At 39.0% G+C, this 57,500-nt stretch overlaps 3 protein-coding genes across 3 annotated transcripts; 1 reads left to right on the forward strand and 2 right to left on the reverse strand.

The window, feature by feature from the left end:
• Positions 1–11,955: 11,955 nt before the first annotated feature.
• LOC121389695 (isatin hydrolase-like) lies at positions 11,956–15,531 on the reverse strand. The gene is made up of 2 exons (XM_041521346.1): positions 15,359–15,531; positions 11,956–12,637 (listed from the first exon to the last, which is right to left on the reverse strand). The coding sequence occupies exons 1-2, from the start codon at positions 15,529–15,531 to the stop codon at positions 11,956–11,958; spliced, it is 855 nt and encodes a 284-aa protein (XP_041377280.1).
• Positions 15,532–22,377: 6,846 nt separating this feature from the next.
• On the forward strand, positions 22,378–32,477 carry LOC121389696. Its single transcript, XM_041521347.1, has 4 exons — positions 22,378–22,520; positions 29,510–29,688; positions 31,309–31,435; positions 32,358–32,477. The coding sequence occupies exons 1-4, from the start codon at positions 22,464–22,466 to the stop codon at positions 32,475–32,477; spliced, it is 483 nt and encodes a 160-aa protein (XP_041377281.1). The 5' UTR covers positions 22,378–22,463.
• Positions 32,478–41,944: 9,467 nt separating this feature from the next.
• On the reverse strand, positions 41,945–42,730 carry LOC121389697. The gene has a single exon (XM_041521348.1). The coding sequence runs from the start codon at positions 42,728–42,730 to the stop codon at positions 41,945–41,947; it is 786 nt and encodes a 261-aa protein (XP_041377282.1).
• Positions 42,731–57,500: the final 14,770 nt, after the last annotated feature.

A 57,500-nucleotide genomic window follows, 5' to 3' on the forward strand; every position in this document is an offset into this window, starting at 1 on the left:
ACCGGCTCCCACCCACAGCGAGTTTTTAACGACTCGGTGGGTATGTGTAAGACCACTACATCCTCTTCTCTCTCACTGACCACTAACAATTAATAACCAACCCACTGTTCTGGACAGACAGCCCAGATAGCTGAGGTGTTTTTTGTGCCCAAGACAGCGTACTTGAACCTTAATTGGATATAAGCACGAAAGTAAGTTGAAATGAAAGGTTCCAGAATAAAATATAATGTCTGAAAAGCCTGCCGCATCTTTTTTCCTATGTAAATGTAGTTTAAGTAAACTATATTGCAAAAACGACAATACTATGTTGCTTAACATCTATTGGCGTAGCCGGGATCGGGGATTTGGGGGCTCAAAAGAACCCCTCCTCTGGGGCTAAACGTTTGGGGGGGGGGGGGGGGGAGTTACGGTGCAATATTAATCTATTCATATACGTACCCAGGGAAAATATAGACGAAAGTATCCGCTAGGTTCATATTCGTCACCCACCCCCCTTCGAGTCCCCACCACGCTACGTCCCTAAGCCTGCTTCAGAGAAATTAAGACACCGTATATTAGGTCCCAGGTTTCAAGTTTGTAACATCAGTGGTAGACATCCTGCAGCAAGGATGTATCGTCCTTGGGAGTGCTAGTCGTCCTGGATGTTGGGTAGGAAGGGTGTGTAGTCCTGGAAAGTGGTACTCATCCTGTATGCTGGGTAGGAAGGATGTATAGTCCTGAAAAGTGGAAGTCATCCTGTAGACTGAGTAGGAAGAATGTATAGACCTGGAAAGTGATAGTCATCCTGCAGACTGAGTAGGAAGGATGTATAGTCCTGGAAAGTAGTAGTCATCCTGGATGATATGCTGGGTAAGAAGGATGTATAGTCCTGGAAAGTGGTAGTCATCCTGCAGACTGAGTAGGAAGGATGTATAGTCCTGGAAAGTGGTAATCATCCTGCAGACTGAGTAGGAAGGATGTATAGTCTTGGAAAGTGGTTGTCATCCTGGATGCTGGCTAGGAAGGATATAGTCCTGGAAAGTGGTAGTCATCCTGGATGCTGGGTAGGAAGGATGTATAGTCCTGGAAAGTGGTAGTCATCCTGCAGACTGAGTAGGAAGGATGTATAGTCCTGGAAAGTGGTAGTCATCCTGCAGACTGAGTAGGAAGGATGTATAGTCCTGGAAAATGGTAGTCATCCTGGATGCTGGGTAGGAAGGATGTATAGTCCTGGAAAGTGGTACGTCATCCTGGATGCTGGATAGGAAGGATGTATAATCCTGGAAAGTGGTAGTCATCCTGGATGCTGGATAGGAAGGATGTATAGTCCTGGAATGTGGTAGTCATCCTGGATGCTAGGTAGAAAGGATGTATAGTCCTTGGGAGTGGTAGTCATCCTGGATGCTGGGTAGGAAGGATGTATAGTCCTGGAAACTCATCCTGCAGGCGGAATAGGAAGGATGTAACGTCCTGGAAGTGGTAGTCATCCTGTAGGCGACGTTGCACTGATGTCGTCTCTCGGAGTGGCAGTCCTCCTGGACACAAACACATGACGTTGATTCGTACGGCCGGTCGCGGCCTTGTCAGAACATCCCTTTTGATCAAATACTGGTTTTAGTTGTGATGACTGTTTTGTCATTCGGATACCTTCTAATGGACGTTTCACGCGTGGGTGCAGGTCGGTGAGGCGCGATCTAATGCTGGGTCCAAGCGAGTAATTGTCACTCAACTGACGAAGAGACATTATCCCTTATCGCTCTTGACAAGTAATCCAATACCGGCCGTTTTCTTTCTCGTTTCTACTCAACAGAACTCGATTGGAGATTTAATAAATGGCGCCGTGGTTGCTAATGGCAATGTCTTTAAGTTGAAGACTGGTTTTTGGTAGCGAGCTCCAACACGTATTGTGGATGAGATAAGCAATTTCCCACAAACTGGATAACGCACGTGACATTTGGGAAGCAGAGAACATAACGACAAATATTGAGGTGGATTCACTAATGGGGATATTATATTTGCGACCTATCGTACCTAAGAACGAATCACTATTCGCGGAACTAAATCTCTATGAATTATTTCGCTATAATAAATTCACGGGGCCGGGGGCAGTAGCAAAAAGTAATAAAACGAAAAAAAAAAAGAGAACCCCCCCCCCCCCCCCCAAACAAAAAAAAAACAAACAAAAAAGCCCCGAAACAAACTAAAACAAAATAAAACGAAACCAAACCAAACCAAACCAAAGTAAAATAAATTAATACAAAAATCCCCCCCCCCAAAAAAACAAAAAACAAAAACAAAAAAAAACAAAAAAAACAAGCAAATAAAAAACAATCGCGAACACGAAAAATTATCATTCAGTCTGAGCGTCTTTTTTTGTGTCTATCATGAAACGACCCACTATTAATTTCAATGTCCAATTTTCCTGAGCCTTTAATTTCGCCTGGAATTTATTTTCACGAATTGTATTCCAAAACGCAAAAAAAAAAAACGCGAAAATAAAGTATTTTGTATTTACATTACTATTTCTGGTTCAAGCCAGTGCACCACGACTGGTATATCAAAGGCCGTGGTATGTGCTATCCTGTCTGTGGGGTGGTGCATATAAAAGATCCTTTGCTACAAATAGAAAAACTCCTGTTCTGGCGTGCGCTACAACAGCTTGTTCTGAATATGCAATTAAACCCTATGATCTGACCTGACGTAATGTAAAAATGTAGCGGGTTTCCTCTCTAAGACTGTATGTGAAAATTACCAAATTTTTTACATCCAATAGCCGATGATTAATAAATCAATGTGATCTAGTGATGTCGTTAAACAAAACAAACACATTTTGAACTGGACTTTATAAAAGCATCGGGTCATGGTGGAGATCAGGATATTCCCCGGATCAAACCTGGTCTATTTGAACATGAAACTTGTTTAACATGCCTAGGTTCAGTCATGTCTGCACTAGCTCCTTCCCCTGACATGACCATTGGTTTGATCCGGGGAATATCCTGATCTCCACCAGGACCCGATGCTTTTATAAAGTCTAGTTAAAAATTTGTTTGTTTTATTTAACGACACCACTAGAGCACATTGATTTATAAATCATCGGCTACTGGATGTCAAACATTTGGTAATCTGACATTAGATCAGGTCAGATCATAGGATTTACGTGCACATTCAGAACAAGCTGTTGTAGCGCACACCAGCCATGGAACAAGGAATCTTTTATATGTACCACCACACAGACAGGATAGTATAGCCCATAGGGCCTAATTCACTAAATTCACTCGCAACATTGCGATCTCGCAGTGCAATGCAAAAAGACTTGCAGTGAGGATGCTTTGTTGTCTAGCAGAGCCTAAGAGAATTGACTTGACTAGGAGTTTAACGTTTCCATATACCTCTATGGTTTCGAACACGCCTGTCCCGAGTCCTGCCTCTGATAAGACCGGGGGTCTGACTCGGAACAGGAGCCTAGGGGAGCTTTGTGGATTAGGCCCCAGGATTAGGTCTCCACGCCCAGCAACTACACAGCGTTAAAGTTTGTGTTGTTTGACGTCACCACTAGAGCTCACTGAATTATTAATCATCGGCTGTTGGATGTCAAACATTTGGTAATTCTGGCATATGAAAGAAAGAAATGTTTTATTTAAAGACGCACTCAACACATTTTATTTACGGTTATATGGCGTCAGACATATGGTTAAGGACCACACAGATTTTGAGAGAGGAAACCCGCTGTCGCCACTACATGGGTTACTCTTCCGATTAGCAGCAAGGGATCTTTTATTTGCTCTTCCCACAGACAGGATAGCACAAACTATGGCCTTTGTTGAACCAGTTATGGATCACTCGTCGGTGCAAGTGGTTTACACCTACCCATTGAGCCTTGCGGAGCACTCGCTCAGGGTTTGGAGTCAGTATCTGGATTAAAAATCCCATGCCTCGACTGGGATCCGAACCCAGTACCTACCAGCCTGTAATTCTGGCATATAGTTTTAGAGAGTACAAAAATTAAATTGTGTTTTGTTTAACGACATCACTATAGCATATTTATGTACTATTCATCGGTTATTGGATGTCAAATATTAAATAATAATTCTGACATATAGTTTTAGAGAGGAAAAAAGTTAAAGTTTGTTTTGTTTAACGACACCAGTAGAGCAACTTGATTTGCCAATCATCGGCTATTGAATGTTAAACATTTGGTAATTTTTACATTTAGTCGTAGAGAGGAAACCCGCTACATTTTTCCATTAGGTCAGTTCAAATCATAGGGTTTACGTGCACAATCAGAACAAGCTGTTGTAGCGCACGTCTGTTATAACATTCTTAGATAGAAACCCGCTTAATTTGTTCATTAGTAGCAAGGGATTTTTGTATGCACCATTCCGCAGACAGGATACCACACACCACGGTATTAGATATACCAGTCTTGGTGCACTGGCTGGAACAAGAAATAGCCCAACGGGCCCAACGACGGGGATCGGTCCTAGACCGACCGCACTTTACCACTGAACCACGTCCGGCTTTAGCTGTTACACAAATACAAGCTGTTCGTAAAACGTGGACGTGAGTACATTTTAACATGCTTTCATCAGATTATTGATCCAGCACGCCTGTCATGGACTCAGCCTCTGATTTCACTAGAGAGTTCCTTTTTCAATTATCTCCCTTGGAAACAAAAACAAGTGAAAACAAGTAAAAACAAAACAAAAACAACACAACCCCCCCCCCCCCCCCCCCCCCCCCCCCCCCCCCCACCCCCACACACACAATAAATAAAAAATAATAAAAAATAATAAACAACTTTCTGAACATGCCCATTTTATCTGTCCCGATTTTTGGGGTTTTTTTTTAGACTATTTCCAATCTATTTGTTTCGTAATAATTACACACTTACAAACGTAACTGTACCAGAAGTCAGATTCTACAACTTCAGTCGATGTATCGCTGCTGTCGCGGAGACGAAAATTATTGACAAACATGGTACAACCAGCTTCCTGAACAGCGAAAAGGTTACCAACGATCTCCATATAACTACAGAAGAACGTCGTCCATTGACCGTAAATCTTTATTTTAACAAGAGCAGAAGGCATCGATAAATGAAAATAAAGTAGTTTTAAGGAGAGTACGTGATATAACGGAGCGGCGGTGGAAGGATCAAAAGGTTCAACCAAATTTAGAAACGTCTGTCTGTTCCTAGGGTATCCAGCAATCTGATTAAAATTAGCTTTACTGGTCTACCAGTAGATCTAACAGCATTGTGTGGACTCCCATGTCCACGTGACATTTCATCTATAAATAACAATTTATGGGTATGGGTAACTATATTTACGTGCCCCTATCCACGAAGGTTCAGGCACGCCCACTGCGGAATTAGCCTCTGACTTCGCCAGTGACTGACTCCGGAGCAGGAATAACAATTTAAACATCGACCAATTATACTTCGCCTTTTATAGCGTTATTCGGGAGAATACAAATTCTAAAAATATCGGGCGAGACTATTTATGCAATGGGCGAACTTGTTGGCCTATTTCAACATTAACATTCCGAAATTTAGCAAAGATGAAGCAGGACGTGTGTGCCTGCTCTCTCGAGCTACCCCCCCCCCCCACCTGGGGGGACTCATTGCTTCATACGGGACGTTACTGGAATACCGCGTCGCGTACACCGGGTCACGGGCAACCGTGACTTTGGTGTACGGCGACCCGGTAAAGAAACCAACTAGGAGGAGAAGGAGGAGGAAGACGGACGCGCCAGGGGCCGACCGGGGGAGGTCAAAACCGGTAGCTCAACTACCGGCGGCGACTTTTCCCGTTGAACCCCCCAAGCCCAAGTCAGTACCAGCGAGGCCAGCTGATCCAGCTTTGCAGGATACAGTCGACGACTCGCCAGTGGCGGACACGGTCCCTAACCAGGCCCAGATGGAGTCGCCACCATCAACTCCGACTACTTCAACCCCCGGGATTCCAGCGATGCCAACCCCACCCAGGAAGAGTGGCGCTGTAGAGACCCAGGCCCGTCTAGTACTCGTTGGAAAACGAAAGGCGATGGTGTCACCAGGCGACCAGACAGCCAAGCCAAGTCCGACGATACAACCGCCCCCACCTACATCATCTCCAGTGAACGACCAGCCCCCTGAAGAACCTTGGTCACTGCAGGCCGGCAAGCTACCAACACGCTACTCGAGGCTGGTCAAGACCAACATTGGGGATGTCCGTCAGCTCCTTTGAGGACCGACTCCGGAGTCCTACCAACCTCTGCCACGAACTGAGGGAGAGTTCTCGGTGCGTAGGATCACGATAAACGATGGGCGAGGGATCTGCCTTACCGTTCGCCGGAAGGGACTTTTCAACCAAGGGATGCTTCTCGATGAAATGGACAACCCGACCATCCACCGCGTCATCAAGACCGTTGCCGGGGAAGACTACCGTCCAATCACCGAGAGCATCGCCAAGTCCGCAAACCGGTACGCCCTCACCCATCTGGACTCGTCCCTATTCATCGCCTCTCCGTGACGACATCCCCGCTAACAACCTTTCCTAGGACAGGTAACAACCTCTTTTTTGGGGCTAGTTAGACTTTAAACGTTTTGGAAGCAGTTCAAAATTCTTATGTTTATTTTTTTATAAATAGTCTAACGCAGTTTATTCTGGCGCCCGTTCAATTGCTCAAAATCACCTTAAAAACCTTTTGGCTGAGCAGTCTTAACTACTTTGAGTCCGGACATGTTTTGGATGCAGTTACTCTTTGTAGACTTAGGTAAAATACAGGCTTCACCGAGGAATCGAAATTCAGCCAATCAGAGCACGGCTCCCACTCGGTGTACTTCAAGTTTACGAAGTGTCTGCTGTTTGGTCCGCGCTCGCGTTGACCCTACTAAATGGCTTTTTTCCAAATTCCGCCCACCTCAAACTTACCCCCCCCCCCCCCCCCCCCCCCCCCCCCCCCCCCCCCCCCCCCCCCCCCCCCCCCCCCTCCTGCTCCGGAGTTAGTCACTGGCTAAATCCGTGGTGGGCGTGCCTGAACCTTCGTGGATAGGGGCACGTAAAAAGAGTTTCCCAGTTTCCCAGTTTCAACATTAAACAACAGGGGGGAAAGTGCAGTAATAAACTCTGGATTGTATACTAGTATAAACAGATTTTATGGCTATACCATCACGGTTGTTTGTTTGTTTGTTGTTGTTTTTTGTCTTGAAACGAATTTTATATAACATTTTATATTGCAATTAGTTACTGGCATATTTCGTAATTCACCCGAATTATTTCGTATACCCTCGGCCTAATCCCGAATGTTTTCAAATTCTTTTCAAATCACTGGAATGATTTTGCAAGAAAGGTTTTAATTGGTCGAACGAAAGGTCAACTGGACATGAGCTCCAACGGTGTGCTGTTGGATCCACAGGTAATAGTAATTAACCATTGGAGATAATTTTAATTAGATTGGGTATCCACGTGGGTACTTGAGTACTCGGGAACGAGTCGAGTCTAGCAGGACTAAGAGCCCATAATGGATTCACAGGTCTCGGGCATAGGTGGACAGTCTCCCATTTGTGTAGGTGTGGTGGAGGGCCAGGCTGGGTTTTGTCCTAATTTAAACGAAAACGCCCGAATGTAGATAACAATATTTATTCCTATTAGCATTACTGCCAAACAGCTATGTAGGGTTGCAAACGAATCACTACGCATTCTCACATGGATTGCAACTAATTTTGAGGGTAGAATGATGGAAAATACATGGTAAAATGGTCTCAAGTTAGCAAATTTTCCCCTAATATCTGTATCAGTTGAGGTTTTGCTCCCTGTCTCGTACGCTTATGGACTCAAGCACTCTTATTTAATTGTATTTGTACACCATTTTAACTTATGCATGCCATCTACAGTTTAGAGCTATGAGAAATAGAGGGAAAACAAAAGTCGAATGTGTGGAATGCAATACAATGTCATGATTTGGCATCCATGTTCAGCGCTGGAAATAAGATGCATAATGTTATTTTACTTCATTCATTAATCTCATAAATCATTGTCATCTAGTAAGTGTAAGTGTCGGGTACTCGGGTCCGGGTCGAGTTTCACCCTCGAGTACTCGAGTCCAGTAGTTTGGACTCATGAATGCCCTACCTTTACCCCATGCATCCTCTGGAATCATCGCCTGTCGTATGTCCTCAATTTGCTGCATTGTAATATGTTTTTTACCGGCCTCGGTGGCGTCGTGGATAGGCCATCGGTCTACAGGCTGATAGGTACTGGGTTCGGATCCCAGTCGAGACATGGGATTTTTAATCCAGATACCGACTCCAAACCCTGAGTGAGTGCTCCGCAAGGCTCATTGGGTAGGTGTAAACCACTTGCACCGACCAGTGATCCATAACTGGTTCAACAAAGGCCATGGTTTGTGCTATCCTGCCTGCTAATCGGAAAGAGTAGCCCATATAGTGGCGACAGCGGGTTTTCTCTCAAAATCTGTGTGGTCCTTAACCATATGTTGACGCCATATAACCGTAAATAAAATGTGTTGAGTGCGTCGTTAAATAAAACATTTCTTTCCTTGACTATAAAATAACATTAAGCATTCTCTTGTATATCAGGAAGGAAGGAAGGAAATATTTTCTTTAACGACGCACTCAACACATATTGGGGTGGGACGTATCCCAGTGGTAAAGCGATCGCTTGATGCGCGGTCGGTTTGGGATCGATTCCCGTCGGTGGGCCCATTGGGCTATTTCTTGTTCCAGCCAGTGCACCACGACTGGTACATCAATGACCGTGGTACGTGCTATCATGTCTGTGGGATGGTGCATATAAAACGATCCCTTGCTACTAATGTAAAATTGTAGCGGGTTTCCTCTCTAAGACTATAAAATGATGTCAAAATAACCAAATATCTGACATCCAATAGCCGATAATTAATATATTAATGTGCTCTAGTGGTGTCGTTAAACAAAACAAGCTTTTTTTCAACTCTTGTTATTTACTGTTATATGGCGTCGGACATATGTTTAAAGATCACACATATATTGAGAGAGGAAACCCGCTGTCGCCACTTCATGGGCTACTCTGTTCGATTAGCAGCAGGGGATCTTTTATATGCACCACCCCACAGACATGATAGTACGTACCACGGCCTTTGTTACACCAGTTGTGGAGCACTAGCTGGAAAGAGAAATAACTCAATGGGCCCACGGATCATAAATCGATTCTTGTATTATAGTGTTTGTATAGATAATGTATTTCTGTGTTTGTACAAGCAACGCGTTTCTGGTCGTCCGGTTTGTAATAGCTAAAACTTCCTTTTGCTTCCCAAAATACATTTTTGTTATGTAAAACTGTATTGTGCCGTTATATCCGGTATGGATTGTGACAGACATTAGGACGAGCAGACACTCATTCGATATATGAAAACTGGCGTTCTAAATAAGAAAATGTCTTTAATATGTAATTTTCGTCGTTAAAAGTATCTATGATTAAAATAAAATGTTATAATGGCGACAGATCCAGACTGTATTTGTAAAGATATTACCTTTTATATGTTGAAACCAGCGATACATGACTGGCCAAACAAGCAGATATTACGTATCCGACATGAATATGTTATGGGATTAGAATAAACGAGTGCATATAAAGGCATTCAAGTAGATTCCAACACTCCACAACACGACCAGACTATATGATAATTTTGCCAAATGTTTGACATAAACACTCTACAATAAGACCAGGCTATATGTTCCTCTTGCCAAATGTTTGACATAAACACTATACAACACGACCAGATTCTATGTCCGTCATGCCAAATGTTTGACATAAACACTGTACAACACGACCAGATTCTATGTCCGTCATGCCAAATGTTTGACATAAACACTCTACAATAAGACCAGGCTATATGTTCCTCTTGCCAAATGTTTGACATAAACACTATACAACACGACCAGATTCTATGTCCGTCATGCCAAATGTTTGACATAAATACTGTACAACACGACCAGATTCTATGTTCATTTTGCCAAATGTTTGACATAAACACTGAACAACACGACCAGATTCTATGCATCTTCATAAATCAAGACTAATATTCGTTCCTCGTATTCGGACTTGATACATGTAGTCAAGATTACTAATATCCACTACTAGCGCCCTCTATTGGAAGAAAATTTGTAACACCGATTATGTCCCTTACACGATGACATCGCTGACCAATCACAGCATCGGTAACATGTGACAATCTTGAAAGCAATATCAAAAATTAACCGCCGGACGCTGACGCTGCCATCTTTGTTTACAATAACAAGGGAATCTATAAGGAGTGTTGCGATTCGTTGCAATCAGATCTCATCGCATCCATTGAAATTTAAGCATTTTGTGGCACGATTTCTTGACGACATGTATCAAGGCTGAATACGAGGAACGAATATTAGCCTTGCTTTATGAAGATGGATTCTATGTTCCTCTTGCCAAATGTTTGACGTAAACACTGAACAACACGACCAGATTCTATGTTAATTTTACCAAATGTTTGACATAAACACTCTACAACACGACCAGATTCTATGTTAATTTTACCAAATGTTTGACATCAAAACATAACAGGAACATATTCTATGTTCATTTTGCCAAATGTTTGACATAAACGCTCTACAACACGATCAGATTCTACCATGTTTACCTCACCAAATATTTGACATCAAAACATAACAGGAACATATTCTATGTTCATTTTGCCAAATGTTTGACATAAACGCTCTACAACACGATCAGATTCTACCATGTTTACCTCACCAAATATTTGACATCAAAACATAACAACAGGAACAGATTCTATGTTCATTTTGCCAAATGTTTGTCATAAACGCTCTACAACACGACCAGATTCTACCATGTTTATCTCACCAAATGTTTGACATCAAAACATAACAACAGGAACAGATTCTATGTTCATTTTGCCAAATGTTTGACATAAACGCTCTATAACACGACCAGATTCTACCATGTTTATCTCACCAAATGTTTGACATCAAAACATAACAACAGGAACAGATTCTATGTTCATTTTGCCAAATGTTTGACATAAACGCTCTACAACACGACCAGATTCTACCATGTTTATCTCACCAAATGTTTGACATCAAAACATAACAACAGGAACAGATTCTATGTTCATTTTGCCAAATGTTTGTCATAAACACTCTACAACAGGAACAGATTCTATGTTCATTTTACGAAATGTTTTAAATAAACACATTCTACAACACGACCAGATTCTACTATGTTTATCTCACCAAATGTTTGACATCAAAACATAACAACAGGAACAGATTCACAACACGACCAAAGTCAGAAGTAGTATAGGTTAAAACAAGTATGTGAATAGTTTTGAAAATAAAACAAGGAAAAAGGTATTTTAATAACATTTTCGTAAACAGATTTAATATTTTTTAAAGCAAAGTAGTTTGTGGTTTACAATTTCAAAATGGCAGATTGATAACGAAGCAACCGTGAATATGTTAAAACATGGTCATGTGTAATATTATTATATAGAATCTGAAAGTCAGGTTATCGTGGTTTTAACATGATGATGAAGGAGGGGGAGAAGACGAAAGCCAAATATGATGATGATGATGATGACGATGATAATAATGATGATGATGATCATGGTGGTGGTGGTGGTGATGTTAGTGGTAGCGACGACGACGATGTGATGATGATAATGATGATGATGATGATAATGATGATGATAATGATGATGAAGTTGATGATAATGATGATGATGATGATGATGATGACGACGACGACGACGATGATAATTTTTTCAGAATGTAATCATAATAAAATTATTCATTGTTAATATAATAAGTTAATTAAAAATAAGAATGAAAAAAATAACTGCTTGATAATCCTTCGACGATTTTCTAATGTTCTCAAGAAAGGCGACGTTGCCTTTAAATTTTAAGTTTACTCATTTAAGTTTACTAATTTGTGAATAAATAAATTAATATTTATTTAACAAACACGTCAGCAGAGCGAATGCTAGAAATGGCAGCCCATTCGACAACTGATTTGCGCCATTATTTTGACAGGGGTCATCAATGAGAGCCATGATCCGGGTGGGCCCGCCACTTCCGTCAAAAAGCTTGATAACGCCGACAAACACCGTAGACCCCGTGACCGGAAGTGCGTCAATGTTAGCAACATTCTCCACGCCCGGTATGTTATTTCTTCCAAAGATCTGGTGCACCGGAAAATGCACCGCCTGCCCGGAATCTACCGAAGGCGTGTCCACGGCGACTATGCTGATGTTCCTATTGGCCGCCATCCACCGGGCGGTATCTTCGTGAATTCCCGGAAAGTGGAACGTCGTCGAGTTTTCCGTGTCGTTCGTGTTGAAGACCAGCGATCGGTTAGGGTAGCGGTGTGCCCACCCGAAGTTTATCAAGACGATCGCTCCGTTTGGAATCCGTCCGTGACTCTGTTCCCATTTCTCCAGATCCCTAATCGTGACTCTGTAATCCGGATTTTCTATCGCCTGTGGCTTCAAGTCAATCACGGCGCCCGGACCAATCAGACGAGAGGGCGGGATTTGGTGCGTCCTCCACTGACCTTGACTGAAGTGTGAAGGTGAATCCAGATGTGTTCCGCCATGCTCGGCGGTTCCAAACCAATTTGCTTCCAGCCTGAAAGATTAAATAATAGCTGAATACAACGTTAAATAAAATTTAAAGTTCGTTTTTGTTTAACGCCACCAGTATAACACATTCATTCATTCATTTATTTATCATCGTCTATTGCATGTCAAACATTCGGTAATTGCGACATATTATTAAAGTTGGTTTTATTTAACGACACCACTGGAGCACATTGATGTATTAATCATCGGCTATTGGATGTCAAACCTTTGGTAATTGAGACATATAGTCTTAGAAAGGAAACCCGCTATATTTTTCCATTAGTCGCAAAAGATTTTCTATATGCGCCATCCCACAGACAGGATAGCACATACCACGGCCTTTGGTAAACCAGTTGTGATGGACTGGATGGATCGAGAAATAGCCCATTGGGTCCACCGACAGGGATCGATCCTAGACCGACCGCGCATCAGGCGATGAGCCCGTTAAATAAAACTACAGCCAGTGATCAGATATGCTGTCTAAACTCTAAATCAAAACAAACTTGATAGCGTCGTTTGAATGTGTTCTAGGCACAAAGATTGATTCTCCAGTTTAGACTTAAAGGGACATTCCTGAGTTTACTGCCGGTTTTAAGATGTTATCGATTAACAGAGACTTTTTAACGATTGTAATTACATATCAAATATATTTTTCTGCATAAAATATTAGTGGCTATATATAAAACGTGTTTCTGATCGTTCTAATATTTGTATTAGGTTAAATTTCATCTTATTTCCTAAAAAATAGTTTTTTCGTACGTACGAAATTATTTGAAGACAAAATCCAGTTTGGGCTTCTTACAAATATTAAGACGACCAGAAACACATTGAATATACAGATACTGATATTCTAAACAAGAAAATATATTTAATATATAAGTTTAATCGTAGAAATATTTTATTTGTCGGAAACATCTTACAATGGAGCAAACTCGGGAATGTCCGTTTAAAATCTTATGATATCCGGCTCAGAAATGTAGATACAGAATACTAAGATATTTAGTATTAAACCTTGATGATTAAAATTTACTATTTGTACATTTTGATATAATTAGTCAGTCAATCATTTGAAATATGCTTACATTCACGTGCCCAGGACAAAAGTGCCGGCAGCTTTAATGGCTGTAAGCATGTTCATTGTGCAATTTTTAGCTATAACATTCTCTGACAAATAAAAAGTCCAGTTACGTTTTACAGTTAGGATTTACTACCAGTCAACATCTGTGATAGACATGACATAGAGTCCATCTTTACTAACTTGCTTGTTATATTATACAAAAAACAAAACAAAAAAACAAACAAGCATTCATTCGTTTCTTCATTCTTTCATTCATTTTCAGTCTCAGCTAAAAAATATGTACGGATAGTTCTACCAGTTAAAACAAAAACAAAGTAGGGTACACAACTCAGGACATTACATTACACAATGAAATCATTGGTTACTCCCCCTTAAGTAGACCGAAGTCAGTAATAGTCAGTCGGTGGCGTCGTGGTTAGGCCGTCGAACATATGGTTGGTAGGTACTGGGTTCGCAGCTCGGTACTGGCTCCCACCCAATTTTAACGACTCATTGGGTAGGTGTAAGACCACTACACCTTCTTCTCTCTCACTAACCACAACTAACAACTAACTCACTGTCTTGGACAGACATCCCAGATAGCTGATGTGCCCATGACATCGTGCTTGAACCTTAATTGGATATAAGCACGCAAATAAGTTGAAATGAAAAGAAGAAGAAGAAAAGTTGCTTCTGTTAAAAAAAATTATATTAACCCCTAGGTTTTTTATTGCTAACTTTACCTTAATATGTTTGATAGTTCAAGCCCTTTCCACTGATCTTCTCCAAAAACCTGTTACACCAGTGTTGTTGTAACTATACGTATGTGTAACTATTTTTAGAAACATACGGGAAATCCTTCTTTAGAAAAACACGTGGAAGCAGGAGCTTGTGAAAGAATTTATGCACGGGGTAGGGGGGAGGTCTGGACTATGGACAGACCCGAGGAAAATATATGTAGAAAAGCAAAATTCGCATCAACACAAACACATCTAGACACACGCAAACACACCCAAACAGACAGACAGACATACATACAGACAGACAGACAGAGAGACGCACATACACACACACATATAATTTGCACCATCCCACAGACAGAGTTGTACTGGCTGGAACGAGAAATAGCCCAATGGGCCACCGAAGGGGATCGATCCTAGACCGACCGCGCATTGAGCGAGCGCTTTACCACTGGGCTACGTCTTTTTGTTTTGTTGTGTGTGTGTGCGTGTGTGTGTGTGTGTGTGTGTGTGTGTGTGCGCGCGCGTGTGTGTGTCCTTTTTGTTGTTTTGTTTTGTCTTTTGGGTTTTTTTTGGCTTCATAATAAGAGACATCGCCATTTCAGGCGAGCTATCACTCTCGCTCGCCATCACTTCTCTTAGACTAGCACAAGGAAACTCATTTTAGCTACCTTTAGTATGAATGTATATTGCATCTTGAATATATCTTGAATGGTTCCCCATAATCTCAGGATTTTTAGTTTTTTTGGGGGTGGGGTGGGGCTGGGGATGGGGGGGGGTGGGGGTGGGGAGGGGGGAGGCAACTAAGTAGTTAATAGTCTAAAACTCCTTAAACGGTTAAGAAGAGAATTTTCTTTAAGTTTCTATGATTTGTTTGTTTATTTATTTATTTATTTATTTATTTATTTGGGGTGTATTAATCACTACTTACCAGAAATTTTCCGTCTGTCCTCGAGCTAGAATAGTGAAGTTGAAGTCCACGTTTCCTGGCCAGTATAGAGTTGTCACCCCTTGACTATGCGTCAGATCCACCACCCTGAAAGCGCTGCTTTCCAGTAATAGCCAATCAAATGTTGTCAGTAGGAACACGTGATCCAACAACATTCTGAAACTTTCTGTAATGTCATGAGAATATAACTTTTATAAATACGATAAATACACATACATTTAAATTATGAAAACTAATATACGTAAGTATGCGGTGCATTCATTAAGTTCGTGCGTGCGTATATATGTAGATATAACTATATAAGTAAGTATTAAGTACATATCATATATCATATCATATCATATCATATCATATCATATCATATCATATCATATCCCATCCCATCCCATCCCATCCCATCCCATACCATACCATACCATACCATACCATACCATACCATACCATACCATATCATATCATGTTATAATAATCGTATATGTTATATCATATATCATTAAAATTATCATATCATGGTATGATATCATATCATATTTTATCACATCAATCATATCAGATCATATCATATCATATACCATATTGCATCATCATGTTAAAAGTGTAGTCTCACAAACATTTCTTGTTTAATCGTTAAGGCTAGATCATCAGAATTAAGTTGTTTACCGATGTACACCATTATTTAATATTTCGTTTACCGATAGTAACATAACAATGTATTAAGTACTACTACTACTACTACTACTACTACTACTACTACTACTACTACTACTACTACTACCACCACTATCACTACCACTACTACTACTACTACTACTACTACTAGAACTACTACTACTACTACTACTACTACTAGTAGTAGTAGTAGTAGTAGTAGTAGTAGTAGTAGTTCTAGTAGTAGTAGTAGTAGTAATAGTAGTAGTAGTAGTAGTAGTAGTAGTAGTAGTAGTAGTAGTAGTAGTAGTAGTAGTAGTAGTAGTAGTAGTTAGTAGTAGTAGTAGTAATAGTAGTAGTAGTAGTAGTGGTAGTGATAGTGGTGGTAGTAGTAGTAGTAGTAGTAGTAGTAGTAGTAGTAGTAGTAGTAGTAGTAGTAGTAGTAGTAGCAGTACTAGTAGTAGCAGTAGTAGTATTAGTATTAGTGGTAGTGGTGGTGGTGGTGGTAGTGGTAGTAGTAGCAGTAGTAGTAGTAGCAATTGTAGTAGCAATAGTAGTGGCAGTGGTAATAGTAGTAGTATTAGTATTAGTAGTAGAAGTAGTAGTAGTGGTAGTAGTGGTAGTAGTAGTAGTAGTAGTAGTAGTAGTAGTAGTAATAGTAGTAGTAGTAGTAGTAGTAACGATAATAATAATAATAATAATAATAATAATAATAATAACAACAACATTAAACTTGGTGTGGTGATGCGATGTCGTACCTTTAATTTTACAGTGGTTTGGTTTAGTTTGTTTTAATTTTTATCGTTGTTATTTATTTCAAATTTTGTTTAAACGGACAGTAAGGTATAGTACGCATTTATTATGATATAAATTGTCTATCTTGCTGTTTTTGTCGTTGCGTTTATTCAGTGAATAAATGTATATTAATAATAAATCGACAATACATTTATACTCGAAGTGTGTCTTTAAAATGTAACGGTATCATTAGACACGGTCTTCATCTGTGTTTGTAAAACAAAACCAATGCCATCAAAACACAATCTGACACGTTCACTTAATGCGATTTAAACAGAAGGAAGTTCGAGAGTACATCCGTACTGTTAACATTTTGTACTCTACCGTCATGTACTTTCATATCTGTACAGTGCATCTCAACATTCATTCCCAGTAAAATAGTACACGATGCAATGTTTACGAATATTTTAATTTCTTACACACCCATTGGCGAGGACAGCATTAATTATTTTTTGATAAAGCATACTGTTAACACATATACGTGTGATAACAATTTTAAGACTGGCTGCTCCTAGGTGATGATCATGTATCCATTGTCATACCATCCAATAAAACAAAATGCATGATAAAAATCTATCATTCTGTGACGAACATGTTAACCTGACATTGACTTAACTATGACGAAAAAGTTAACCTCAAATTGACTTGTGTTAGGATGGTAAACAGGTTTTAGTTGGAAAATGAATTTACATTTATTTTAAAACTGTGGGATTTGTTTAGGATATGTAATAAATAGAATACTACGTTCGTGTCCGTTAGATATCATTTATCTTATAACTTGTTACTTGAAAACGTAAACCGGCCTCGGTGGCGTAGTGGTTAAGCCATCTACATGCTGGTAGGTACAGGGTTCTCAGTCCGGTACCGGCTCCAACCCAGAGCGAGTTCTTAAGGGCTCAGTGGGTAGGTGTAAGGCCACTACACCCTCTTCTCTCTCACTAACCTCTAACCAACTAACAACTAACCCACTGTCCTGGACAGACAGCCCAGATAGCTGCTGGAACCTTAATTGAAAATAAGCACGAAAATAAGTTGAAATGAAAACAAAATAAAAACGTACGCAACTGGCTTTCGCTCGTTAGATACGTTTTGAAACAACTCTTTGTAAGTTAAATGGTTATCTAACTACCACTTATGGAGTATTCTCTGTTCATTTTACTACATATCCTTTTAGTTTTTTTATTTCTTTGTAATTTATTGACATAAAATCGAAACAAGTTGGAGAGATTACGGACTAGTGGGGGCAGAAATATAAATAATGGTTAATATTTAGAATAGAAAATTGCAGTGGGAAGGCGATATATTGTATACTAAGCCGATAAGGTTTAAATTGTAGATGCGGTTAAAAATTATAAATTAAATGTAGCTTGTCTGTCATTTTAAAATCAAGGTGGGCTAGTTTTGCGGTTATGTATCTTACCTTCATTTAATTTCAACTTATTTCCGTGCTTATATCCAATTAAGGAACAAGCACGCTGTCATGGGCACACACCTCAGCTATATGGGCTGCCTGTCCAGGACAGTGGGTTAATTGTGAATTGTTAGTAGTTAGTGGGAGAGAAGAGGGTATAGTGGTCTTACACCTACTCACTGAGTCGTTAAAACTTGCTCTGGGTGGGAGCCGGCACTGGGCTGCGAACCCAGTACCTACCAGCCTTATGTCCGATGTCTTAAACACGACACTATCTTCTGTCCAAAAACCCTGATATCCGTGTATTAATACTCATCAAAATTAGCGTTTCAAAACTTATTGCGTATTAGCGTTTTGAAACTTATTCAATACTAGCGTTTTCAAACGTATTCTGAACTAGCACTTCGAACCTAATTCCAAATTAGCGTTTCGAAACGTATTCAGAATTAGGGTTTAAATATTTATTCAAAATTAGCGTTTTCGAACCTATTCATAATTAATGTTTTAAAAATTAATCAAAATTAGCACTGATTGACATTTATTCACATTGAGCTTTCGAAACTCATTCACAAAAAGAGCTTTGATACGTATTCTCAATTTGCGTTTTGAATTTTATTTTTAATAAGCGTTTTGAAACATAACAAAATTAACATTTTAAGACTAGTTATGACTGTATTTGACACAGCACTTTACCTTTTCTTTTAATATATGTTATCAATCGTTCATCTTTTTCCTACATAACCCTAGTTGTTTGACACCCAATAGCCAATGGAGGGTTTTCGTGTTGAGCTGTAGTTAAACATTTTTTATTAATTTAAATTTTAAAATTAGCGTTTTGAAACTTATTCAGAATTTAAATTTCATAGCTTATTCTGAATTACAAAACCAAAACCAATTGTACCTTACTATGGAGGTAGATATATGTACTATTAACTTACCTGTTGGATACACCTGTATGACAATTAACTCGACGCAACAATGAGGTCGTAAGCAAATAGTGAAATATGCCGCTGAAGGTCAAATGGTTTGTGAAGTGTACTCGTTAAGGTGTTTCTTCCTTCAAACGGCGACATGTTTGTATGTGTCGTCTGCGGACGATAAGCCTCTTTAGGATTAGCGAGTCGCGTAAGTCAAAAACAAAAAGTCAAGAAAATTACAAATACATTTTCTCTCATTTCTAGGGCAAAAGACAGTAACTAATAATTGGGTATCCTCGAGTATGCAATTGTCGTGATAATAAGCGATTATAATATTTTGTTTAACGAAACCACTAAAGCACTTTATTACAAACGAAACCACTAGAGCACAAACATTTGGTAATTTTGACATACAGTCTTAGAGAGGAAACCCGCAATATTTTTTCCCCAGACATCTATTATATGCACCACCCCACAGACAGACCAGCATATACCACAGTATTTGATATACCAGTCGTGGCGCACTGGCTGGAATTAGTATCATATTGTCACTACTCACCATGACAAAACTATATTTTACAAAGCTTTTCAAACCTTAAAGTATTGCCCTTTATCCTCTATTTGCACCGTTCATTCGCAAAACTAAAGGTCATGGTGTATTACTACATGTTTCACAGCAAGATTATAACAAAAGTTATGTTTTCGTGTGACATTTGGAACTGGAGTAAAGGGTCAAGGACACGTTTAGACCATTGCAAGAAAGAAAAGTGATTGTAGTGTGACCTACTAAGTTAATACTGGGTGGGGTATAGCCCAACGGTAAAGCGCTCGCTTAATGCGCAGTCGGTCTGGGATCGATCCCCGTCGGTGGGCCCATCGGGCTATTTCTTGTTCCAGCCAGTGCACCACGACTGGTATATCAAAAGTCGTGGTATGTGTTATCCTGTCTGTGGGATGGTGCATATAAAAGATCCCTTGCTGCTAATCGAAAAAGAGTAGCCCATGAAGTGGCGACAGCGGGTTTCCTCTCTCAATATCTGTCTGGTTCTTAACCATATGTTTGACACCATATAACCGTAAATAAAATGTGTTGAGTGCGTCGTGAAATAAAACATTTCATTCCTTCCTTCTTTCTAAGTTAATAATAATTTTGAGTACAATACTCGACCATACGAGTACCGACACATGACTAAAATAAAGCCACAGACAGGTGTAAAAACAAATAAAATTTTTTGTAAAGTTTGTGTTTGTTTAACGACACCACTAGAGCACATTGTTTAATTAATCATCGGTTATTAGATGGGAAACATTTGGTAATTATGACACGTAGTCATCAGAGAAAACCCGATGCACTTTCCCACAAACAGGAAAACACATACCACACCAGTTGTGGTGCACTGGTTGGAACGAGAAGAAGCAGTCAGTTGAATGAATCCACCGATGTGGTTCGATCATGCGACGCAAGCACCTCAAGCGAATACAAAACCAACTGAGCTAACACCCGACTCAAGAAAATTTGTATGTTACAGGTCTTTAAAATGTTTCTCATGAAAGAAAGAAAGAAATGTTTTATTTAACGACGCACTCAACACATTTTAATTACGGTTATATGGCGTCAGACATATCGTTAAGGACCACACAGATTTTGAGAGAAATCCTGCTGTCGCCACTACATGGGCTACTCTTTCCGATTAGCAGCAAGGGATATTTTATTTGCGCTTCCCACAGGCAGGATAGCACAAACCATGGACTTTATTAAACCAGTTATGGATCACTGGTCGGTGCAAGTGGTTTACACCTACCCATTGAGCCTTACGGAGCACTCACTCAGGGTTTGGAGTCGGTATCTGGATTAAAAATCCCATGCTTCGACTAGGACCGAACCCAGTACCGACCAGCCTGTAGACCGATGACCTAATCACGACGCCACCGAGGCCGGTCTGCTGCCACGAGTTCTATGACTGTCCAGTTGCTAGTCTGAACGCTCTTACAGCTCGATTTTCGTTGTGTACTAGTATAACCCATTAAAGCCGCACACCCTAGTTTCATCCAGCGAAAATAAATTATAATTTGGTTAATCTACAAACCTGTAACACACTTAGATCACGTTTTTTATAAAATGGAGTGAAAAAGCAGGTTTTATATCGATAAATACCATGGGAATCCCCATGTCCCAATTGCTTGAAATAATTTTGAAAGTTAGTATTCTGATGTCACCGTTAGATGTCGCTCGAAGCACAACAATGCCTACGTCACGACAAATTTCACAAAGTGCGCATAGACTTGGGGTGCGTTCCTTTCACCTCTCCTGGACATGTTCCAACTGTTCTGTCCTGGTTGTATCCCCTCTCCAGATGTCGTAAGACTTAGCAAAATTATTGGTTTTAAGGGTTTGTAACGTTTTGTATTGAGACACTTACTTGTCTGAACTTTATTGTTACGAAATGTGAAGAAAAATCTCACAAATGAACAACAAGCAAACGACAACAAATCGGATGTTGATTGCGCGAACCGTGCACGAGAAAACAGACCCAACCAAAATGATAACGGTCACGTGGTATACCAACGTCTGTGACGTTTACACAGGAAGATTCCCTTTAAAAATAGATTGGACCTCGCTTGCTTAACGGTTTCTTAACGAGTGCGCGTGGCTTTTTAAGAAATAAAAAAAATGCATTTCGTGGTTTTACAAACATCAGGATTACCAGGATTACCAAAAAGCACTTCAGGTGAATGGAAATGTGTATTCTAAATAATAAAATGTAAGTAAAGTGCAATTTTATTTGTGAAAAAATGGGTTTAATAGCGAAAAACAACGCCGTAATGGTTAACAACTAGCCGTAACTAGGGCGTGTCCCTTTAATTGTTAATCTGAGCGCACCCGTCTGAAATCGGGAGTTGGGGAAATCATAACGCATCCGTCAAGTTGGTAAACTTTCTGCTGTCAGTTGGCAGTCTGAAACCTAGCATTGTCCTTCAAGTTCTCCCTCTTTACAAAAGCAGACATCCACAGAGGAATTGAAAATATGTTACGTCTTCCTGGTTTTGAAAGTCGATCAAACTGACCATTCAAGTGTCAAGCTGGGCGTGGACAACATTCTAGCCCTCTAACATGACACCTATTGGAAATATTGATTGTGACTTAGCGGACCACCATGTTCAATACTACCATCTGCGGGACCGTTCAAGTTGGGGGAACAATCTGTGTAAGATAAACAAAAGCTGGATGGGATGAAGACAGCTGGCGGTAAATCTACGTATACGGTGTTTGCGTGTGTGTATTACTACGTCTAAGTTCTTTTACTACTGAGGGATCATGGCGTACGACGCAGATACTACCAACACCACGCACATATCAGAGGGTGGACTTCAGGTAGAGTTTTTGTTGTTGCTTGTTTATTTTGTTGTTGTTGTTGTTGCTTTTTGTGGGTGTTTTTTGGTGGTGGTGGTAGTGGGGGTGGGGTGGGTGGGGTGGGGTTGTTTTTAAAAGCTTTTTATTTTAGTTTTTTTTTGTTTTTATTATTATTATTAATTTTTTTTTTTATTTTTTTTTTGTTGTTGTTGCTTTTCATTTGATGTTGGAGGCGGGACGTAGCCCAGTGGTAAAGCGTTCGCTTGATTCGCTTGATGCGCGGTGGGTCTAGGATCGATCCCCGTCGGTGGGCCCATTGGGCTATTTCTCGCTCCAGCCAATGCACCACGACTCGGACTGGTATATCAAAGGCCGTGGTATGTGTTATCATGTCTGTGGGATAGTGCATATAAAAGATTCTTTTTCTGCTAATCGAAAAGAGTATCCCATAAAGTGGCGACAGCGGGTTTCCTCCCTCAATATCTGTGTGTTTCTTAGCCATATGTCCGACGCCATATAACTGTAAATAAAATATGTTGAGTGCGTCGTTAAATAAAACATTTCCTTCTTCTTCTTCATTTGCTGTTGTTGTTGTTTTGGATGGATCTAAGTTAGTCAGTAGTGCGCTCGCCTGAGGTGCTTACATCGTAGGATCGAACCACCTCAGCAGACGTATTATCTGTGGCAAAGCGCTCTCCTGTTATGTTGTCGGTTTAGGATCGATCCCCGTCGGTGGTCTATTTCTCGTTCCAGCCAGTCCACCACGAATGGTATATCAAAGGTCATGGCATGTGCTATCATGTCATGAAATATAAATCATACATGCCCTTTACTGTAGGATGGTGGGGATCTGTCATATTAGCAGGCCTTTTGGGAAGGGAGTTTGTCGTTCTTGGAGATGCATATTTAGCCTATACAGGAACATCCACTAACTCATTGCTACTTTGAAATCTATCATCTTTATATGAAGGTATTAGAAGAGCACAATTACGTGGTAGTCATAGTGAACGTTAGATCCGTTTGTCACTGGCACACAAAGCCGGTCCATGATGATTATAGACATTTGGTTGGGATTCAGTATGTTAACTTCTGTCTTCATCACACACATGGTTGGGTCACAAAAAGACATACAAGAGACATGATGGTTACCTTCCTCTTAGAGGCGGTAATCACTGGCTGATGGTTGTCGTCGAATGCAACCCATGAAGTAATCTCATCCTCGTCCCCATCAAATCAGAAAATTATTCCACGTGCATGTGACTCATATGGTCTACAAGGTTCAAGCGTGCAATATATGTGCACTGAACATATGCACTAAACAATGTAATATAAATCCTGTGCATGCTTGCAACATAATTAAATATGTACGTCACTTTATCCAAAGAGATAAGGTGGACATAACACTTCTACAAAGAACTGCGTTTGACATTTATTCTGATACTGCCACTGAAATATTTATTTATTACCCCAACAGGCACTCATAACGGGGAAAATAAAAATCCATGCATTGGTCTAACGAACAATACTATTGGATGATTTGACGCTGACAAACCAATGACCTTGTCGGTACTAAATATGACGTCATCACGATTTGGCAAACACAATGACGTCATGTAGTTTAAAGAATTTGCGTTTACGGCTGTCTGTTTTTGGTGTTAAATTTATAACAAAATGCCATTTTAATGCAGTTCATTATAGATTTTGTACCAGAATAAAGAGGACATTTGTTTTTGAAAATGATCTATGGACGTGATTAAATTACAAAGTTATAGCAATACTCAGAACAGTGCGTAAAGCGGTTTATATCCTTTTAATACATGTACGTGTATGTGTGTTGAAAATAAAGGCTTTTAGAGAAAAAATAGCTCAGGTAATAAATAGAATAACAAACTCGTAACAAGATATTATCAAATGTATGTCCCTTGTGAAATAAGTTTCATTTGTCACTCGCTAAAGCTCGTGACAACTGAAAATTATTTCACTCGGGACATAAATTTGATAATAACTGGTAACTCGTTTATTATCCTCTATTTAGTAAAAGGAATACAAGAGTTTAAATATACTAGTCTATCGGTAGTATGGACTTTGTAACTCTTCAGTGTCAGTTATTTAAAACAAAACTTAAGTAGAAAATGTGAACATCTTTTCTACAAACAAATAACTAACAAACAAACAAACAAAGAACTATATGTGGTTTATATTTCTGTTCTGCCCCTAAAACTGTAATTAAGCACTAACCATACACGGCGTGTAATGGACTCATACATGTAAATCAGTGTAATTAAGTATATAATAATATTATCAATACATATGCTCAATTCTGACGTCTACACTAGATTTCATGGCAGTCATAGTGTCCATTTAAAAAAAATGGCTGTCATTGCAACCATCGAATAATTATTGAGAGTTGCTATATCAAAACTATTTCCTAAGATATCTCCTAAAAAGAAAGAAAGAAATGTTTTATTTAACGACGCACTCAACACATTTTATTTACGGTTATATGGCGTCAGACATATGGTTAAGGACCACACAGAGAGGAAACCCGCTGTCGCCATTTCATGGGCTACTCTTTTCGATTAGCAGCAAGGGTTCTTTTATATGCACCATCCCACAGAGAGGGTAATACATACCATGACATTTGATATACCAGTCGTGGTGCTCTGGCTGGAACGAGAAATAACCCAATGGACCCACCGACGGCGATCGATTCCAGACCGACCGCGCATCGAGCGAGCTCTTTACCACGGGGCTACGTCCCGCACATATATCCTAAAATGTAAAATGGCTTGTTTTCATCCTCAATGGCGTCGTGGTTAGGCCATCGGTCTTCAGGCTGGTAGGTACTGGGTTCGGATCCCAGTCGAGGCATGGGATTTTTAATCCAGATACCGACTCCAAACCCTGAGTGAGTGCTCCGCAAGGCTCAATGGGTAAGTGTAAGTAAACCACTTGCACCGACCAGTGATCCATAACTGGTTCAACAAATTCCATGGTTTGTGCTATCCTGCCTGTGGGAAGCGCAAATAAAAGATCTCTTGCTGCCTGTCGTAAAAGAGTAGCCTATGTGGCGACAGCGGGTTTCCTCTTAAAAAACAGTGTCAGAATGACCATATGTTTGACGTCCAATAGCCGATGATAAGATACAAAAATCAATGTGCTCTAGTGGCGTCGTTAAATAAAACACACTTTACTTTTTACTTTTTGTTTTCATCCTCAAAGACACACATTTGTCCTTAATGGTGATGAGTGGGATGGTGATTTGAATACTGAATGAAACCTTTTAGTTCAAATCCACACATATAAATATTAATATATAAAAAAAAAAAAAATGTCATATATTATTTTATGTTACCGTACCTAAGAAAAGAGATAATTTAGACATATATAAATTTGATAATATTGTCATATAAACTAAATCCACATAGGTTTTCGAAAAAAAACCCCACGTCTTATAACTATAATACAAAAATGGCTGTTAACATGTTTTATTTCGCTCAGTGTCCCTGTATACAGTATTCTAACATAATATTGACGTATTTGTACAATAGTCAGAACAAGCTATCCATCGATATACTAAATGTCAATATTCTATAAAACAAAATAAAAAAAAAATCCCACACTGGTGCTATAAGTCGATTTACAGTAATGGCTTTGGACACTGTCAAAATCACCTTGACCTTCATTAGAAAGAAATGGAACCATATTCTGTTTATAATCTATATACTATAACAATTACAATCATGGAAGGTTCCATAATTTAACATTCGAGTCCCACAGAATTACATATGCCCCTACACTAATGCATGTAAAATATTGCTTACTACTAATCTAAAAATGTAGCGGGTTTCCTTTCTAAGACTATATGTAAACATTTTTAAAAACTGACATCCAATAGCCGATGATTAATAAAGCGATGTGCTCTAGTGGTGTCGTTAAACAAAACAAAAACATGCAATAGTGAACGGAGGTGTGCAACCTTCGGGCGCGTACCTGACCGTAAAAACTTGGGCGGACCGTTAAAAACAGATTCTAAGCTCAAAAGATCAATTTAAGTGGAGGTTGATGGGTGTGGGTTTTTTTTTTTTTTTTGGGGGGGGGGGGGGGGGGGGGGGGGGCGCAGATGCCCTTTACTCTCCACTCATTGCAACGCTGTCGATCTCAAAACTGTAAGTTATCAACAAATCCCAGTTTACTCTGCTAAAGAATTCGATCGTAAACTGCAACAGCTGTAAAAGTTAATCTGCCGGTCGCCCTATTTTCTACCATACCTTATACAGAGACCTTAGAAAACCTTGATTTATTTGTGTATACCAATTTACCGCATTTGTTAATTATTGGAAGATAGCCGGTAACATTTATTCAGTTATTTTAACTTGATTTCTATACTTTAAGTGTTTAAGGTTCAACCCGCACGTTGGTCTATTGTCCTAAAAAAAAAAAGAAAAAAAAAAAAAAAAAAAAGGATCTTGTTGTATTCTTCCCGTGTGAAAGTGGATAATAAAGATACCTTGCTGCTTACGTGTCCTCTGTGACAACAGTGGGTTTCTTCTCTATCTAGAGCAAATATTCAATAAGTGAATGAATGAATGAATGGATGGATGGATGGATGAATGAATGGAAGCATGCATGGATGCATGGATGCATGGATGGATGGATAGATTGGCGGGTGTGTGGATGGATAGATGGATGGATGGATGGATGGATGCATGGATGCATGGATGGGTGGGTGGGTGGCGGGTGGATGGATGGATGGATGGATGGATAGGATGGATGGATGGATGGATGGATTGGATTGGCGGGTGTGTGGATGGATAGATGGATGGATGGATGGATAGGATGGATGGATGGATGGATGGATGGGTGGGTGGGTGGGTGGCGGGTGGCTGGATGGCTGGATAGGATGGATGGGTGGACAGTTATATGGGTGGGTGGGTGGAATCGATGGATGGGTGGGTGGTTATATGGGTTGGTTGATGAACGGACGGACGGACGGACTGGTGGGTGTGGGTGTGGATGGATGGATGGATGGATGGATAGGTGGGTGGGTGGTGGATGGATGGATGGATTTTGTTATGTGGGTGAGTGGATGGACGGACGGACGGACGAACGAACGAACGGGTGGGTGGGTGGATGGATGGATGGATGGATGGATGGATGGATGGATGCTTAATGACACCCCCAGCAGAGAGATAATCATCAGCTACTTAGTGGTAAACAATGGTAAACATATAGATGAATTGATGATCAATATAAAAATTCTAAAGTTAAGTTATGACACAATGTAAAGAGCTGTGCAAAGATATAAACACCGCAGTTAAAGTATATTAAAATTTTGATTACAAACCCAACGTACGTTTGACATTTGGACATTTGATACAACGAGACAAAATATATGACGGCGTCATAAATCTGTTCGTGTTGAACCAAATGTCCAAATAACCAAATATCCAAATAACCATATGACCAATTAACGAAGTATCCAAATAACCAAATGTGCTAAGTTGTCCTTAAACACAGCAGTAGTCCTTTTTTTTCCTTTCTTTTCTTTTTTCTTTCTTTTCCGTTTTTACGTTTATCTTGTTGCTTTTGTTGTTGATGTTGTTTATAACGTAGTTGTTGAACATGTTTCGGTTCTACTTGAAAATTCTTTAAAGGGACATTCCTGAGTTTGCTGCATTGTGAGATGTTTCCGACTAATAAAATAGTTCTACGATTAAATATACATATTAAATATATTTTCTTGTTTAGAATAACAGTGTTTGTATATTCAATGTGTTTCTGGTCGTCTTAATATTTGTAAGCAGCCCAAACTGGATTCTGTCTTCAAATAATTTCGTACGTACGAAACAATTATATTTTAGGAAATAAAATGAAATTTAACATAGTAAAAATATTAGAACGATCAGAAACACGTTTAATTTACAGCCACTAATATTTTATGCAGAAAAATACATTTGATATGTAATTACAATCGTTGAAAAATCTCTGTTAGTCGATAACATATTAAAACTTGCAACAAACTCAGGAATGTCTCTTTAACACGTGGTGACATTACCGAAATACTTTGACGAAGTCTGTGAACGTGGCAGTTCTTTTGATAATGACGCTGTTGTTGTTATATTTCAGTTCTAGTTGACAAATCACCAATACGTGATGACACTACTGAAAAACGTTTATGAAGACTTGATGACGTTGTTTTATGTATTTCAGTTCTACTTGACAATCACCAACACGTGATAGATAAAACAAATGAAAAACATTTATGAAGACTGCAATGATGGTAGTTGTATTGATGAAAAAAAGAGTTTGTGTTGTTTGACGACACCACTAGAGCACATTCATTTAATAATCGTCGGCTATTGCATGTCAAACATTTAGTAATTTTGACATATTGTCTAAGGGAGGAAACCCGCTACATGTTTCCATTAGTATAAAAAGGATCTTTTATATGCACCATCCCACAGACAGGATAGCACATACCACGGCCTTTGGCATACCAGTCAGGGTGCACTGGCTGGAACGAGAAATAGCCTAATGGGCTGACGCTGATGTTAGTTGCTGGTGTGTAATACTGACATTGTTGTATATATTTCTGTTGTACATCCAGAATCACCAGCACGTGATGACACAACTGAAAGACGTTTGGCGGTGACTGTGGTGATAGCAGTTGTGTTATTGTTATTGTGTTGTTGTTGTTGTTGATGTTGATGATGGTGATGGTGATGATAATGATGATGGTGGTGATGATAATGATGATGATGTTGTATATACCTGAAGAATCACCAACACTTGATGACACTGCTGAAAGACATTGACTGTAAGGGTGGTAGTTGTGTTGTTGTTGTTGCTGCTGCTGTTGCTGTTGCTGCTGCTGATGATGATGATGTATATATAAACGACGTTGGCGACGACTGTGAGGATGATAGTTGTTGGGTTGATGTTGACGTTATTGCAACATTGTGATGATAGCAGTTGTTTTTATGATGACATTGTTGTATATATTTCAGGTCTACCTGAGGAATCACCAGCACGTGATGACCCTACTGAAAGACGTTGGCGACGACTGTGACGGTGGTACTAGATGGGCGTGGTCTGTGCTGGGGGACTGTTTCGTCCGCACGGAGCAGATCGCTGGTTTTTACTGCGGCTTGCTGGCAGTGCCACTCTGGTGTTCTGCGCATGTCTTGTTAGTGACACAACAAATTTATAGAAGTATTTTATATAAAAAAAATGTTGTTTTTAAGTCATCACTAGAATACATTGATATATTAATCGTCGGTTATTGAATGTCAAACATTTGGTAATTATGACTCGTAGTCAATAGAGGAAACCCGCTACATTTTCTTAATGCAGCAAGGGATCTTTTATATGCACTTTCCAACAGACAGGAAAGCACATACCACGGCCTTTGACCAGTTGTGGTGCACTGGTTGGAACGAGAAAAAACCCAATCAGTTGAACGGATCCACTGAGGTGATTCGATCCTGCGATTCAAGCACCTCAAGCTCCGTATATTATAAAGTCTCTATCTAGTTTGTCACCATTATCTCAATAAAATTGATATGTAAACACCACATGTAATTCAATATATACAAGATGGACTGAATTTTTACAACCAACAACAATTTGAAACCAAGAAAGCAAAAACAGAAAGAAAAATATTTTGAGGTTGCACTGAAAACATTTTCTTTTGAGTTATATGGCGTTATAAAGTCCACGCATATAACGAGAGTGAGAAACCCGACGTCGCCAGTCCATGGGCTATTGTTTGGGAATAAACTAATGGACCCATCCACGGGAATCGGTCCCAGACAGAGCGAGCGCTTTGCCATATCCCGACTATAGATTGAGTGTGACAATTACTTTATGTTAGACACTAATAGGCGCTGAAACAATATATGCTGAGGACATCGTTAAACAGTTGATTTACATTTTCAATGTGGTTATGTGAAGGACGATTAATGCCGATCAATTTGTTTAAATTTGCTTTATGTTATGAATAAACCTGGATTACGGCTGTTTCCCATGTACGCAGATTTTGGTGCGATGCTGACTCGAAAAGTGGAAAATGGATGTATCAAAAATCGATTCTATGGTTACCAATAGCAGAGTTTCTGCATACGAGACTCGGGCCTTTTTGTTTGTTTTTTGTTTGTTTGTTTATTTATTTATTTGTGTTTTGTTTGTTTGGGTTTTTGTTTATTTGGGTTGTTTGTTTGTTTTTTGTTGTTCTTCTTTTGTTTGTTTGTTTTGTTTTGTTTTGTTTGTTGTGTTTGTTTTGTTTTGTTTTGTTTTGTTTTGTTTTGTTTTGTTTGTTTGTTTGTTGTTGTTTTTGTTGTGTGGTTTTTGTTGTGGGGTTTTATTATTATTATTATTATTATTTTATTTTTATTTTTTTTTATTTTTTTTTGGGGGGGGGGGGTTGTAACTCTCCATACGCCGCATCAAAAACCGTGCATTTAAACAACGGCCCTTAGAATGTAGATTTTTTTTGAAGATATGTGAATGTTGTTTTATCGCAACGTCGCAGGATGGAACCTCCTCGATGGATCCATTCAGCTGATTTTCTTTTTTTCTCGTTCCAAACAGTGCACCGCAACTGAACAAAGGCCCTGGTATGTGCTTTTCTGTCTGTGGGAAAGTGGATATAAAAGAACCCTTGCTGCATTAAAACAAATGTAGCGGGTTTCCTCTGAAGACTACGAGTCAGAATTATCAAATGTTTGACATCCAATAGTCAATGATTTAATTAATCGATGTGCTCCAGTAGTGTCGTTAAACAAAAAAACTTGTTTATATATTGCAGGGTTTATTTAACGTCCATGAAGACGACGGAGTCCACGCGATCATTTAAAACTACAATGTTTCCTCACCTGTTGGCTGACCTATTCAACGTGTGTGGTGCTCTGATGTCTTACCAGTTTTCATCGCAGGTCAGTGGAACAAGTCCAGGACAGGAAAAATTTTAGGTCTCACTACACAGATGTCATCTGCCATTGAAATCCATGTTAAATTGCCCAACTTCAAGTGAAGATAGTCAATAGAATGGGTTCTCGTTGGCACTAACAACACATACCACTGAGAACATAGAGTATATAAGCATTTATTTTCACTCCAAAATTGAGACCATTTCCATCTCAGTTTTTTGCTATATGGCCGCACCTGCTATACACCCATGTCCCAAAAGATCAATGCACAATATTACAAAATAACAAGGGCAAAATCCAGCCAGAAAGCTTACCATTGAAAAATATAAATTGCAAGAAGTTAAAATGTGAGCCACAACATGTGACAATTGGGAACAATAGTGAACCATGATGAATGAGCTCTCACCCGGAAACGAACTGTGTAGCGAGACCTTACCATGAAAAGGTGGTTTCGTATCATCATAAAAATGGCCCCAATGTGTTTTGTTTAACAATGCCACTAAAATGCATTCATTAATTACTCATTGGCTATTGGATGTCAAACATTTGATAATTCTGAAAGATAGTTTTGGGAGGAAACCCACTATACTTTTTCATTAACAGTAAGACCTTTCCGTATACATGTTATTACTAATAGGAGAGCACGTAAGGCGGCTTTGTCTAGGTAATGAATCTATCGGGCAGTCACACCATCCAATAAAACAAGCACGATCGAAATGGATTGCTCTGTGACGTACAAGTTAACGGTAACTGATTGCTCTCTGACCCATAAGTTAGCTACAAGGGCAGTTGTCTTAAACAACTACAGGCGCAAGTGTCTTAAACAAACTTTAGTTATTTTAAAACGTTTGTTGTTCTTGTTGTTGTTATAGTTGTTGTTTTGAGGATATGTAAGAAACAGAACATTATGTGTAATTGTTTATTTCAGATTGTGTTTGCGTTCAGTGTACTGATAGTAAATTGCGCTATCTGCATCCACCGCCTGTTTAACACACCAGCCAGCTCACAGAGAGTCCCTTCCACATGTGACACGTTTGAACGTAAGTAACGTACCGTACGTAACAGGGCAGTGACTAGCCAGCGGTTTGGCGGGTTTGGACAGCCCCACGCCAGCCCCACGTGCGTACGTGCGTGCGTTTGTGTGTGTGTGTGCTTCTCTGTTACATATAAGTGAGGTAGGGGAATTTACACAAAAGTAGGGTATCCAGCATCAATTTATTAATAGCATACAAGGAAAAATATACATGTATGTTATTGTATACTTTTCAAAAGAAGAAACGCAAAACCACATTGTCGTAACATTTGGAGAAATGATTTAATTATTGAATGGTGAGTCCGATAATTACCAAATGTTGCAGGATTGTTCACAATTCACTCTAGTCCATTGTGAGTAAGTGATAGGACACACCACCAAGGTCAAGGTCATCTGTAGTCAATACCGGGTGTGGCCTCCGCGTGTGTTGACAACTGCCTGGCACCGCCTGCCCATTGAAGCAACCAGAGTACGGATGACGTCCCGGGGGATGGTGGCCCACTCGGCCTGCAAGGCTGCTGCCAGCTCGGGCAGGGTCTGGGGCTGTGGTTGTCGCTGTCGGAGGCGTCGGTCCAACTCGTCCCATAGATGCTCAATTGGGTTCAAATCCGGTGATATCGATGGCCAAGGAAGGATATTAATGTTGTTGTTCTGTAGGAAAGCCGTTGCGAGACGTGCTGTGTGAGGCCTGGCGTTGTCATGTTGGAACACTGCGTTGGCGTTGGCCATAACTGGAACGATGTGTGGCCGGAGGATCTGGTCAATGTAGCCCTGTGCATTCAGGTTGCCCTGCACGTGGACCAGGTCAGTTGTGCCAGTGTGTGAGATGGCTGCCCACACCATGACACTACCCCCGCCGAATCTGTCCACTTCCTGCACGCAGTTTGCCGCATAACGTTCACCACGACGCCTATACACGCGACATCTTCCATCATGACGTCGGAGAAGAAATCGGGACTCGTCACTGAACCACACCTGTCTCCATCGCAGTTGAGGCCATTGTCGATGAATCTGGCACCACTGCAGTCGGAGTCGACGGTGTTGTGGTGTTAAGATGACACCTCGAACTGGACGTCTGGCACGAATTCCTACCTCACGTAGGCGGTTCCGTACGGTCTGGTCGGATATCCTGCGCAAACCTGGTATTGCTGCGGCTGTGGAGGTGGCAGTAGTCAATCGTTCCCGAAGGTGGCGTACCCAAATGTAGCGGTCCTGCCCGGGGGTAGTGACCCGTGGTCGACCGGATCTAGGGAGGTCACGTGTTGATCCATGTTGCTGGTAACGGTCCCACAGTCTGGAGATGGTGCTTGGGGACACATGGAATGCCCTGGCAACGGCCGTTCTGGATTCGCCTGCGTCTAGTCGGCCGATGGCATTGTTTCTCTGCGGTTCACTGAGACGTGGCATGTCCTGGATTGTCAACTGTCGGCCAGATACAGAGGCCAGGCAAGCGAACACCCTGCACTTTTATACTGTCGGTGTTCATGTTGCACGTGCAGACAACGCACGTGCAGTGGTGACATGGTTTGCACGTGGCTGCGTTTTTGCGAATATTCACATTTTGGAACTTTATTGTACAGTAGCTGCGTTTTATCGAATGTAACCGTGGGAATGTGTTTGGGACATGCAATGACCTTATATTCACAAAGCATGAACCGGTAGGAAACATAAAATCGGAGTTATAACCCATTTGTACCCTTTTGCGTTTCTTTTTTTGAAGAGTATATATTTCCAGTTCATTAATTTAGACAACTGTCGACCCCGCATAAGTTTCATGAATGCGATTCGGGTATGGGTAATTAAACAAAAACACAATATCCATTATCAAGATATCAATAAAAACAGAGAGAATATATACCTGTATTTTTAAATATCAATAATGTTTTGGGTTTTTTCTCTCTCTCTCTTTTAACCACTAGGAGAGTTTAGTCGAGAAAGTTTAGAAACTGTAGATCGAAGCGGACAAGCTCTGTTAAAGAAACACCCTCAGATCCTACCCTTGGTGCTGTTGATATCATTTGTTGCAGTAGACGTCGTCAAAACCTGGGTGTTGGTGCGGACGTGTCGCTCCAGTTCAAACAGACATCCGTTAGTATATGTAAGGATATATTTCTAATCATCGTCCATCTTAAATCCGTTTGTTAATAACAGTTTTGAAATCTAAATTTCTTTTTTCGATATGTTGATGCTTTATGGCTTACTTAAGAATATTTAGTCAGAAGGTCATTTTGAAAAATGTTCAACTAATAAATATTAAGTCCTGCAATATCATTTTCAAAGAAAGAAATGTTTTATTTAACGACATACTCAACACATTGTATTTACGGTTATATGGCGTCAGACATATGGTTAAGGACCACACATATATTGAGAGAGGGATCGATTCCACACCGACCGGACATCGAGCGAGCGCTGTACGACTGGGCTACGTCTCGCCCCATATCATTTTCAAAGGGTCAGTGTCATGCATAAAATAGCATCTTTTTGGAGTAGTATGCATATTAAGGCTACCAAGACAAAGCACTCGTTCCTAGGCCAACAACTCAAACGCCAAGGTCGTGTATCATTAATCGTGTTGCGCTGAAATATTAACTAGACTGTTTTGACTGTTAGAGCACTCGCTTGAGGTGATTGATAGTAGCATCGAAACGTCTTGGTGTACCCATTCTCTGATTAGATTTTCCCGTCCCAAGAGTGTCACACAAATGCTATATCATAGTCCATGTTATGTGCTGTCCTGTCTTCTTCTTCTTCTTCTTCTGCCTTCAAGCTATAGTTGATCATGCTTTAGATTTGGAGTCCGGTTGTGGTGATCCATGGGAACGACACCACTTCGATATATCCATCTGTTTCATGATCATAGAGTTTGGTGCATGTACAGACATTTCCTTTCGGTTTTCATGCTAATGCTTATGCATAGCTTCTGTACTCTGACTTCAAGGGACTTGGTTTGAGTTTGGAGTTTTCCTTCTCCTAGGAGAGTTTCCTTATTAGGATTCTGAGCCGCCTCTCCAGCCCAGTTTTGATATTGGAGTTTGCTTCTCCTAGACAGTTGTCTTTCTTGACTTACGTCCTCTGCCTGTCCGGTCTTATTAGTCTAGTCTCTACCCTTTGACCAGTCCAGCTTGGGTGACCCTACCAGGACCTGATGTTGCAACTGGCATAGCTCTCCGAGTCATTGAGACATGCAAGCTACCTCACCATGTCAAGGAATAGACCATGAGGTAGCTGCCCTGTCTAAAAGAAACAAATGCATATAAGAGATCACTTTCTACTAATAGGAAAATATCGCGGGTTTCCTCAAACAAAATATATGTGTTTGAGATCCAATAGCCGATGATTAGTAAATTAGCGAACTCTAGCAATTTCATTAAATGTAATAAATTTTAATTTTGTTATGTACTTGGCACAGAAAGTTATTCGTGTCACCAATGCAATGGCTTATTTCTCTTTCCAGCCTTCAGCAACACTGGAATTGTCGGCCTGGCTCTAGGGACTGCCAGTTCACTACTATATTGCGTCATAAGTGTAACGAATTTAACTCAGTCGGTAAGTCTTAGTTTATTTGTTTTTTGTCTTCGTAATATTTTTACGTAATGAATAAGTGGAATAACGGTACATAAATAAGCAACGACAAAAAACCCCCACTCTGTACATGTAATTCCAGGGCAGCTAGCGGGGGGGGGGGGGGGGGCAAGAGGGGCGATGCCCCCCCCACCCCCCCCAAGAAAAAAATCCGGACATAATTATAGAAACTTAAAGAAAATTCACTTCCTAACCGTTTAAGGAGTTTTAAACTATTAACTGCTCAGTTGTTGCTCCTCCCCCACCCCACCCCCAACATAAACTCCTAGCTCCGGCCCTGAATTCCGTATAACACGACAGACCAAATCTAATGTCATGAGCAAAAGGTCGACAGAACGACTACATTTGGGTACCAAGAAAGACAACCACATACTTTAATATGTTTTGTTTTTACGCAATTATCTCCCTTGCCTTGTGAAACTGCAGGTTAAGCTTATCGGTCTACAGGCTGGTAGGTACAGGGATCGCAGCCCAGTACCGGCTCCAACCCAGAGCGAGTTCTTAAGGGTTCAGTGGGTAGGTATAAGGTCACTAGACCATCTTCTCTCTCTCTCTCTCTCTCTCTCTCTCTCTCTCTCTCTCTCTCTCTCTCTCTCTCTCTCTCTCTCTCTCTCTCTCTCTCTCTCACTAACTACTAACCAACAACTAACCCACTGCCCTGGACAGACAGCCCAGATAGCCGAGGCGTGTGCCCAGGACAGCGTGCTTGAACCTTAATTGGACATAAGCGCGAAAATAAGTTAAAGTAAAAATATTTAAACTAGATTAAAAGCATGTGATTTATAACATAAGACTTCAAGTTAGGTTTAACGTCTCAATGGGAATACTGCAGAAATATTTATTTGTTTTTGGGTGTGTTTTACCTTATTTTGTATTCACATGTTCGATTCCCGTCAGTGGGCACATTGCGCTATTTCTCGCTCCATCCAGTGCACCACGACTGGTACATCAAAGACCGTGGTATGTGCTATCCTGTCTATGGGATTGTGCATATAAAAGATCCTTTGCTGCTAATCGAAAAGAGTAGCCCATGAGATGGCGACAGCGGGTGTCCTCCCTCAATATCTGTGTGGTCCTTATCCATATGTCCGACGCCATATAACCGTAAATAAAATGTGTTGAGTGCGTCATTAAATAAAACATTTCCTTCCTTCCTTGTACCGGCCTCGGTGGCGTAGTGGTTAGGCCATCGGTCTACAGACTGGTAGGTACTGGGTTCGGATCCCAGTCGAGGCATGGGATTTGTAATCCAGATACCGACTCCAAACCCTGAGTGAGTGCTCCGCAAGGCTCAATGGGTAGGTGTAAACCACTTACACCGACCAGTGATCCATAACTGGTTCAACAAAGGCCATGGTTTGTGCTATCTTGCCTGTGGGAAGTGCAAATAAAAGATCCCTTGCTGCTAATCGGAAGAGTAGCTCATGTAGTGGCGATAGCGGGTTTCCTCTCAAAATCTGTGTCGTACTTAACCATATGTCTGACGATTGTAATTACATATCAAATATATTTTCCTGCATAACATATTAGTGGCTGTATATTAAACGTGTTTCTGATCGTTCTAATATTTGTACTAGCGTACATTTAATTTTATTTCCTAAAATATTTTTTTTCGTACGTACGAAATTATTTGAAGACAAAATCCAGTTTGGGCTTCTTACAGATATGAAGACGACCAGAATCACATTGAATATACAGACACTGATATTCTAAACAAGAAAATATATTTAATATGTAAGTTTAATCGTAGAATTATTTTATTAGTCGGAAACATCTTACAATGCAGCAAACTCAGGAATGTCCCTTTAATAACAGACAAGTTGTCAACACTTTAACTAACAGACAACTATTTGTGTAGTAATAATACATATCAGTTTCCATGCCTTCTTTATTCACCAACTGCATACACCAAAATCAACTGAGGGAAATGTCAAGTTCAAGCTTATTTGTGTGGGTTTTTTTTTTTTTTTAGTACAGGCCCGTATATAAATAAAGGTAAACATAAGGATTGTGTCCCCCAGTATGGAGGCTGGTACACCCACACACCCACTAGAGACCTGTAACAACATGATATCTGAATTGATTCAACAAGATAATTTACCAACACACCATTTTAGAACTATTTACCTTAGTGTCTCATAAATAAAAAACGTTTTGCGTTTCCCGTTGTATCCCTAGTGTGTCATCAGAATTGTCATAGTACCCTTCGGATGCTAGCGTCTCAAACGGCAATAGTTATAGTGCCCTCATGCCACGGCTTTCGATCCCTGTGGTTACCAGGTATTAAATATCAAACATTAATATTAAATGCCTTGTGGCGTCTTTCAAGGAACACTGACTTCCTATGTTTTAGTTCTTCTTATCAACCGGAGACCACACATAAATATGAGAATGGGAAATTATATCCATCGCTTTTGCAATTTCTGCTAGAACTGTGGGCAGCAAAATGTCTCCAATGAGTTGTTTATTGGACTGCATCCGCGTCTGTAACCCGGTCAGTAGTGTTAATCGATTAATCAGTCTAGTTCAATTACCAACGATCGAATCAATGGTGGGCCTACAGATTCGAAGACAATCCCGTATATAACGGTGAATGAGTTGTCAGCTCCGCCCCTATTAAAGTTTCTAACCCTGGTTTCATAGATACGTATACTTTCTGTTTCTTATGAAGTGCATTTTGAACTTTAAAAAAAGTTAAAGTTTGTTTTGTTTAACGACGTTACTGGTGTGCATTGATTTATTAATCATCGGTTATTGGATGTCGATTTTTTTTGACACACACACACACACACACACACACACACACACACACACATACATACATACTTACATACATACATACATACATACATATATATATATATATATATATATATATATATATATATATATATATATATATAATCTTAGAGAGGAAACCCGTTACATTTGTCAATTAGTAGCAAGTGATCTATTATATGCACAATCCCGCAGACAGGACAGCACATACCACGACCTTTGATATACCATTCGTGGTACACTGGCTGGAACGAGCAATAGCCCAATGGGTCTACAGACAGGGATGGAAATTTTGAAGTACTGCAAGCACTATTTTACGAGAAAGATGAAACATGTGGTTTCATAAAACTGATAATTTAAAGGGACATTCCTCAGTTTGCTGCATTGTAAGATGCTTCAGACTAATAAAATATTTCTACAATTAAACTTACTTATTAAACATATTTTCTTGTTTGGAATATCAGTGTCTGTATATTCAATGTGTTTCCGGTTGTCTTAACATTTGTAAGAATCCCAAACTGGATTTTGTCTTCAAATAATTTCGTACGTACGAAAAGATTTTTTAGGAAATAAAATGAACTTTAACCTAGTACAAGTATTAAAACGATCAGAAACATGTTTAATAAACAGCCACTAATATTGTATGCAGAAAAATATATTTGATATGTAATTACAATCGTTAAAAAGTCTCTTTTAGTTAATAGAATCTTAAAAATTGTTGCAAACTCAGGAATGTCACTTTAAGCAAAACATCTTGTTATGTGTATGTTTTACTGCTAACGGGAAACATGTAGCGGGTTTCGACTGTAGACTACGCGTCACAATTACCAAATGTTTGAAATAAAGTAACCAATGATTAATTAATTAATGTCCAGTTTTTGCACACATCGCCGATTACTTTGGGCAATTGCAGAACCCACTCTCCTGGACAGACAGTCCATATACCTGAGGTTTGTGCCAAGGACAGCGTGTCTGAACCTTAAATGGGCATAAGGACATAAATATAAATGAAATGAAATTGCAAGGGGTAAATGAAGTACTTGTCAGCGCGGGAGACCCTTTCTGTCTCCCCTCACCCAACCCCAAACCCGTTTCTGTCCTGGACAGAGGAGCCGGCGAATGTCAACACCTGCGCCCATGAAAGGCGTGTGCTACAACAGCTTGTTCTGAATGAGCATCTTAAAATCTAAGACCGTAACTTTTGGCTAGGATTTAAAAAAAATCAATCCGCAGAGGGCACGTAAAGTGGAAATCACTCATCCTATTAGCAACTTGTACATCAAAGGTTTTGCTGTTCTATGGGGAAGTACATATTTAAAAAAAAGTCAGAAGTAGCCTTGTGACGATGTTGTCGAATTAGCCACATGTAAAGACACTAAATAACGGTACTTTAAATATATACTTAGATGTCATTAAATATGATTTATATCTCATCGAGTGAAGTTTGCAATCATATCTCACGAGTCGCGCTTGCGCAACGAGTGTGATATGATTGCACACTTCACTCGATGAGATATAAATCAGATTTGACCCCCCCCCCCAAAAACAAAAATAAAAAAATAAAATAAAATAAAAAACATTTTTTTTTTTATATTTATTATATAACTATTGGCAATTTACCCTTATTTTTAAAATACCATCAGCAAAATAGTTCCGGCTTTCTTACAGTGAAGATAACACTTTCTACAGTGACGATAACACATTTTAGAGTGAAATAGTGACATTTTCACTCTAAAATGTGTTATCGTCACTGAGTGACTGATAACACTTTTATTTCACTGATAATTTAAGATATTTCGCTAATTGTTATATAATAAATCTTTCTTTTATTTCTGTCCTATTAGTTAATTAATTAATTCTTCATCGATGAGGTTATTTCAGTGTGCTCCAATTATGTCATCGATATCGCGATTATTGACACCACCACCACCCCTAGAGAAGACATTTAACTCCGGATCCGGCCCTGGGGTCCATTAATGTTAGATGTTTGGTCTTTGAAGATAAATTGCGGTACAGAACTGGGCTGCCTGTAAATGCCGTAAGGCGGTCTTGGGGGACCCATTCGTATTGCTTATCTGACGGAGACGTCTTGGCGTTGAGTTTGGGACAGGGTAAATAAATCATGATTGCGACAAGGCCATCCGCGGGTCGAACACGACACACATTACACTGGCTGTCCGTGCGGACTCAGTTGGCACGATAGGTAGATCTATCGAAGGTCGCGGCATGTACCATTGTGGAAAGTTCATGTAGAAGATTCCTTTCTGATATTTTATGTTATTTTTGTTATTGTTGTTGTTGGGTTTGTTTGGGGCTTTTTCTTCTTATTTTTTCTTGCTATTGTTAGGTCGGTTTTTTGTTTGTTTGTTTTTGTTTTGTTTTGTTTTGTTTTTTATTTGTTTTTATTTTTTGTTTGTTTGTTGTTGGTTTTTTGCTTCTTTTTTGTTTCTTTTTTCTTCTTTTTTTTTGGGGGGGGGGTGGTTTATTGATTTTTGTTTCGGGGGCGGGGGTTCTTTTGTTGTTGTTTTATTGTTTTATGGTGTTGGTGGTGGGATGTTTGTTTTTGTGGTTGTGGTTGTGGTTTTTTTTTTTTTTTTTTTTTTTTTTTTTTTTTTTTTTGTGTGGGTGGTCAATATATACTGAAGGCCATAGTTTTAAATCACTCTGATGTAAAAACAACAAAAGATAGTCGCATGAGGTAAAATATATTGACTAGATCAATATGTCAACATTAACATAACTAAAAATGAGTGTCATTCAGCATCTGATAATGACGTCACATTTTCCCAAAGCGAGGTGGTGTACACAAATCGAGCTTTCAACTTCATGGACGACATGCAAAGCATACAGACAATCACTCAAGTCCAATAACTAGTCACATTAATAGCGTGTGTGACCACCCCTTGTCCCAATACAAGCAATAATTCTCTGACGCATAGAAAAAATCAGTCGTCTGATGAGGTCACGTGGGACGCGTTGCCATTCTTCTTGAAGGGCCTGGATCAGTTCCTGTTGGTTAGCTGGAGGGTGTGGTCTTTGTCGAACACGGCGATCCAAAACATCCCAGAGGTGTTCTATGGGGGACATGTGTGGGGAGCGTGCAGGCCACGGCAATACGTTTACGTTGTTGGCTCTAAGGAAGTTCTGTACGATTCTGGCTGTATGAGGTCTGGCGTTGTCTTGTTGAAAAATGACACCACGTGGCTGCCGTTGGAGAAATGGTATTGCAGTTGGACGAAGAATGTCATCCCTGTAACGATGACCAATGGTGTCCTTTCCTGTGCACAGATACCTCCCCACACCATGACACTCCCTCCACCATATGGCACGATCTCCTGAACGCAAGAAGCAACCACTCGTTCTCCTCTACGGCGGTACACACGCTGTCTTCCATCAACTCTGAACAAACAGAACCGGCTTTCATCAGTGAAAAGAACCCGCAGCCAATCACGTCGCTGCCAACGTCGTACAGTCCTAGCCCATGTCAGTCTCAAACGACGATGTTGTGGTGTCAGTAAGTGTCCTCTATATGGTCTGTAAGCCCTTATTCCATGAGTCCTGAGTCGCCTGGCCACTGTCTGTCTACTAACCTTGTGACCTAAGGCATACATTGCTGATGACGTCACTGTCAGGAAGCGATGTCGTAGATGCAAGGTTCGCATGTACCGGTCATCACGGGGCGAAGTCACCCTGGGTCTGCCTGTTCTTGGCCTGTCTGATGTCTGCCCTGTTTGCCTGTAGCGTTGCATCAAGTTTGTAACAGTAACACGGGAACAACCGAAGGTTCTGGCGATGTGGGCATGAGTGGCTCCCATCTGTATCATACCCAGGGCTCTCTCGCGTTGTTCTGGTGTCAGTCGTGGCATTCCTATGGTGTGTTTTTTATCTGTGTGGATGTCTGACATGCCGTCTAAACCGTTTTTATACCCTTATTGCACGTGCAATTGCTGATGTTCATAGTGCACGAGTTTTTCACTTTTCTGTGTGTTCCACCCAAAACGTGCAGTGGGCGGGTATAATTTTCTGCATATATTATTGTTGTGTTTGGGCTATGTGTTTTGGATTGAGTTACTTTTTAAAAACAATTCATTTTTTCTTAAATTCCAAATTGAAAATGGTAAAGTTTCTTTTGGCCTTCAGTATATATATAATTTCTCCCCTACGAGTCCAGGTACCAGGTAAAAAGTTCTGCTTTATTTTTTCTGGTATGTATTAATTTTAAAAATGATACATTGAACAGAACAAAGCAAAAAAATAAAATAAAATATACAATAAAATACCCCCCCCCCCCCCAAAAAAAAAAAAAAAAAAAAAAATTAATAATAATAATAATAATAATAATAATAATAATAAATAAATAAATAAATAAAATAAATAAATTAAAAAACAACAACAGGATAAGACGTTTTCCAAGGAAGGGTCGGAAACGCACGTTGTTTAGGCATGACAGTTATATGACATCGGACATAACATGGTTACGGATCACAGAGATAATGCGCTGTCACTCCATGAGCTATTCTTTTCGAGTGGCAGCAAGGGATCTTTTATATGAATCATCCCACAGACTTGATAGTACATACCACGGCCTTCGATACACCAGTTATACAGCACTGGCTAGAATGATAGCCCGTTGCTAGTGTCAGACTACCAGCTGCCAGCAGAGAGTTGGCCAACTCGACGGTTGCGTTGTAATTCCCCCAACTCAAGACTTATAACGACTGCGCTCAATTTAACAACTAATGGGTTATATGACGAGAATCGAGTTGTAAGAGCGCTGGACAGTCGCAGAAGGCATGACAGCAGAAAGTTGGCCAACTCTCTTCTGACAGTTGATAGTCTGAACCCTAGCATAATGGGGGTTGATCCAGATCGATCCTGAGCTCTTTACCACTGTATCACCCATCCCATCCCATTACGCAAAACATGTGTCTTAAGTCGAAATGGAAATTCGTAACAGTCCCAGAAAGCCCGTCGAATTTCCCAGCTAGTACCTTGGTTGTTAAGAGCAATTACCAAAATAGCATCTCAACACAAACTAAACACAGTTCAACACCACGTGGTTTGAACTATTACACCCGTTACTTGTTCCTTTTTTTCTCGAGGTAGCATGCTTCTTTAATTAATCACCTTTTCTTTTCTACAAGCTCTCTTTTTATAGATTATTCTCTCTGTTTTTTCGATAACGAAGCCATCTTTGAACATAATTACTTGTTCATTCAGTTTCGTTTTTTTTCCGCCTGGTTTCAATGTTTTGTTGACGGAAGGTTGAAAGACGAATGAAATTTAGTACTGTCGATGGAAAGGTCTCAAACACGCCTTTTTAACATACGTCTCTCGGAATGACGTCAGTGTGCATTCGCCGTAGGTTGAAAGACGCTTTAAATTTAGTACTGTCGATGAAAAGGTCTCAAACAAGCCTTTTAAAATACGTCTCTCGGAATGACGTAACTGTGCATTTACCGTAGAGTTTTAGATTGGAATATAATTATTTCCTTGTTCTTGAAGAAAATGGTTAGAGAATCAAAGACACGGTGTAGTTAGATTTACGCGTCTGTTGCAATGCTGTCATGAAATGCCACATTACTTTCAAAACGTTTATTTTCACTTGTTAGATCACGTTGCGTACAACTTTAAAGAATATTTAGTTATGATGGCTCACTAATTAAATGAGTAATTGGATCAATGACCTGCTCCTATGCCATCGATGGCTACAACTATTATACTTAGATTTAAACAGATTTAAAAAAAAACAAAAAAAAACATTAAAAAAAACATGTTTAAAAATACCGGATCATTCCCAGAGTTGTAGCTATATAGGGGTTTAAGGGAGGGTTCATTGATTAACTTATTCAGTTAATCAGTCAGCCATCAGGGATGTAGATTACAACAAAGAAATGTTTTATTTTACGATATACTCAACACATTTTATTTACGGTTATATGGCGTCAGAGATATGGTTATGATTACAACAAAGCCAACGCGATAAATCGTGTGCTCAAAATACCTATACTCAAAATAAACATGCCTGAATTAAGTGCATACGAACTGACCTCAAAACATTTTACTGCAAAACCACTAAAATTTCAAATATTATGCTTGTATTTGATTAAAATAACTTGAAATGCATTTCTAAATATCTATAAACAGTCAGAATTTATTAAAGGGACATTCCTGAGTTTGCTGCATTGTAAGATGTTTCCGACTAATAAAACATTTCTACGATTACACTTACATATTAAATATATTTTCTTGATTAGAATATCAGTGTCTGTAATATTTTTTTTGAAATAAAATGAAATTTAACCTAGTGAAAATATTAGAACGGTCAGAAACACGTTTAATATAGAGCCGCTAATATTTTATGCAGAAAAATATATTTGATATGCAATTACAATCGTTAAAAAGTCTTTGTTAGTCGATAACATCTTAAAAATTGCAGCAAACTCAGGAATGTCCCTTTAATAACAGTATTGTGCTGAAAAGTCTTTCTCGGAACACAAACAAACCCCAAGTATTCCGAGAGTACTCCTACCGTGCCGAACAAATTTTCATATCTCCTACATTCAAGGGCCATAACTCTTCGAGAAATGGCTAACTCGTAATGAAAGTCAAACGTGGTCTGTGAAAGAACATGATAAAGGTATACACAAAATTTCAGCTCAATACTTAAAGAGACGGACCTTAGTTTCAGCCCATGCACACTAAGTTTACTTAATCTACAGACCTTGTAACACATTTGGATAAAGTTACAATTGAGTGAAACATGAGTCTGTGACTTTGAAATGGTGAAATACCTTCTAAAAATAGACTAAAACTCGACTCCATAACTGTTACTACTCAGAGGCACGTGCGTTTTTAAAGATTTGAGAACTGCATTTTGTGATATTAAAAACACCAGGATGACCAAACACACTTCGAATGTACGGAAATGGATACCATAAACAATAAAATGTAAGTAAAGTATGATTTCAGTTATCAAAAACGGCTCTAGTAGTAAAAAATATGCCTTAGTGTTTAAAAACTTTAAGGCATTGTTAAAAAAACAACAACAAAAAACCGGAAAACTAATTGTGGTACAGACGAATGGACGGACAGACAGAAGGACGGAAATGAAACCTATAGTCTCCTCCGGTTGGAACGGTAGATGACTACTAATAATGCTGTGCCCACAATTTATTAATTATATATTGAAAATCTATCAGTGATTAACTATCAGTTTACCAATCCTCACTCAATCCCTCCATTCATTCGTCTGCCCATCTGTCCGACTGTCTGTCCATCCATCCACCCATTCATTCATCCATCTATCCACCATCCATTCATCCATCTGTTCTTAATTAATTTTCAGTCCATCCATCTTTTCAACCGTTCATTCGTCGATCCTCTGTCAATTTATCCATATATTTATCCATCCATCCATCCTTCCGTCCATCAATCCATCCATCCATCATCCATCCGTCCTTCCATCCATCCATCCATCCATCCATCTGTTCGTCTGTCCATCCGTCCTTCCATCCATACATCCATCCTTCCATCCATCCATCCGTTCGTCTGTCCATCCATCCATCCATCCATCCGTCCGTCCGTCCGTCCATCCATCCATCCATCTATCCGTCCGTCCGTCCGTCCATCAATCCGTCCGCCCGTCCGTCTGTCCATCCTTTCATCCATCCATCATACATCCGTCTATTCATTCATCCTCAATATACCTATTTTGGATCCATCCATCAATTCGTCCATCAACCCCTCTGATCAACTGTCCTTTTTAAAAATATTTTGCTTGGATTAATTGATGCATGAGATGGATGGATGGATGGATGGATGAATTAATTAATTAATTAACGAATGAACGAATGAACGAACGAACGAAAGAATACATAAATAAACGAATGAAGGGTGAATGAAAGCATAAATAAATAAATGGATAATGAATTAATCATATGGATGAATGGATGGATGGATGAATGAATGAATGAATGAACGAACGAACGAACGAACGAACGAACGAACGAACGAACGAACGAAATGGTTTATTTAACGACACACTCAACACATTTTATTTACGGTTATATGGCGTCAGACATATGGTTAAGGACCACACATATATTGAGAGAGGAAACCCGCTGTCGCCACTTCATGGGCTACTCTTTCCGATCTTTTATATGCACCATCCCACAGACAGGGTGGTATATACCACGGCCTTTGATATACCAGTCGTGGTGCACTGGTTGGAACGACAAATAGCCCAATGGGCCCACCGACGGGGATCGATCCCACACCGACCGCGCATCGAGCGAACGCTATACCACTGGGCTACATCCAGCCCCCTGAACGAACGAAAGAATACATAAACGAATGAAGGACGAATGGATGCATAAATAAATAAATAAATAATGAATGAATGAATTATATGAATGGATAGATGAATGAACGAACGAACGAACGAACGAACGCACGAACGAACGAATTAATTAACATTTAGAGACACCTAGCGTTCTGTACCGATGACACACTGATTGATACATTACGCCACGAGTTAGGCGGGTTGGTTTAGGGTGCGTGCGTGATGTAGGAAGATAAATAGCCAGAACAGCGCGTTGTGTATTTAATTACTGACTTCTTTGATACAGAGCAGGTGAAAACAGAGATAATTCGTAGCCCTGATCCGGCTAACGTGTCTCGTAACGGATGAGGAATCAATATGGCTATCGTCACCCCGCACTAAATCAATTATGACCCCTCCAGTCGCGCCCAACAAATCAAATTACGCGTGTCTGAATATTCGTGTTTCTCGATAGAAGAGTTCCAGGCAGGAGAGACAATCACAAGTTTGGTCGAAGGACGTCAGATGACGTGCTCACAAGAGTGGACTTAATATTCTTAATTTAAAAAAGTGTTATAGTTTCTTTTCTGGGTTTTTTTTTAAAAAAATTGGGGGGGGGGGGGGGGCTTTATAGTTTTTTTCGCACTTTGTTCTTGTTACGTCGGGGTGGGTGTCTGTATGTGTGTGTGTGTGTGTGTGTGTATGTATGTCTGTCTCTGTCTCTCTCTCTCTCGCTCTCTCTCTCTCTCTCTCTCTCTCTGTGTGTGTGTGTGTGTGTGTGTGTGTGTGTATGTATGTCTGTCTCTGTCTGTCTCTCTCTCTCTCTCTCTCTCTCTCTCTCTCTCTCTCTCTCTCTCTCTCTCTCTCTCTCTCTCTCTCTCTCTCTCTCTCTCTCTCTCTGTGTGTGTGTGTGTGTGTGTGTGTGTGTGTGTGTGTGCCTACCATAACTATACAGTCTACCTTATATAGACCTTATATAAACATGCATACCCAATATTTTAACAAAACATTGTTATGTTGTGTGTGTGTATGTGTGTGTGTGCTGGGTTTTTTTTTCTTTCTTTCTTTTTCTTTTTTTTTGTGTTTGTCTTTTTTATTTGTTCTTTTATTCCCCCTTTTTAAAGAAAAAAGAGAAACTGAAATAATGATTGGATGACTGACTGATTGACTGAATGAGATAATAACTAAATGACTGAACTAATTAATTAGTTAGTTAGTTAATTAATTCTAAGTAATTAATTCCTACGCCAACATTACAGTTCATCGGCATGGTTTCACCAGTAACGCACAAACAACATAAATATACCATATCTTTCTTATAGTTATTTAAGAACGCAAATTTTTTTTAAATTGTATCATTAAATTTTAGCAACAGTTTAAAAATAAATACATCAATGGTAGGTACATTACTTGAGTCGTCACTGCGAATTCTTGGCAACATAGAGACCAACATAATATAATATTGTCAAACCTAAATATATATATATATTAAAACCACCCCCAACTCATAACCCCCCCACCCCCCACCCTCTCAAGAAAAAAAGAAACAAAAAGAAGAATATCCAAACAAAAAGAAACAAAAACAACAACAAACAAAACAAAACCAAACAAACTACCCCAAAAAACCCAAAACAAAATAATCAAAACAACAACAACAAACAAACAAACAAACAAACAAACCTATTAGTCTTCTAATTATTACGGGATCTACATAATATCAACATTTGGTTTCTAGATAGAAGACACGAAATTCGGAAGTAACTTAATTGTAATTACAGATCAAATATGTAGTCTAAACTCCCGCCTCCCTCCGCTTCTACAGGCATCTGAGAGGGAATTAGGATTGGTGTGGACATCATCATCTGTCCGCTTATTTGTCTTCTTTTTCATTTTGTCTGTTCCAAAGTTTTAGATATATGGACAGAAATTGAACAGTGGAGCCAGCGCAAAGGTGAACACATGCAATTTGATAAAGCGACAGTTTTGTTTAGAATCATAAATAACAAAACACACATAATACTATTTGCTAATATTGGCTCATTATTAATGGAAAAGAAATATATATATATGTATATATATATATATATATATATATATAATATATATATATATATATAATATATATATATATATATAGTATATATATATATGTATATATATATATATATATATATATATATATATATATATGTATATATATATATATACGGATAGAGAGAGAGAGAGAGAGAGAGAGAGAGAGAGAGAGAGAGAGAGAGAGAGAGAGAGAGAGAGAGAGAGAGAGAGAGAGAGATATCTAAGTACAATTCAAAAACAGAAACCTAAGGTATATGCTCTTTAAATGTTTTAAAAGATAAAATACACATTGAAAAAATATATACTATATAAAAACTGTCAATTCGAAGACTATGAGTACTACTGGACACCTGGATTCAAATTCTTAGAAACAAGGCATGTCAGTATATTGTTCTAGATAAATTTCTGACAACACAAAATGCACTAACTTCTATCTCTAAGTTTACTCTGTTTCGTTCTTTTTCTTTCTCTTGATTTACCATAGTTTGACACCAAATAGCCGATGTATTTTTTTGTGCTGGGGTGTCGTTAAACATTAATTAATTATTTAATTCATTCATTCTTTCTCTTCTCTTTTCCCCCTTTCTTCCTTTCAAGTCTTTTCCTTTTATTTCAATTGCCTTTGTTGACACCATTTATAGAATATTTATGCATCAATACATGCATATCCATCTATATTAATACTGTTCTAATATGCTGTAATTATCATATATATATATATATATATATATATGTATTATTCAAATTTTATAACATGGCTGTTAAGGTAGTGACATCAGGGCCCCATCCATGACATTATCATATTTGTTTCTGGGGTAATAAACTAAAAAAGAAAAAGGAAAGAACGTGAATACGACGATAATTCTGATGAACACTTGCTAACATTTTGTGGAATAGTTGAAAGGAAAAAAACTCTGTCCATACTACTGTCTTTAGAGAGTTTGTTTTGTTTAACGACACCACTAGAGCACATCGCTTAATTAATCATCGGCTATTGGATGTCAAACATTTGGTAATTGTGACTCATCAGAGGAAACCCGCTACATTTTTTCTAATGCAGAAAGAGATCTTTTATATGCACTTTCCCACAGACAGAAAACACATATCACGGTCTTTGTCCAGTTGTTGTGCACTGGTTGGATCGAAAAAAAACAAAAAAAAAACAATCAGCTGTATGGATCCACTGAGGTGGTTCAATCATGCGACGCAAGCACCTCAAGCGAGGACTCAACGGACTGAACTAAATCCTGGCCCCAGTACTGTCTTTAAAGGGACATTCCCAAGTTTACTGCATTGTAAGATTTTTTCGACTTATAAAATATTTCTACGATTAAACTTACATATGAAATATATTTTCTTGTTTAGAATATCAGTGTCTGTATATTCGATGTGTTTCTAGTCGTCTTAATATTTGTAAAACGCCCAAACTGTATTTTCTCTTCAAATAATTTTGTACGTACGAAATGTTTTATTTTAGGAAATAAAATGAAATTTAACCTAGTACACCTATTAGAACGATCAGAAACACGTGTAATATACAGCCACTAATAATTTATGCAGGAAAATATATTTGATATGTAATTACAGTCGTCAAAAAGTCTCTGTTAGTCGATAACATCTGAAACATTGTAGTAAACTCAGGAATGTCCCTTTAATGCATGTATTATTTTGTTGAATAAACACGAAATTAATAAACATTCAATACAAACGTATATTGGATATCTATACCTGTGGTAAAGAGTTCGCTTGGTGTACGGTCGGTCTAGGATGGATTCTCGTCAGTGGGCCCACTGGGCTTTTCTCGTTCCAACCAGTTCACCACAACTGGTATTTCAAAGGCCGTGGTATTTGCTATCCTGGCTGTGGGATGATATATATATATATATATATATATAAAAGATCCCTTTCTACTAATGCAAAAATTCCTTTCTAAGACTAAATATCAAAATAACAAAATGTTTTGACATCCAATAGCCGATGATAAATAAATCAATGTGCTCTAGTTAAAGAAATGAAACTTTAGACAAATCTATGTAGGAACTATTTTCGGATGCTTCATGTATTGTTTTGTTTCCACATTCACGTAAATTCACGAAAATAAACGAACTGATCTATTATTTTAGACACATTTCGTAACAGTTGTCAAGACGGCCTTCGAACGCTGAACATAGAAGTACTATTTCCGATTTTAATTTGTCAAATTATGAAATAACTGAGAGAATCATGTTTTGATGACTTAATTTGCGCGAAAACTTAGTCTTTAGAATATTTACCGGCCTCAGTGGCGCAGTGGTTAAGCCAACGGACTATAGGCTGGTAGGTACAGGGTTCGCAGCCCGGTACCGGCTCCAACCCAAAGCGAGTTCTTAAGGGCTCAATGGGTAGGTGTAAGGCCACTACACTCTCTTCTCTTGAGGTGTGTACCTAGGACAGCGTGCTTGAACCTTAATTGGATATAAGTTCGAAAATAAGTTGAAATGAATGAAATGATGTAGAATATTAAAATTATTGTATTTGGTCCAGACTTCCGAGTTCGTACATTTTCTGTATAGCATAAAATACTTTTTCCGCTTCCATTAACACTGGGCGACAAAGGAGACATTGATTTTTTTTGGTTAAAGATCAATAGTTAGACCAAGAAGTAAATAGTATGCAATTTAACGGGGAAACCTGTAATAGCCGTACGTGTTTACACTGTCTAGGGACAGTGCATTTAAAATGTCCCTGTACGTATCATGTTTGTCATTTGCCTCGGTGGTGTTGTGGTTAAGCCATCGGACATAAGGCTGGTAGGTACTGGGTTCGCAGACCGGTACCGGCTCCCACCCGGAGCTAGTTTTAACGACTCGATGAGCAGGTGTAAGACCACTACACCCTCTTCTCTCTCTCTCACTACTAGTAACCACTAACAACTAATCCTCTGTTCTGGACAGACAGCCTAGATAGAACCTTAATTGGATATAAGCACGAAAATAAGTTGAACTAAAACAACAACAACAAACAAGCAAAAACACGTGCATTTTCATCCTCAAATGCAACCCCCGCCACCCCCCCCATTCCTACCGGCCTCGCATTTGCGCTATTTACAACTACTGAAAATACAAACAAACCGGAAGTGAATATATTAGTAAAAAAATATATGTGCCCTGGTGGTGTCGTTAAACAAAACAAAAACTGGAACTTTATATTAGAAAAATGTGAATGTGAATATATTTTTTTTATTACACATATGTAGTAAAATACCCTGGTTAATATTATTTTTGATAGTTGCTTCAACAGCCACTGTTTGGCTAGCTTAGGTCTCACTACGCAGTTCACTTCCTGGTGAGAGTTCCTTGATCACGGTCCACTATTGTTCCTAACACTGTGACATATGCTGTGGTCACATATTCACTTCTAGTAATTGGGGAAGAATTAAAACAATTTGTACTTTTCAGTGACACGCCTTTCGGCTGAATTTTGCCCATATTATTTTGTAACATTGTGCATTGACTTTTTGGGGCATGTGTGTATAGCGGAAGCGTGAATAGGTTCTTAAACTACCTGTTCAGACCGGTACTACATCCAGATGCTGCCATATAGCAAAAAACCCACAAAAAACCCAAGCACCTGGGAATGAAATGTTCTTAATTTTGGAGTGAAAATAAATGCTTATATAATGTATGTTCGCAATGGTGTGTGTTGTTAATGCCAAAGACAACCCACTATATCGGCAATCTGCATTTGAAGTTGGGCAATTTAACATGGATTTCAATGGTACATGACATATGTGTTGTGAGACCTTAAAAATTACAACGTTTGTAATTGGTTCGCTATTGCCGCAACTTCACTTTCAGAAAGGTATTAACCATCTCGCTACGATGGATATACGACTTATGTCCTTAGTGGATGAATATTGTAAATCCCTAAATCAAACTCATTTCAATTAAAAAAGGAAGGAAGTGATTTATTTATCGACGCACTCAACACATTATATTTACGCTTATATGGCGTAGGACATATGGTTAAGAACCACACAGATATTGAGAGAGGAAACCCGCTGTCGCCACTTCATGGGCTACTCTTTTCGATTAGCAGCAGGGGATCTTTTATATGCACCATCCCACAGACAGGATAGAGCATACTACGGCCTTTGATGTACCAGATGTGGTGCACTGGCTGAAGCGAGAAATAACGCAATGGGCCCACTGACGGGGATCGATCTCAAACCGACCGCGCATCATGTGTGAGCTTTAGTGGATGGATATCCTTAAACCAAACTCAATTGAATTAATCACTATTTCTGTATTTATAGATTGGTATATAAAAGACCCCTTGCTGCTAATGAAAAAAACAATGTAGCGAGGTTCCTCTCTAAGACTATATAGTCCATGGGCCAGATACCGAAACCCTCCCCCCCCCCCCCCCCCCCCCCCCCCCCCCCCCCCCCCCCCCCCCCCCCCCCCCCCCCCCCCCCCCCCCGGATTTTTGGAGACAAGTATTTTTAGATACCTCATTATATATGAATTTAATATCTGCTTGTCTGCAGACATTTTTTTGGTGGATTAAAAAAATATCGTCATTTGAATGGGGGTACCGTTGCACATTTTGTGTCCCAAAAACACTATATTGAAAAATTAAATATAGTGATAAAGTTGTCATCCATATACATTTTTAACAGATATAAGGCCAAAATGAATGATATTCATCCTATACTAGATGTTAATAGTAACAAACCAAATAACAATGCAATATGTGGTATGAATAATGATATACTCATCGGCAAAAGTTAAGCAATGCCTGAAATGCATTATTTTCTATATTTACACATATTTTGGGTTGCTTGAACCTTTTACTATTACAAATTGCACTGTATTTAATATATTGAGGCAGCATTATTCAAATATGGTTCAGTATATCTGCCTATACTATACTCAACAAAATTAATTAAGGTCCAATAGATATTTTAGCATTTTCCTTTAAATATGGGGGGAAATACAACTTCTTCCGTTAAAAGTTGTCAGCATTGTGTCATGCTCTTAAACTTAATGACTTAAATAACAATTTAGAGGGAACACAATGACAAAAAACATTCTGAACAAATGTGTAACAAATACTTGCCTAATGCTCATTTCAATATTGTTCATAAGTATGTGAAATACCCAGTGTTTTTTGCGTGTATAACCAATAAAAGTTTACTGAAACAATGTATAGAAGCCATATATATAACCAAAACATGCTAAAATAATATGACAGTAACAAAGAATTATATTATAATATAAGAAAGTTTACTAGCCCTTAATTAATTTTGTTGAGTATACATGCATGTGCATCAATATTATGAATATGTCCCGCTTTACTAAACACCAGTGTTAAAAATTTAAAGCATCAGTTTTGTGTACCTACCATAATTTCTTTTGCATTACATGTACAAGTCATCTATCTCACAAAATTCATCTTATACTAGTCTGTGTTTGTAATATTTTTAGATTTGCCTTTATATTTACATTGTGCTTAACTTATGCTCAGGTGTATATAATTAGTTTCTACATCAAATATTGTCTAGGAAGGTTTTGACTTCCTTTCATATGCCTTTGCATTTTCATGCAATTAAAATATGTCTGTCATTTCTGGTATTCTCCTTCTCCGGACTCCTCCATCATTTCCTCCATCAGTATGTCCATCAGCGCTCATAGTATACAGTAATATCACTATTTCATCTCTAGTGTTCCTTCTAAACTTTCTCAGCCATATGACAATTTGGTTGGGGAATAGCCTGGACTGCCTGGCATGACTGATACCAAATGACAACTTGGCTATTTGTTCTCTTTGTGTGCATTCTCAGAGCATTTTCAGTGAATGCATACATGTAGAGTAGAGAAGGCTGGTTTATACTCTACTGTAGTTCAATATTATCATCCTTGGTTTGGCAACAAACATTTCCAGATATTTCTCAAGTCATGATGTTTTTGTATATTATTCGCACCTGCACTCCCATAGAGAAGGTATATGAAATGATCTGCTTCTTAAATATATGAACATCAATTTTTGCTGAACTTCCATGAGCTAACAGCATTTCAAGTAAGTCTTAGTGTTGCTTGAGAATATTCAAAAACTCCAGTTTTCCATTCTGCATAAAAGCATAAATTGCTAGTTGGTGTCTTCCCTGCATCCTTAATGATGCTGTGCACATCTATAAGATGCCTCTTGTTGCCAAGTTGAGTGTATACACATTTTTGTATCTGGGATGGTGAACTGGAAGCAATGTACAGACATTGAAGTACAATCTTTGTTTCTGCATCTTCTTGTGTACTTTACAACACCCCCAGACATGGTTTGCATTTGAAACATGTACTTTGTCTTACAAATAGAACCCTCTTCCCAAGAACTGAGGGCAGAGTTTTCTTTTTTTCATTTAAAAGGTCTTCCAGTCTCTTAAGACCTTTGTAGGGATTCCTTAGATCAAGTGTGGCTTGGAAGAACCCCTTTCACATAAGAAATTTAGTGCCAAACCACGAATGCTGTTATTATGCTACTGTGGATTAGTTACAAACCTTCCATCCAGTAGATATTCCCTGAAAATATGCTGTACCAATAGAGCAAATTGCCATGGTCTCATATGGTATTAGTCATATCACAAAGTCCAGGGTATTCCTCAACCACATAGAAATGGCTGAGAAATGTCCAAAGAAATACTGACGCTGAATTGGATGGTTTGTGATCTGATAATGCAAGAGCTGTTGACATATTGAGGGAGGAACAAGAGCAAAGGCCCAGAGGAAAAAATAAGAAATTACAGATAATATTGTGAACATAATAGACATTATATTTGAGTCAGATGATACGACTGAAATAGGAAAGAAAGTCAAGTGCTAGATATGCCTGATGACTATATCTGATGTCAATTATATAAACCTAAGCATAAATTAAGCATAATTTAAATACAAATATGTTTTTTAAAATAGTACAAGCTTCTGGGAGATAGATGAATTGTAAATGTTTTAACACACATGCCGAGGAAAGGTACTTATAATTGGCTGGTACTAAGAACAGAGGGACATTTTCATACATTTGTGAACATAGTATATAAACTCCATATACTTAACCGTATTTGAATAATGAAGCCTCAATATGTTATAGAAAAAAGCCAGGTCAATTTGATTTTTTAATAATAAAAGCTTCAGGCAATCCTAAGTATGTGTATACATAGAAATATATACATTTCTGGTATTGCTTACTAGTAACTTATTTTGAGAAGTATATAATTATTCATATCCCATATTATATTGTTTGGTAATTGTTATTAACATCTACTTTATAGAATAAAAGGAAGGATGTAGAAATAGAAAATTGTAAACTTCACATATATCATATTTGGGTCACATAAAATCATTGAGAATTGGGAATGAAAGTTAGATTTTTATGATGCTAGATATTTGCCTGATGACAATATTCTATGTAGATATCAATTATATACACCAAAACATAAGTTAAGCATAATATAAATAGAACTGCAATTCTAAAATATTACAAAAAGCAACAAAAAAAACTAGCTATTGTAAGATGAACTGTTGTGAGATAGATAAATTGTATATGTAATGCAGACTTGCCTAGAATGATATGTAAATTCACTTTTTATGTTTGTAAGACGTGTGTAATATAAAAAATATTCAAAATGTCCATGTAAATGGTTTAGACAGCATTTACTGCACCATATTTAAGTAATGCTGCCTTCAGATATTAAATACAATACTATAATAAAAGGATCAGAATGTTTTAGGTACATAGAGAATTACGTATATCGGGAACTGTGTAACTTTTGCTGGTGAGTATACACCCAGTACTATATCCATACCACATGTATTGCATTGCTTTGTGGTTTGTTGTTATGAACATGTAATTTAGCATGAATAGAATTAAAAATTTGGTCTTAAACCTGTTCAAAATATGTATGCATGTTAACTAAAACATTGCCATGCAGTGTTTTCATATACTATGTTTGTAATACTCAGGACATTTCAAATTCATTTACTCACTATGCTTAGTCAGATGTATTATTTTTTGGTGGAATACATTCACCAGTAACCCAACTTTAAAGTAAAAGCAGTGATATAGTCCATAATTATTTTCAAATATTTTTGAAAATTATGTGGAACATTCACCTTGATCAGAAATTTGCCCTGTTAAAAATAAATAGGGTGCCTACACTCAAACGTGCCCTGCAGGCACACCCACCATCAAATTGCTTGCAAACAAGCTGATTTGAATATGTCTATGGATAGGCTTCAAAGATATAC

This window comes from Gigantopelta aegis, chromosome 15 (assembly GCF_016097555.1).
Source record: "Gigantopelta aegis isolate Gae_Host chromosome 15, Gae_host_genome, whole genome shotgun sequence".
NCBI lineage: Eukaryota > Metazoa > Mollusca > Gastropoda > Neomphalida > Peltospiridae > Gigantopelta > Gigantopelta aegis.

Coding starts and splice junctions, on each gene's coding strand:
- LOC121389697 (XM_041521348.1), bottom strand. CDS start 42,730: ATGTCAGACATCCACACAGATAAAAAACACACCATAGGAATGCCACGA.
- LOC121389695 (XM_041521346.1), bottom strand. CDS start 15,531: ATGTTGTTGGATCACGTGTTCCTACTGACAACATTTGATTGGCTATTA. Junction 12,638..15,358: donor GGACAGACGGAAAATTTCTG/GTAAGTAGTGAT, acceptor TTAATCTTTCAG/GCTGGAAGCAAATTGGTTTG.
- LOC121389696 (XM_041521347.1), top strand. CDS start 22,464: ATGGCGTACGACGCAGATACTACCAACACCACGCACATATCAGAGGGT. Junction 22,521..29,509: donor TATCAGAGGGTGGACTTCAG/GTAGAGTTTTTG, acceptor TATATATTTCAG/GTCTACCTGAGGAATCACCA. Junction 31,436..32,357: donor CTTACCAGTTTTCATCGCAG/GTCAGTGGAACA, acceptor TGTTTATTTCAG/ATTGTGTTTGCGTTCAGTGT.